Here is a 72,089-nt window from a genome sequence, read left to right as displayed (position 1 = left end):
GTGTGCTAGTGATGACCGATAAGGTTTATTCTTGATTTGTTCTTGAAACATTTCAAGACCATTAAGACTCCCACTGACTCCTTGACATATAAGATTCTGTTGTCAATGAACATTTCTCGACAAGCAAATATTCAAGAGTTAGTGTAGCTTTTATCAAGACAAAACACTTCATAAAATTGGTCATAGTTGGTCTTTGTCTTATCCAAGACATCACAACTTTCCACATTTGATGAATGTTATAAAACTTCTTGAGACTTGTCACTCAATGTCACAATCTTAACTCTAAGACTTGTTTTTGGAACGAAGTATGATTGACTTCTTGATTTAACCATTTCTTCAATTCTTGATTCCTCTTATCAGACATACAATTGTACTAAGACTCACTTAGAGGATCAATTGAGATATGGTTCTTAATCATTAAGACCTATCATAAAACATAATAAAAGGTACTCTCCCTTCTTCTTAGAATAGAGAAACATTTTATCTTTCTGCGTACTTGATTCTTCTTATTCGTTCTGCTATTGATTTAAACTCTTTCAATCAATTCAGAATTACACTTAATCTTATAAGTATAATCATATTTACTAAACCTTTAGTAAATCATGACGAATATCTTTGTTACTCTTGTGGTGGACTTGATCAAAACACAACTTTGTTTACTCGATCCCCTAGTCCTTCACTTGACACTTTGTCAACGAATTAGTCTAATTTCCAAATATGAAATTTCTCATTCATCATGCAACCAAGTTGCATGATTCCAAATTTCTGTCCAATTGAAACTTGGTTCATGAGAAACTCTCCCTATTTGGTAAATTCTCGACATTTCCACATAATTAAGAATCAAATCCATTATTGCTAATAATAGAAACATTCAAAAACATCAATTTTTCATATACGCCATCGCAAGGATAAATAAATAATATAAAATCAAAATTTTATTTTATTGCGGAAAAATTTGTCCTTGCAATGCAATTCATTGAAAAACTATGCTAATACATATTTCTTAGCACTCTTATTCTAACTCCAAGTAGTAGCTCAGTAATCTAATCTTCAAGTAATGTGATCGAAATCCATTTCTTCACGATTAGATTCCGCTCACTTCTTCCATTAAGTTTCCTCTCTTTTCTTCTATTCTACAAAACATCAAATGTAATCTTATCACATCATGTATTAAGAATCTAGAATAGGAACTTAAAAGAGTTAGTTAATGGATTTTACCTAAATTAGAGTCATACATTTTGACTCTCCCATCTCTTAGATCTCTTAGGTAAATAGGGCAGCTTCGTCTCCAATGCCTTTTCTCTTGGCAATAAAAGCAAATTGACTCTTTTGGAACAGCACATGGAACTACTTCAGACTTTGCCTTTCTCTTATGATCAAAATTTTCGATCATGGCATGCCTTTCATTTCCATTGCCTATATCCATTGAAGTTTGGGAGTTTGATTTACCAGACAAATTTGCTCGACCAGCTCGCCAAATCATTTCTGATTCAGCAGCTATAAGCAAATAGGTCAAATCAATGAGGGTCACGTCATGATCCATCATATAGTACTCTATAACGAACTCACTATACGATTCAGGAAGCGACTGAAGAACCTAGTCAACAGTCAACATACGTAAACTCTCGACACCCAACATCCTTAACCTTTCAATGTGTGACTTCATCTCTAAGATGTGTACACACACAGGTTTCCCATGTTTACTTGCCAAAAGGGCTTGAGTGAGCTTGAACTTTTCAAGCCTTCGAACTTGTGGGTTAGAGAGAATAATTGGAGGAGGTGGAGGAAGTGAAGCATGATCTCTTGTTCCTCGATCGAATCATGGAATATCATCTTCATGTGGAAATCTTGTTCCATGGGATTTCGGAATACCATAGTTGTCATACTTTGACATCTACAAAACGGGAGAAACTTAATTCAAGTTAGTTGATTGATTGAGTCCTTAATAAATCACCCAAATGAGATATTAAGGCTAGGACCCAACACAATACGCTACAACCTAGAAAAGGGATGCCGTAATCTAGTTGCAGAATATTTGAAGGTAGGTAAATGACGATTTACCAATTTCCACCATGAAAAACGAAAAATAAATTTAAGTTTTAAATCTATGAAAACTCTTAGATCCTTTGAGATTCATTGAACTTTTCAATGGCATGTTTAAATCTCGATATGCCCCTCTAGTTTGTGACTGGGATACCGAGGATCACAAAGCGGATGTGAATAACCATGCAAACTTACATGGTGCCCCCACATGTTACAGTCACCTATTCGATGTGCCGGTTAACCACACACACTCCACCGAACTATGACAAACATTGAGTCACCCTTTGCTACCTTTGCTTAGAACTATTTAGTGTGCCAGTTAACCACACATGCTCCACTAACGCCTTTGCAAGGGCACAAAGTGTAATTTCATTGAATTGCATCAATTCACTTTTGCCTAAAGTAACTAAGATTGGGAATTTTGTAAAAATTTTAGTTACTTTATACTTCATTATACTTTTAATGGAAAGGGTTTGCCCTATACTACCCGTTCGGCTAACGACTCTCCACCAATCAAGGAAGCGTTGGGTGAGAGTGGACACCCATTAAACGGCCATTTTATAGGCCATAACCTTATACCCCCTTATAGATCGGCTTTGTGAATGAGGCCTACTAACGGTAAGACTAGCATTTAAGTTATACATATATAATATTAGACTTTTAATGTTATACATAGTATAAGGGTGTATTTTACACTTTTAAAATACTAGGTGGTTTAAGTTATACTTTTAATTAACCAAAATCATTATGTATTTATTAACTCTCCTTTAATTATACACTTAATTAATTTAATAAAACCATAAGGGTTTAATTTGAACTTTTCAAAATTAGGGTTTTGGAATTTAGACTTTCAAAATTAACTTTTAATCAACAATTTAAATTCCAAAACTTGAGGGTAAGTTTTGAAACTTTTCAAAACAATTAGGTTTTAATCTCACTTAAAATTTTCGAATTTAAGACATTTAAATTAAAATTTTAAATATTAAAACTCTTGATTTAATAATTATCTTCAATTAAACTATTAATTTTAATTATTAAATCATAAGGGATTATCTAAATCATGAGGATAATTACCATTTATACATTTAAGATATCCTAATCCCTTAAACTTCTACATAGATTTCGAAAATAAGGGATGAGATATCCCAAATCTTTAATTACCATATTTAACTATTAAAGGATAATTACAAGATATGGGATAATCCAAATCCCTAAAATTTAGGATCTTATCTTGGGGAGGAGGCTAATTTCGAAAATCATGGGGTTTTGCAAAACCTAGATTTCGAAATCTTGGGGCTTAAGGATAGGATTTGAAAATCTTGTTCAAATTTTCGCAAATTAGGGTTTAGAAACCCTAATCTCGAAAATCCTAGCCTCCTAGGGTTTATTGGCCATAAACCCTAATATGTCAAGTTCATACATTTGAATAAAGCTAATTGAAAACAAAAACCAATGGCTCTGATACCACTGATGGGTTTTATACAAACAATCCTATGTGTGCATGCAACCCTAGAATTGGATCTATGTTTTCACTATTAGATACACAACATTATGAACACATAATAAAACCCTAATGAGTCATACTATTTTTGAAATTCACCAAGAAGATTAAAATACATACCTTTTGTTGTTATATAGCAATAACATCTCAAATCATCCTTGTAATGGCTTTAGAAAGCTTAGAGTCACAAGTGTCACTCCTCTAATGGCTCACAAACACCAAGAGCAAGAGGATGAAGAATGATAAGAGAGGAGGCACCCAAAAACGTGTGGAAACCATAAGTAAACTCTTAGTCACGTTTTTGGTGCTCTAGGGATCCTTAAATAGTGAGGCTATTAGGGTTATCTAACAAGGAAACCCTAATTTGACTGCTTAAGCCCTAAGCAACCCATGGACTCCCTCCTTAGAGACCTAGGACGATTTCTAATGGGTTTCCCCATAGAATTCATCCACCCCTCTAATATGGAGTCCATTAGCCCAATATTCAATTATCATACAATTGACAGTTCTAGTCCTTTAAGTTTAATTAATGTCTTTTAGCCATAAAATTAATTTTTAATTAATTATTGATTAATATTAATTAAACAATATGATTTCTCCTTTAATATATTACTCTCATAATATATTAATAAATCAAAATTAATTCTCTGTCTCCATAATTCATCCTATCAAGTTGCTTTGGTGAAGGCAACCCAAAAGGACCATGCACCATCGGGTCAAGTACATATCAAAATAGTTATGGAATTAGACACTAATCCAACACTTGGTGCATCCCCTGTTGCTGGGAATGAAGGGCTTGGTCCTCAAGTTGATCCGGTTTTGGTGGATGCAGTTTTCAAGGGTGTTTCTCTCGAGGAACTTACTCCTTAGAACTCTGAAGATGAGCCAACGAAAAAGGTGGTAGTTGGTGGCGGTCGGGTAACTACCAAGCGATGGATAGCTTAGGTGGACTCCCCACTTACCGAAGACGTTGGTACCAGTACTATGGGAAAATGTCTTCGAACTTGTTAGAGGGGATGGACACTGAGGCAACAAAACCACCTCATGAATCAAAAAAAGAGTCAAAGGACGACATTGACCTTGGTGGTGGTTGTTGCGACATGAGCTCAGGCTGTCGGGTCTTCTATGTTGGATCCAAATTGGACATCTGGAGGTGGTGCCGTCAGCGAGTTTCCGATGAGATACTTAAGTTGCAGTCACAACAAAGTCGTTAGAGTTGCCACAGGGACAGTGCCCCGAGAGTAAGATCCGACGATCAACTTAGATCGGTTAGTAGAGATAAGATGGTTCTCCCTATCCGAAGAGAACCACCTTGGTCTGTAGGGTGTGTGTTTGGCCATGGAGGCTCTAGGGTTTCAGACATGGGAAAGGATCTAAGGGAAGCTCTTCCTATATGGGGGATATTATGTTCTATTTATGGGGGAAAATTTGGTCTAAGGAGAATTAGGTTGGTCCTTGGGCCGGCCCAAATCAGGCCTAGCTAGCATGTAGTTGGGAAAGTCCTCCTAGGGTTGCCAGGAGTGGGCGCTAGACGCAGGCACTAAATAAGGCTGATACCAAGTGTTGACGTATAGGCCATGCTAGTGGACCATATGTTAATAAGCCCCTCCAGTCCGATGTGATTGGTGAGCGGCCAATGACATTGGGCTGAATACGGTCAAAGTAATAATGCATTAAAGAGGTAAAAGGAACGATCACACCTCGACCACGAGAGACGTGGTGTTGTGCGATGAGCTTATGCAACACTGGTTGGCTTGATACTCCTTTCTCCTTAAGAGTATGATCTGATTAATGCGATGTAACGTAGCTATTGTTGATAATGTAGTTCAGGGCAGGGCTGCTAATGATGTTTATGCAGAGTGAGACTACTACTATGACAAATGGTGTTTCTAAGATGCTAGGCTAAGGTAGCTAGGAAGCGCGACCTCATCATAAAGCCTTTGAGGATGCTATTCAGCACGAATGTTGTGCCAAGATTTGAGGTTCATAAATCAAATTCAACATACACGATCCATAGTTCCTACCTCCTAGTCACGCCCAAAAGTTTTCCATAGAAGCACAGTTGAGGAAAATATGCATGCTTCGGCGAGGGGGGATGTGACCCGTGGCTAGCACCGACAAGCAAGTTATATTTATATGCCCAGGAGGAAACTTTGTGTCACAACTAGGAATTCTATAACATGTAACAACAACAATGATAACATTTGTGAACCAAAAATGTGAAAGCACACATGATGCTTATTCAATAACGACAAATTTTCCATCAAACCCTCTATGCAAGCACTTCAAATAGTCAACAAAGAATTGGAAACCCTAGAAATCCCGGTTTAAGTCCATTATGGACTAGGATTTCCTTATTGGGCCTAATGGGCAAATAGCTTCGAATTTGACTATTTTGGGCTTAGAACTCTTAAATGGGCTCTAATTGGACCCACTTCCATTTATTTTAACATTTTGGGCCATATTGGGCCTAGAATGAAATAAAACACCCTAATGGACCTTATTGGGCCAAAACTAACCTAATTAGCCCTAATGGGACATAAAACTCATACTTGATGAATATTGGGCCATGAATTTCTTTAAGAAGGTCAATGGGTCGAAAACCATCAAATTGGGCCTATATTATGGACTCAAACTCAAAAAGGCCCAACACATTCCTCTCCTTAGCCTATTCTCGGCCAACATATATATAAAAAAAGAAAAAGGGAAATGGATAATGAACTCTAACCTTGCCACCTCAATTTTATTTAAAGGTTAACCAAGCTTATTATACCATATACAACAAGGTAAATCCCATGTTTCCATGCACCCTCCTCACACCTATCCTCTCTTTTTCTTCTTTGGCTGAGAGCAAGAGGAAATCACACACACACCTCACAAATTCTCTCTAAACACTCTCAAGGAACACTCTTGATACTACATCAAAATTTTCGAGATCTAGGGCATTTCAAGGAAGTTCTTCCACAAAAACCATCATTCTTTGGTAAGTTTTTACATGTCTAAGTCATATAACTCTTCTCTCTTGTAAGATCACTTCTTCTAAACAAGCTTTTGGTGATCATACTCCTAGAAAACTCCTTAAGCTCGAAATTTACAACAAGGTGTTGCTAGGGCCGAAAATAGCATCAAACTTCTTCCCTTTCTTCTTCAAATCGAAATCAACAAGAAAAGGTGAGTTCATACCCCTCTATTTTCGGTTTTCATACGTTTTATGGGGGAGAATACAAGTAAAATGTGTAGATCTATATGTATGTGTATGTTATGTGTGATTTCATGTGATTTTATGGTAAATGTGTAACAAAAAGAATAAAAATTCGAGATCTATGACTCTAAGAGGAAGGTAAACATCATCTAAGAAGTATTACACTAAAACAAGTCAAGAAAAATTACCCTCTAAGATTAAAATATACGTATTTCAACATAAAACCCATTTTTGGGCTAAAATTGTCAAACAAACAAAAGTTGGGTTGCAAAATTGCTACTCACAGTTTTCTCAAGGGTTAAAAGAGTCAAAACAGTAAAAATAAGTGTTTTTCTGAATATCATACTCTTTTAAAGGCTAGAAGTCTAAATTGTAGCTTAATGGGCCAAATTTGGGCTTTTCGGCCCACTAAGCCATAACTTGCGAAAATCTCAATTTTCAAGGGGGTGAAATGATAAAATTCTCAAAACAAGGGGTAAAAGGGTAAGTAAAACTATTTTAGGGGTTAAAATGATGTATTTTCCTAACAAGGATAAAAATGTAAACTTTTTGGATTTTCGGCCAAAATTGTAAAAGTTGCAAAAAGTTTGGGCTTTAACCGAAAAACACTTTTCTGGAAGGGTTGAAACTGATAAAAGTAAATTTTGAGCTGGAATCATCACTTAAACAAAGCCTATGGGTCAAAAATGACAAGAAATGGTTTTAGGACCTAAAATGTCTTTTTTATATTTAAGGGACTAAAATTGTCATTTTTATTAAAGAAGGGCTGAAAAGGTCAAACCAATATTTTGTGTCAGTTATTTTATTATTAAGATATCTGGGTCAAAATACCAAACCACAACTCATGAAAAATGAAAAGATGAATATACATAAATTTCCAAATATCGTTATAAATGATCGACCGGTCTCGTACCGATACAAATTTAAAAATGGTTCAATTAAACATTCTGACAACTATACTATATCTAAAACAAGTAAACATTCAAATCTTTGGGCTTGAAAGTTCCAATCATGCTTGTTGGGCCTTTGTGACCCATTAACATGATTTTTGGGCCCAGGGGATAATAATAAATGTTATTGGGTCTTCTATGACCCAATTTCATATTTAAGGGACCCTCAATGGCTTTTAAGTGCTATTGGGCCTTAGTCGTCCGTTAGCATTGCTAGTAAGGTCTAAGTAAATCAAATGCGAAATGGGCCAGCGTGTCATACGAATAACTAATAGCCATAAATAATACGCGGGAATAGTAGGATCTTGTAATACTCATCTCCTAATTTATTAGGCCTATCGTCAATCCAAGTAAACAAATATGGGTCGATAATCAATAGTAATCATAGTCAATTGGGATTTAGTGAGTAATAATGGGTGGCACCAACGTGTGTCGGTCGTAGTCTGTAGTTATAATCAAAGTCTCCTGGTGGGAGAGCGAGAGTTTGTGTATAGATCTATACGGGGGTGACTCCCCCACACCTCAGTTGTTCGCTATAGTTAGACTCGGCCAGTCTAGGGTGACAAAATCTTTAGATCAATTCTGGCAGTTCACCAGAGTGCCAAGACAGACGAACTAGTCATTATCATGCATGGCTATAACGACTCACATAAATAAATCCAATATTAATCAAGTAATCAAGGTAAATCAAAATCATTCACGGGATGAGATAACAATTCGAACAGTTATTTGATATTTTTTTATTTTCGGAAAACATTGGGTTTTCCGGGGAAGTTCAACATTTTTCACTGGTACTTTTAATACGAAGTTTTTAACTATACACGTTTTGAAATCATCATGCATATATTTACGGATCTTCACACTTTTATATAAACAATGGTCTTTTCAGAAAATATCGGATTTTATGGGTTGTTTTCTTACAAACTACACATCACATTTTCATATCAAACCTATTTATGAACTCACCAACATTCCATATGTTGACCGTTTTCAAAATAACTTGTATTCTCAGGTAACAGGTAAGTTGAGGAGTAGTACCAAGTATGTTAGGGTGTTGTGCTTTTGAAAACTATCAAACATTTTATGTTATGGATTTGCAATGTTAAAACAATGTACTTGATGGGAACAATGTCAATTGTAATATATTGATGCATGGTGATGTTTATGTTATGATTCATGTATATTCATTGTGATGATATTCAAATTTAGTCACGTGAGCCCTCAGACGTTTCCGCCGTTTGGTTCGGGGGTGTGACAGGTTGGTATCAGAGCACTGTTTATAGTGAACTAGCATATCTAACCACACATTGATATGCAACTATAAATGAAAGAGGGACAAAACAACTCTGAACAAAACAAAACAAATAAAACACAACGATAAAACACCCCTACTTGTACGATATAGGAAAAATAACATAATACCAAATCAAATAAGATGATGTTGGCATCTTGGTTAAGTCGGGACTGTTCATAGTGGTATTAAGGGGTGAATGTAGACTGATAAACTACATTTCGTCTGAGGTACATCTATCACATGCCCCAAGGAAATCGCGATGGTTGGTAAACCTAAAAACATACCCCTTTATTACAAAGTAGAGAACATCAACTCAAATCATATAGCAATTAAAACGTCATAGGAATAATGATAGTCTATTCATATACCTTCTCTCAGTCACCATGGAAGGAGAGCACCAGGGCATTCAATTTCATCATGTCTTAGTGGCCCACGGAATGATCGAGGACGAGCCCGAGGGAGATCAGGGAGGAGCACACGACGTTGGACCTGAAGTGGAACAAGACGAATATGTAATAGTTGATTTCGAATATGACGAGGTTGAACAGGAGTTAGACAAAGAGAAGGGTGTAGAAGAGGCACGTAGTGAATTCCACGTGTCGGAAGCCCCGTCAAATTCCCGCATGGTTTAAAGGGTTGATACACACTATCTATGCTCTCTCTAGGAGGCAATTATCAGCCTCAAGCTTCAACTTATTATGGCCAAGGCAAGGGCTGTACGATCCAAGCAAAGGGTAGATGTAATCACCCAAGAGGTGATACATGAGCTCGATGATTGAGTGTCGTTGTCATCTCTACCGATGGGACTTGCTTTACTATTTGCTATTATAGGTTCTACAGTATGTAGAACCAGCTGTACCCACTACCAGTATTGTGTTTCTATGGATATTATTGATGGGTTTTGAGCATTCTAACACTTCCTAAGTGTACATGCAACCCTAATAAACCTTGGATCTATGTTTGACTAAGATACATGCAAACAATTATTTTCCAAGGTTCTTATCCTATCTAGCATGGCATGGGGAACTTGAATCAAATAAAGCTAGTAGAATTACTTACGTTGTAGTTGTAGTTGATTTCTTGGAGTTTTAGAGCCTAGCACCAATAGTGTGGATGCCTCAAATGGAAATCACAAATCACCACAAACTTTGGAACCTTGAGAGAATAGTCACAACTATCTTGAAATCGGCCCTCTACTTTTCTCACCACCACTAGTGTGATTTCAAGAACCAAAGCCTCCTTTATATAGTGTGGTGGATTAGGGTTACATCCATGTAAACCCTAATGCCCATGTCTCTTCATTTCCATGAGATCCATGGGTTAAAGTTCCATGGAATATTCATGGACTTTCCATGCAAGCCTAGCCCATTCCAAATAAGCATTACCCCACACTATATAAATATAGGAGCCCATATTTAATTAGTAATACTTTTGATCTCTAAATTAATCCTAGATTAATTATAGATCAATACTAATTAAATAATATGATCTTATATTAATATATTAGAACTTATAATATATTAATAAACTATAACTTATACTATTCTCCAAGGATTATCCATAAATTGTTTGGGTGAAGTGCAACCCAAATGGACCATGCCGGGTCGGGTCAAGTACATATCAAATATAGTTATGGACTTAGACACTATATCCAACAGTCTCCCACTTGGATAAGTCTAATAACTATAGTTGCAAGTATGACTTCAGGAACCGATCAGCAATCGTAGCTTTTTAAACTCTGTTGAACTAGAACGCGCCATTTTAGATAAGTGGTCATATAATCCTCTGTTCTAGATATCAGCCGGACAAATACATGGAACATGGTCTTACTTTTTGTCCAACATTTGTTTCCCGATTTCCGATTTGTTTAACATAGAACTTAACTGAACACATCAATTTAGTTCTGACCGGGCCCGATACATAGGTCAAAACAGAATCATCGAGGGGCCCAGATATGACTTCTAATCCTAGAAGGAACAGATAAACTTCGAATCATATGTTTTCTCTAATACTTGTTGAATTACACACAAAGGTACGTTTTATAACATCGAGTTACCAATGCGTTTTCGTACAATCAATGCATAACCAACTCATAGGTAACAAATCATATCTCTAGGTTTGAAGATTTATATGATATTACCGTCTCACGATCACTCGAGATAAATTCCATGAAGTGATTCTAGTGAGTGTGGGTTGAGTCCAATGCTCAGAACTTATGAGCACTCATGATGGTTGTACCCATGTCCAACATCTTAGACCTCTGCAACCAGCCATGATAGTCTTGATTCATACCTACTTCCAACATATGACCGACTGTGGAGGTTCGAATAATATGATATACCAAACATAATTATTCTGGAAGTCAAAACATGCAAAAGTAATATAGTAAACGATTGACAAGTGATAGTAACACTTTACTCATAAATAACAGCTTTTATTTATCATCAAATGTCAATTATGTTTTACAAATTTCGAGATTATCTAACTACTAAAACTAATATCATCCTTCAACCCTATGCTTCGAGCATGCTGGAGATGCTTAGCCCGAGTCAGTCCCTTCGTGAGGGGATCTTCTGGCTTCTCATCCGATGATACCCTCTTTGCCACGAGGATTCCTTCTTCTATTCGATGTCTAATGAAGTGATATTTTGTGTCAATGAGTCTAGATCTCCCATGATCTCTTGGTTACTTGGCTAAGGCAACCGCACCATTGCTGTCACAGAAAATCTCCATTGGCTCCTTTATAGCTGGTACAACTCCAAGGTCTCCGATGAAGTTCTTTAGCCATATAGCCTCCTTTGCAGCCTCGCCTGCTGCTATATACTCTGATTCACAAGTGGAATCAGCCAATGTCTCCTGCTTGGAACTTTTGCAAGTAATTTCCCCTCCGTTTAAGGTAAAGACCCAACCCGACGGAGAGCAAAAATTATCCCTGTCAGTATGAAATCTAGCATCACAGTACCCTACAACTTTCAAGTTATCACTCCCACCAAGGGTAAGGACCCAGTCCTTAGTCCTTCGCAGGTACTTGAGGATATTCTTTACCGCAGTCCAGTCTGCCTTGCCAGGGTTCCCATGATACCTGCTAACCAAGCTCAAAGCAAATGCTACATCAGGTCGAGTACACGTCATAGCATACATGATCGATCTTATAGCTGAAGCATAAGGTAGTCGACTCATTTCTGCTATCTCAGCCTCTGTACTAGGGCTTGGTGTCTTACTCAATCTGGCGTTACTCTGGATGGGTAACTCACCTTTCTTGGAGTTATGCATGTTGAATCTTTTCAACACTTTTTCCACATAGGTGCTTTGACTATGTCCAATTAGTCTTTTACTCCTGTTTCTCAAAATCCTTATCCCTAGGATATACGTAGCTTCACCAAGGTCCTTTATAGCGATACACTTCCCAAGCCAGGACTTTACTTCCTGCAGAGTTGGGATGTCATTTCCTATGAGTAGTATGTCATCCACATACAGTACCAAAAAGATGACTATGCTCCCACTAGCCTTGATATAGACACACGATTCATCTTCACTGCTTGAAAAGCCAAATTCTTTGACTTTCTCATCAAAGCAAAGATTCCATCTGCGAGGTGCCTATTTCAATCCATAAATGGATTTCTCGAGTTTACACACTCTATTGGGGTACTCTGTATTGACAAAACCTTTTGGCTAAACCATGTAAACATATTCAGCCAACATTCCATTAAGGAAAGCGGTTTTGACATCCATTTGCCATATTTCATAGTCATGAAATGCAGCAATGGCTAACAGAACCCTAATAGACTTAATCTTGGCCACTGGTGAAAAGGTCTCATCATAATCAACTCCCGGAGTTTGAGAATAACCCTTTGCAACCAGTTGTACCTTATAAGTGTGTACATTACCATCCATGTTGGTCTTCTTCTTGAAGATCCATTTGCACCCAACTATCTTACGATCAGGTACATTGTCAACCAAGTTCCAAACTTGATTGTCATACATGGACTGTATCTCGCTATCCATAGCCTCTTTCCATTTAGCAGCCTCAGGGCTTGCCATGGCTTCCGTGTAGCTGTTAGGCTTATCTATATTTACCAGTGTGTTATCACTGATAAGTGTCTCACCTTCTGCAGTAATATGGAAACCATAATAATGCTCAGGTGCATTCCTAACTCTGGTGGAATGCCTCAGAGGTATAGACTCTTCAATTGGCTCAACAGGAGTTTCCTCCTCAGGTTGAAGGCTAGGGTTTGAGGTTCCTTCATCACTTGACTCTTGAAATTCCTCAAGGTCAATTTGCCTCCACTGTCTCCTTGACTCATGAATTCCCTCTCTCGAAAGAATCCTCTTCTTGCTACAAAGACCACATTATCATTGGGTCTGTAGAAGATGTAGCCAAAGGATTTCTGTGGATAGTCGATGAAAATACATCTTTCGCTTCGGAGTTCGAGCTTATCGTGAGTCTTGCGTCTCACGAAAGCCTCAGAACCCCAAATCTTGATGTGGTCTAGATTGGGAACTTTTCCAATCCACATCTCATGAGGTGTTTTGGCAACCTTCTTTGTAGGGACTAGATTAAGGATATTGGCGACAGTCTCTAAGGCATACCCCCAAAATGAGATTGGTAGCGACGCTCGACTCATCATGGAATGAACCATGTCCAACAAGGTCCAATTGCGCCTCTCAGCTACACCATTTAACTGTGGTGTCCTAGGAGGTGTCAATTGTGAGATAATCCCACATTCCTTAAGATAGTCAAGGAACTCAGTACTAAGATACTCACCACCACGATCACATCGAAGCATCTTAATGTTCCTGCCCAACTGATTCTCCACTTCTTGCTTAAACTCTTTGAATTTCTCAAAGGTTTCTGACTTATGCTTGATTAAGTAGACGTATCCATATTTACTAAAATCATCAGTAAAAGTCACATAAAACCGATTAGCATCTCTTGTGGCGGTTCTAAAGGGTCCACACACATCCGTGTGTATGAGGTCCAAAAAACCTTCTCCCCTAGCACAAGTGCCAGTAAAAGGTGACTTTGTCGTTTTACCAAGCAAACAAGATTCACAACTATCATCTGACTTTAGGTCAAATGACTCCAAGACTCCATCCTTTTGGAGTTGGCATATGCGTTTCTTGTTTACATGTCCAAGACGACAATGCCATAAAGATGCTTTATCTAATCTAGTGGAAGAGTCAATATACAATACATTATTTCCTAGATTATCTACAACATATACAGTTTCATACACGCCATCACAAGGTAATGATTTAAAATAATGAACATTATTAAAGAAAGCATCAATACTACCATTATTATTATCAAAATAAAAGGTAAAACATTGTTTATACAATGCATGAAAGGAAATAACATTTCTTGCCATTTCTGGCGAATAATAACACTTATTCAAATCTAATGTAAACCTACTATTTAGCACTAAGGAATAAACTCCTATCTTGGTGACAGGTGAAGCATTCCTATTTCCCATGATCAAGTTTATCTTTCCTTGCTCCACATTCTCTCTTCTTCTTAGTCCCTGCAAATCACAACATATGTGAATACCAGAACTTGTGTCAAGGACCCAAGACTTAGAATGAGGTGAGTGATTAGACAATATAGTGTATATACCTGCATGGTTGGGTTTTACTTTCCCATCCTTCACATCTTGCTGGTACTTTGGGCATTTTCGCTTCCAGTGCGACTTTTCATGACAATAGAAACATTCAGCCTCATTAGGGTTAGCAGAAGGAGTGACAAAACCTTTCTTGGTTTTGCTTGAAGAGGAGCCTTCAAGGGTCTTACCCTTGGTACCCTTGGTACCCTTAGAAGGGTTCTTTCTCTTCTTCCCTTTGCCATGCCCAATTGCCAAGACATTGGCCACAATTGGAGTAGGAGTAGAAGTAGTAACAACCGACTTACCCTTTAGACCACTTTCCGCGGTCTTCAAGAGTCCCTGAAGTTTATTGAGGGTGACTTCTTCCTTGTTCATGTGATATGTCATGCGGAATTGATCATAACACGATGGTAAGGAGTGCAAAATGATGTCTATTGCTAACTCCTCGGGGAAGTTCACATCCAACTTCAGTAAACAGTCCACATCCTTTGCATTTTCTGCATGTGGCCCGTGATGGGTTCACCATCCTTCATTCGGGTTGTTATCATGGAGGAGATTATTTCATATCGCTCTTGACAAGCACTTTGATGGTAACGGTCCATCAAATCCTGGTGCATCTCAAAAGGATAATAGTCCTCATAGGACTTTTGGAGCTCGGCTGTCATGGTGGCCATCATGATGCATGCTACTTTTGTAGCATCCCTTTCATGTACCTCATAATCAACAAGCTCTTCAGGAGTAGCAGTTGGCTCGAGTACCTTTAGCTCCTTGTCAAGAACATATTCTTTGTTCTCATACCGAGTGACCATCTTGATGTTCCTGATCCAATCAGTAAAGTTGGATCCATCAAAGATGACTCTCCCACAAAGATTCATGAGAGAGAAAGAGCTAGTAGGGTTAGAGCCAGAAGCGTTGTTATTGGAAGACATCTGAAAGGAAGAGGGAATAGATTAAATTAGATTTAGAGATAGTCCTTAATAAAACACCCAAATGTAGTATTAAGGCTAGGACCCAACACAATATTTTATAACTTAGAAGAGGGATGCCGTAATCTAAGCTATAAGATATTTAAAGGTAGGTGAATGACGATTCACCAATTTCCACCATGAAAAACGAAATTTTAATTAGGTTTTAATTGGTTTAGAAACTCCTAGATTCTTTGAGATTCATTGAACTTTCTTCAATGACATGTTTCAATCTCGAGTGTGCCCTTCAAGTTTTGTGACAGGGATGCCGAGGAGCACAAAACAAGGTGTGAAGTAACCATGCAAATTACTTGGTACCCTTAATGTATTACCCTTCAATCGATGTGCCGGTTAACCACACACGCTCCATCGATACTATGATAAACATTAAGTCACCCTTTACCTACCTTGTTAAGTTCAAGTTAGTGTGTCGGTTAACCACACACGCTTCACTAACGACTTAAACAAAGTGTAAAGTGTAATTTCATGGATTAGCACCTTATTCACATTTTCCTAAAATAACTAAGATTGGGAATTCAATAAAGTTTTGTTACTTTAGTATTATCATTATACTTTTAATAAGAATTTATAAGTCCTTGTCCTACCCGTTCGGCTAACGATCCTCCACCAGTCAAGCAAGCAGTGGGTGAGAGTGGACACCCATTAAGTTAACATTTTATAAGCAACAACCTTATACCCACCTTATAGACTGGGTTCGTGAATGAGGCGTACTAGCGGTAAGACGACTTTGATCTTATACATACATATATATATATATATATATATATATATATATATATATATATATATATATATATATATTATTAACTTATAATATTATAAGTATAAGGGTTAAATTTTAACTTTTAAAATTCTAAGGGTTGGAACTAAAGTTTTAATCATGACTGGACTTGTTCCAAACCTTGAGGACAAGTTTTGTAAACTTTCAAAACTTTTCATTTCTTATAACTTATGAAGTTAATTGAGTATTAAAATGAAGACTTTTCATTTTTCTAACTCTTGTGTTCTTTTAATGGTTTTAATTCAAGTATGACTCTTGGTTTTCCATAACTTGAGGACAAGTTATGGACTCCATTAAAACACATTATGATCAAGAATTAAACTACCAAGTAGGTTACAAACAATTCCTATGATCATCTAATCTTCATAAGTTCAAGAACATGAATATGAACATTTCAAGAATCATAAATTACTCATAAAACTTGTAATTTTTTATTATAGCCATTGTAAATCGATTAGCATAAACATATCACCATCTAAAACAAGTTTTATAACACCAAAACAGTTTAGGGTAATGTTTCTAGTCCATTTCCAGCAGCAAAAGTCGAAAATATGCATTCTGAGGCTCCTACTCGTCGAGTGCACGAACCTACTCGACGAGTAGGATGAAGATACACATGAACTCGACGAGTCCCCCCATGGACTCGGCGAGTTCATCAGGCAGACATCAAGATTTTGACTTTTTTTTTCTAATATTTTGCATCAAGTATCAAACAAACAAGCCTAGGCTCTGATACCACTGATGGGTTTTGAGCATTCTAACACTTCCTAAGCGTACATGCAACCCTAATAAACCTTGGTTCTATGTTTGACTAAGATACATGCAAATAATTATTTTCCAAGGTTCTTATCATATCTAGCATGGCATGGGGAACTTGAATCAAATAAAGCTAGTAGAATTACTTACGTTGTAGTTGTAGTTGATTGCTTGGAGTTTTAGATCCTAACACCAATAGTGTGGATGCCTCAAATGGAAATCACAAATCACCACAAACTTTGGAACCTTGAGAGAATAGTCACAACTATCTTGAAATCGGCCCTCTAATTTTCTCACCACCACTAGTGTGATTTCAAGAACCAAAGCCTCCTTTATATAGTGTGGTGGATTAGGGTTACATCCATGTAAACCCTAATACCCATGTCTCTTCATTTCCATGAGATCCATGGGTTAAAGCTCCATGGAGTATTCATGGAGTTTCCATGCAAGCCTAGCCCATTCCAAATAAGCATTAGCCCACACTATATAAATATAGGAGCCCATATTTAATTAGTAATACTTTTGATCTCTAAATTAATCCTAGATTAATTATAGATCAATACTAATTAAATAATATGATCTTATATTAATATATTAGAACTTATAATATATTAATATATCATAACTTATACTATTCTCCAAAGATTATCCATAAATTGTTCGGGTGAAGTGCAACCTAAATGGAACATGCCGGGTCGGTTCAAGTACATAACAAATATAGTTATGGACTTAGACACTATATCCAACAATTATGTCATAGTACTGACGAATCGTACATTCTCTTATGAAATGTTTGTCATTTAGGCAATTTTTTCCTGTATTAAAAATGGCTATTTCTAGCATAAATGCTATACATTTTAATGTGAGGTTTTGCTTATGTCCACAAACAAACATAAACACACCATAGGGATAAAGATCGAAACATTGTGAACCATACGACAAAACACGAAATTTGCAAAGCACCACCGAAAATGGCAGCCGTTACTTACGGTCCCGCTTATCATCATGTAGTAGAAGATGCCATTCCATAGAAATAACAGGCACACCCGTGAAGCACCACTTTTTCAAATGGAACTTACTACATTCCAAGTTGTTGTCACCTCTGCCGTAACTGCTACTATGGCATAACTCAACGCAAACAACACCAACAGAGGAGGAGATAGCGTCAACAACACCAGTCGAAGTAATGACCACGGAAACCAACGAGTGATTGCATATCAAGGCACTCAAAACCCCAAGCTTAAGAACAGTAAGCGAGTGTCAGGGAATAAGAGAAAAGGACAGACAACTAATACACCAACACTAGGGAGGATATATGCTGGAAGTCTTCCACAATGCAACAAATGCAGTTTCCATCATCATGAAGTATGCAGAGAGATGCATTGTACCAGTTGCAATCGAAAGGGTCACACGGCAAAATACTGCAGGACCTATCCTCCCCAGAACCGGCAACAAGGAAACAACAACAACCGCAACAACAACAACACCAACAACAGCGGCAATAATGCGGGACCAAGCCACACCTTCTATGGATGTGGAAAAACTGGGCATTTCCGTCGAAACTGCCCAACAACAACATCCCTGGGAATGGAGGAACAGGAAGAGTGCTGACCATGGGTCAGGGTGAAGCGGTTCAGGACCCCACTATTGTCACCAATACGTTTCTCCTAAACCACACTTATGCATGCATCCTATTTGACACCGGAGCAGAACGAAGCTTTGTGAGCAATAAATTTAAACACTTGTTAAAACAACAACCCTAGAAGCTTAATGAAACCTTTACGGTGGAAATGGCCAACGGGAAAACAGAATCCACTAGGGAAATCTATATTGGATGTACCCTAACATTGGACCAACATGCCTTTCAATTAAACTTAATGCCTGTTTCCATTAGGAGTTTTGATGCCTGTTAAACTTAATGCCTGTTTCCATCACGAGAAGGCCGTTCGCCTTCACCTTCCAAATCGCGAAACCCTAATTATATACGGAGACAAACCCAGAACGAACCTTCGTCTTATATCGTGAATTAAGGCACAGAAGTATCTACGAAAGAAAGACTTGACATTTCTTGCTCATATAGTGGATAAATCCAAGGAAGAGGTCAATATTCGAGACATTCCAGTAGCTTACGAGTTCTCGGATGTCTTCCCTAATGATCTTCCGGGGATACCCCCAGAAAGACAAGTTGAGTTTCGAATTGATCTTGTGCCAGGAGCAACACCCATCGCCAAATCGCCGTACAGATTGCTTCTTGCGGAGATACAAGAGTTGTCCAACCAACTCAATGAGCGTTTGGACAAAGGATTCATCCGAACCAGTTTCTCACCCTGGGGAGCTCCTGTTCTCTTTGTTAAGAAGAAAGACGGATCCTTTAGGATGTGCATTGACTACAGGGAACTAAATAAGCTCACTGTCAAAAATCGCTATCCACTCTCGCGAATCGACGATCTATTTGACCAACTTCAAGGCGCAGGCTATTTATCCAAGATAGATCTGCGATCTGGATACCATCAACTCAAGGTCTGGGATGAGGATATCCCCAAAACAGCTTTCCGAACTCGTTATGGACATTATGAATTCGTCGTAATTCCCTTCGGTCTAACGAATGCCCCTGCCGCATTCATGGACCTAATGAATCGAATATGCCGACCATTCCTCGACAACTTTGTTATTGTTTTCATTGACGACATTCTAGTTTACTCTCAAAACGAAGAGGAGCACGACCAACATCTCCGACAAATCCTGGAAACCCTGCGAACCGAGAAGCTATATGCAAAACTCTCTAAGTGTGACTTCTGGCTCCGCAGTGTGAACTTCTTGGGTCATGTTGTTAGTCAAGAAGGGATACACGTGGATCCTTTTAAGGTCAAATACATTGAAGGATGGGCGATCCTAACGACACCCACATAAATTCATCAATTTTTAGGTCTTGCAGGCTATTATAGGAGGTTCATCCAGAACTTCTCTAAGACCGCCAAGCCACTTACCATGCTTACACAAAAGGGTGTACCCTTTGAATGGATAGATAAGCAAGAGGTTGCATTCTGAACTCTGAAGCAAGCACTCTGCAGTGCACCGATACTATCACTACCAGAAGGAACAGAGGACTTCGTAGTTTACTGCGACGCGTCGAATCAGGGTTTGGGTCGCGTACTCATGCAACGTGGGAGGGTGATAGCTTATGCATCCCGGCAACTAAAGACACCTGAGGTGAACTATACAACCCATGATCTAGAATTGGGAGCTGTGGTCTTCGCCTTAAAAAATTGGAGGCACTACCTTTATGGTACAAAGTGCACCATTTTCACGGACCACAAGAGTCTCCAACACATCCTAAATGAAAAAGAGTTGAACAAGAGGCAACGAAGGTGGTTGAACTACTAAACGATTATGAGTGTGAAATCAAGTACCACCCAGGCAAGGCTAACATGGTAGTTGATGCCTTGAGTCAGAAAGAATACTCGAATCGTCGTGTAAAGACTCTCTCCATAACCATTCAATCCCACCCGACCTCCCAAGTTAGAGTGGGCCAGTTCGATGCCATGAGGACGGAAAACAAAGCAAGCGAAGCGTTACGAGGGATGGAAAAGAATTTCGAAGTGAAGGAGGATGAAGCATATTATTTTATGAACCGCATTTGGATCCCTAAACTTGGGGTATTCAGAGAAGTGGTCATGGATAAAGCCCACAAGACACGATACTCCATCCATCCAGGTTCAGATAAAATGTACTTGGATATCAAGCAACATTATTGGTGGCCCAACATGAAGGCAGAGATTGCCACCTATGTTAGCAAATGCCTTACTTGCGCTAAAGTGAAGGTGGAATATCAGAAGCACTCGGGATTATTATAGCAACCAGTAATTCCCGATTGGAAATGGGAAAGGATTACTATGTACTTTTTGACCAAATTACCCAAGTCAACAGATGGATTAGATACCATATGGGTAATAGTCGATAGATTGACGAAATCCGCTCATTTCTTGCCAATACAAGAATCCTACAAGATGGAGAGGTTGACGAGGATATACATCAAGGAAATTGTGAGACTCCACGGAGTGCCAGTATCTATCATGTCAGATAAAGATAGTAGATTCACTTCACTTTTTTGGCAATCACTTCAGAAAGCACTGGGAACACATCTCTACATGATCACTACTTATCATCCGCAAACAGATGGTCAAAGCGAACGAACCATTCAGACGCTTGAAGACATGCTTCGCGCGTGTGTGATAGACTTTGGAAACTCAAGGGATACCCACTTCCCTTAATCGAATTCTCGTACAACAACAGTTATCACTCGAGCATCAAAGTTGCTCCCTTTGAGGCGTTGTATCGACGTAAATGTAGATCACCGTTGTGTTGGGCTGAGGTAAGTGACACCCAGTTAGCAAGAGGACTGACACCAGGCAATGTGTTAATGGGACCGGAGATCATACGTGAAACAACAGAAAAAATAGTTCAAATCAGAGCTCGACTACAAGCATCACGAGACCGACAGAAGAGTTACGCTGATAAATGGTGAAAGCCCTTGGAGTTTCAAGTCGGGGATCGAGTGTTGCTAAAGGTCTCTCCCTGGAAAGGGGTTATTCATTTTGGAGAACAGGGAAAGCTGAACCCACGATACATTGGACCCTTCGAGATCCTTGCCCAAATCGGTCCAGTGGCATACAAACTACAACTAGCTGCCGAGCTCAGCAGTGTACACCCCGTGTTCCATGTTTCCAATTTGAAAAAGTGTTTATCCGACGAAACCCTTGTCATTCCACTTGAAGAAATATAAATCAACGAGAATCTACTCTTCGTCGAAGAACCAGTCGAAATCAAGGACAGGGAGGTGAAGCGTACTAAGCAATGTCGCATTCCGATTGTGAAGGTACGGTCGAACGCGAATTGTGGGCCTGAATTCACATGGGAACGCGAAGAACAGATGAAGCAGAAGTACCCTCACCTATTCTCGCATTCTTGAATCTAGCTTTAGAAAGAATTTCAGGATGAAACTCCCTCTAACGGGGGATGATGTCACAACTAGGAATTCTATAACATGTAACAACAACCATGATAACATTTATGAACCAAAAATGTGAAAGCACGCACGATGCTTATTCAATAACGACAAATTTACCATCAAACGCTCTATGCAAGCACTTCAAATAGTCAACAAAGAATTGGAAACCCTAGAAATCTCAGTTTAAGTCCATTATGGACTAGGATTTCCTTATTTGGTCTAATGGGCCAATAAGCTTCCAATTTGACTATTTTGGGCATAGAACTCTTAAATGGGCTCTAATTGGACCCACTTCCATTTATTTTAACATTTTGGGCCATATTTGGCCTAGAAGGAAATAAAACACCCTAATGGACCTTATTGGGCCATAACCAACCTAATTAGCCCTAATGGGCCATAAAACTCATAATTGATGAATATTAGGCCGTGAATTTCTTTAAGAGGGCTAATGGGCCGAAAACCACCAAATTAGGCCCATATTATGGACTCAAACTCAAAAAGGCCCAACATATTCCTCTCCTTAGCCCATTCTCGGCCAACATATATATATATATATATATATATATATATATATATATATATATATATATATATATATATAAAAGAAAAAGAAAAAGGGAAATGGATAATGAACTCTAACTTGGCCACCTCAATTTTATTTAAAGGTTAACCAAGCTTATTATACCACATACAACAAGGCAAATCCCATGTTTCCATGCACCCTCCTCACACCTCTCCTCTCTTTTTCTTCTTTGGTCGAGAGCAAGAGGAAAACACACACACACCTCACAAATTCTTTCTAAACACTCTCAAGGAACACTCTTGATACTACATCAAAATTTTCAAGATCTAGGGCATTTTAAGGAAGTTCTTCCATAAAAGTCATCATTCTTTGGTAAGTTTTTACATGTCTAAGGCATATAACTCTTCTCTCTTGTAAGATCACTTCTTCTAAACAAGCTTTTGGTGATCATACTCCTAGAAAACTCCTTAAGCTCGAAATTTACAACAAGGTGTTGCTAGGGCTGAAAGTAGCATCAAACTTCTTCCTTTTCTTCTTCAAATCGAAATCAACAAGCAAAGGTGAGTTCATACCCCTCTATTTTCGATTTTCATATGTTTTATGGGGAAGAATACAAGTAAAATGTGTAGATCTATGTGTATGTGTATGTTATGTGTGATTTCATGTGTTTTTGTGGTAAATGTGTAACAAAAAGAATAGAAATTCGAGATCTATGACTCTAAGAGGAAGATAAACATCATCTAAGAAGTATTACACTAAAACAAGTCAAGAAAAATTACCTTCTAAGATTAAAATATACATATTTCAACATAAAACCCATTTTTGGGCTAGAAATGGTGAATTGTCAAACAAACAAAAGTTGGGTTGAAAAATTGCTACTCATGGTTTTCTCAAGGGTTAAAAGAGTCAAAACAGTAAAAATAAGTGTTTTTATGAATATCATACTCTTTTAAAGGCTAGAAGTGTAAATTGTAGCTTAATGGGCCAAATTTGGGCTTTTCGGCCCATTAAGTCATAACTTGCAAAAATCTCAACTTTCAAGGGGGTGAAATGATAAAATTCTCAAAACAAAGGGTACAAAGGGTAAATAAAACTATTTCAGGGGTTAAAATGATGTATTTTCCAAACAAGGATAAAAATGTAAACTTTTGGATTTTGGGCCACAATTGAAGAAGTTGCAAAAAGTTTGGGCTTTAACCGAAAAACACTTTTCTGGAAGGCCTGAAACCGATAAAAGTAAATTTTGAGCTGAAGTCATCACTTAAACAAAGTCCATGGGTCAAAAATGACAAGAAAATGGTTTTAGGGCATAAAATGTCTTTTTTATATTTAAGGGACTAAAATTGTCATTTTTATTAAAGAAGGGCTGAAAAGGTCAAACAATTATTTCGAGTGAATTACTTTAATAAGAAGATATTTAGGTCAAAAATACCAAACCACAACTTATGAAAAATGAAAAGATGAATATACATAAATTTCCAAATATCATTATAAACGACCGACCGGTCTCGTACCGATACAAATTTAACAATGGTTCAATTAAACATTCCAAGAACTATACTATACCTAAAACAAGTAAACATTCAAATCTTTGGGCTTGAAATTTCCAATCATTCTTGTTGGGCCTTTGTGACCCATTAACATGATTTTTGGGCCCAAGGGATAACAATAAATGTTATTGGGCCTTCTATGACCCAATTTCATATTTAAGGGACCCTCAATAGCTTTTAAGTGCTATTGGGCCTTAGTGGCCCATTAGCATTGCTAGTAAGGTCTAAGTAAATCAAATGCGAAATGGGCCAGCGTGTCATTCATATAACCAATAGCCATAAATAATACGCGGGAATAGTAGGATCTTGTAATCCTCTTCTCCTCGTTTATTAGGCCTATCGTCAATCCAAGTAAACAAATACGAGTCGATAATCAATAGTAATCAAAGTCAATTGGGATTTAGTGAGTAATAATGGGTGGCACCAACGTGTGTCGGTCATAGTCTATAGTTATAATCAAAGTCTCCTACATGGAGAGCGAGAGTTTGTGTATAGATCTATACGGGGGTGACTCCCCCACACCTCAGATGCTCGCTATAGTTAGACTCGGCCAGTCTAGGGTGTCAAAATCTTAAGATCAATTCCGGCGTTCGCCAGAGTGCCAAGACAGACGAACTAGTCATTATCATGCATGGTTATAACGACTCACATAAATAAATCCAATATTAATCAAGTAATCAAGGTAAATCAAATTCATTCAGGGGATGGGATAACAATTCGAACAGTTATATGATATTTTTTTATTTTCGAAAAACATCAGGTTTTCCATGGAAGTTCAACATTTTTCACTGGTACTTTTAATACGAAGTTTTTCAACAATACACGTTTTGAAATCATCATGCATATATTTACGGATCTTCACACTTTTATATAAACAACGGTCTTTTTTAGAAAATATCGGATTTTATGGGTTGTTTTCTTACAAACTACACAACACATTTTCATATCAAACCTGCTTATGAACTCACCAACATTCCATATGTTGACCGTTTTCAAAATAACTTGTATTCTCAAGTAACAGGTAAGCTGAGGAGTAGTACCAAGTATGTTAGGGTGTTGTGCTTTTGAAAACTATCAAACATTTTATGTTATGGATTTGTATTGTTAAAACAATGTACTTGATGGGAACAATGTCAGCTATAATATATTGATGCATGGTGATGTTTATGGTATGATTCATATATATTCATTGTGATGATATTCAAATTTAGTCACATGAGCTCTCGGACGTTTCCGCCGTTTGGTTCGGGGGTGTGACAGGTTGTTATCAGAGCACTGTTTATAGTAAACTAGCATATCTAACCACACATTGATATGCAACTATAAATCAAAGAGGGACAAAACAACTCTGAACAAAACAAAACAAATAAAACACAACGATAAAACATCCCTACTTGTACGATATAGGAAAAATAATATAATACCAAATCAAATATGATGATGCTGGCATCTCGGTTAAGTCGGGATTGTTCATAGTGGTAGTAAGGGGTGAATGTAGCCTGATCAACTACATTTCCTCCAAGGTATAACTATTACATGCCCCGAGGAAATCGCGATGGTTGGTAAACCTAAAAACATACCCCATTATTACGAAGTAGAGAACATCAACTCAAATCATATATCAATTAAAACACCGTAGGAGTAATGAGAGTCTATTCATATACCTTCTCTCAGTCTCCATGGAAGGAGAGCACCAGGGCATTCAGTTTCATCGGGTCTTAGTGGCCCACAGAATGATCGAGGACGATCCCGAGGGAGATCAGGGAGGAGCACACGACGTTGGACCTGAAGCGGAACAAGACGAATATGTAATAGTTGATTTCGAATATGACGAGGTTGACCAGGATTTAGACGAAGCGAAAGGCGTAGAAGAGGCACACAGTGAACTACACCAGTCGGAAGCCCCGTCAAATTCCCACACGGTTCAAAGGGTTGATACAAACTATCTACGCTCTCTCGAAGAGGCAATTATCAGCCTCAAGCTTCAACTTATTACGGCCAAGGCAAGGGCTGTACGAGCCGAGCAAAGGGTAGATGTAATCACCCAAGAGGCAGATGAATTGGCTGAACTCCTGATACGTGAGCTCGACGATTGAGTGTCGTCGTCATCTCTACCGACGGGAATTGCTTTACTATTTTCTATTATAGGTTCTACAGTATGTAGAACCAGCTGTACCCCCTACTAGTATTGTGTTTCTATGGATATTATGTCGTAATACTGACGGATCGTACATTCTCTTATGAAATGTTTGTAATTTAGGCAAATTTTTCCTGTATTAAAAATGGCTATTTCTAGCAGAAATGCTATATGTTTTAATATGAGGTTTTTCTTATGTGTACAAACAAACATAAACACACCTTAGGGATATAGATCGAAACATTATGAACCGTATGACAAAAAAACGAAAATTGCAAAGCACCACCGAAAATGGCCGTCGTTACTTACGGTCCTGCTTATCATCTTGCAGTAGAAGATGCCATTCCATAGAAATAACGGGCACACCCATGAAGCACCACTTTTGCAAATGGACCTTACTACATTCCAAGTTGCTGTCACCGCTGTCGTAACTGCTGCTATGGCACAACTCAACGCAAACAACACCAACAGAGGAGGAGATAGCGTCAAACACCAGTCAAAGTAATAACCACGGAAACCAACGAGTGATTGCATATCAAGGCACTCAAAACCCCAAGCTTAAGAACAGTAAGCGAGCGTCAGGGAATAAGAGAAAAGGACAGTCAACTCAAGGATACTTGAAGAAACAACTTGTTATTACTGTCAATTCTGATATGACAACTACTACACCAACACTAGGGAGGACATATGCTGGAAGTCTTCCACAATGCAACAAATACAGTTTCCATCATCATGGAATATGCATAGAGATTCATTGTACCAGTTGCAATCGAAAGGGTCACACGGCAAAATATTGTAGGACCTATCCTCCCCAGAACCAGCAACAAGGAAACAACAACAACCGCAACAACAACACCAACAACAGCGGCAACAATGCGGACCACAAAGTGCACCATTTTCATGGGTCACACAGCAAAATATTGAGGTGTCTTTTCCTCCACAACTTCATGCAATTGAGTAAATTCAAAGGAGATTCCAACTCTATCATGGTATGCGATCAAAAAAGAGGCAGAATCCATCTGAGCATACTATGACCAATTTACCCTTGCGACGATGAGCATCCCAGGTCACGAGGAATTTCTAGCCACGGGGGCCTTCACCCAGGGGCTACTCCCAGGCCCCCTATCAAGGAAAATGCAAGGAACAGTTCCAAAATCTAAGGATAAACTCAAATTCGAAAGAACACAAACAAGCTAATATAAAGGCTGTAGTGAACGCCTACCTCAAACAAGAATTAGCCGACTCCCACTACCGTCATAGCCACAAGGAGCGCAACGATGGAAGTCATGATAAAAATTGCATACATTCGAGACAATCATCTTGTAGATTCTGCTCATTCGTCAAAGACAAGCCCAAAAGCCATAAGATGGAAGTACACACGATAGAAAAAACCACCTAGCGGACAAAAAAAGAGAAAAGAAAATATTGCGATTACCACAAGAGCAAAACCCACGACACTGGAGAGTGTGTGATCCTCAAAAGAGAAGTAGAAGACAAGAAACATAGTAGATACTTAATGGAAATCGCAAAGACTCTATGATCAAAGTTCAAAGCCGAGTGGAAAGACAGGAGAACCTAGAAGGAGGCGAATAAATAACCAATGAAAAAGGAGGAAATCTCCATAATTGTAAGGCCCGAGAACAGAGCTAGGCATCGATTGCCAGCCAATGGCATCGAAGGCTCACCCGATAATAATCTGAACATAAGTTTCTCACCCGAAGACCCGCGAGCGCTCGACTAGGACAAGAAGCTAGTTCTATTGATAGAGCTTTCACGATTGCGCATAGAAGACCCCACGGACCCAATCATAATCCACACTCTCTTCCAACATCAGATATGGTAAGCCCTAGTCGTCGGAGGTAGAAACATCGACGTCCTCTACGAGCACTATTTCGAATGATTCCCGCCATCCGGGAAGAGAAGCCTAACACCCTAACCCGATCCCCACTCGTTGGCTTCACAGGACACAAGCTATGGATGCTCGGGAGCATAAACCTCCTATTGACACTACTCAGATACGATGGAAAAGAAAGGGTAACAAGGATAATCAAGTTCTCAATAATTAAAAACAAGCTAGAAGATGATATGATCCTAGGGCGACCTGCCCTCTTCCGGCTACAGGCCATCTCATCAACAACACATGGTACGGTAAAGTTTAGAACAACCAGTGGCTCAACAATAGTAACAGCCCTAAACACATGGGAAAAACCACTTCGTGCGACACATCCCAAGAAAGCAACACACAACAACAATTACCACCCATACGGTCAAGTTCAAAAAAAATACCCACACCCAAGATAGGAGGAAAGGACGCCAACCCCAAACAAACAGCTCGGGGGGAGAAGGTCGTGATATTAACAATGTCACCACCCCGGAAAAATCGAGGATTGTTAGCACGAACACCCAACGAAGCTGGATATCACTGATCATATCCACATGTCTTCGCGCAACAGGGGAACAAAACATGGAAAAAGAGGAAACAAGGAAACACACGCGCGAAGTCATGGGCCTTGACCGGAAACACAACCAAGGAATCGCAACTGTTAGAGCAGCGTGGGTAGGCAACTGCCCTAAAAAAGAAGACGAGGACAAGAGACTCACTACAACTGTAAGAGTCCGCAACTGACAGAGGCTTCCCCTAGGATGACATTGTTGGGTTTTGAGCATTCTAACACTCCTAAGTGTACATGCAACCCTAAATTCCTTGGATCTATGTTTTCTCTATTATACATGCAAATATGAACTTTCCAAGGTATTCATCCTAACTAGCATAATAACATTGATTCAAAAGAATATATCAAGTTAGAATTACATACCTCTTTGATGTAGATTATCTTCATTAAGCTTGAGTGCCTAGTGCCCCAAGTGTAACACCTCAAATGGTTCACACAACACTAAATACACTTGGAATAGATTGAGAGAACATACACACTTCATGAAATCGGCTAGCCCTTTCTATTACCCATAGTGGCCGATTTTTCCCAAGAATATGATCTTTATATAGTGTCACAATTAGGGTAAACCCTAATTGTCATGGCTTTCCATTTCCTTGGATCCATGGGTTCAAATACACCATGGAGCATCCATGGAGCATCATATGGGTTTTAGCCCAACTTGATAATCCATGGAGCCTTAGCCCACCATACAAGTATGGATGATTTACACAATCAACCAATATATTTAATTAGTCTTCTTTTGATCACTTAATTAATCCTAGATTAATTCTTGATCAATACTAATTAAATGATCTTATTAATATATTAGAACTTATAATATATTAACAAACCTTAAGTCTTATTTCTCACATTATAGTCTATCCAAATGCATGATGTCATGCAACCCAAATGGACCATGTCGGGTCGGGTCAAGTCTTACCAATTATAGTTATGGACTTAGACATTAATTCAACAGTCGCCCACTTGGATAAGTCTAAAACTATTATTGCGAATGACTTCAAGAACCGACTGGCGATCGTAGCTCTCAAAAGCTTATGTCGAACTCTGACCTTGTAGATGAACTCCGACCTTTGTCAATGGCTTGTCCATTAGATAAGGGATCATATATTCCTCCATTCTAGATATCATATGGACTGAGACATGGATTATAATCGTTCTCTCTGTCCATTTGTTGTTTCCCTATTTCCGATTTATGACGACTGACTAATTGAACAAATCAAATCAGTCCAGGCCCGGCCAAACACTTACATTTGTCATCACCAAATCATCGAGGGGCCCACAGATATCGCTTTTATCCCAAAGGTAAAAGGAATAGATAAACTTTGACTCATATAGATTGTTCTACTACTTGTTGAATCATACACAAAGGCACGTTTTATAACATCGAGTTACCGAACGCATTTTCGTGCAATCTGTAAAGCCCGTGTTTCTAGGCTAGCCATTAATATTGACATAATGGTCTAGGTTAACCTTTGTAACTCATTTAGATGAAATGAAAAGGAATTATGTGAATTTTAAGTGAATTATGTGTTTTATGATTAATTATTAGGATTTAATTAATTAAGAATAAAAATAAGCATTAAAATTAAAGTGTGAGATAAGCCCGATATCTTTACATAAAGTTGTAGTGGTCGAAACAAGGATTTTAGAGATATAAAGAATACCAAAATCCGAGTTATAACGAAGAAGTTATGACCTGTCGAAGTTTCGCGACAAAACCGGCACGCTGCCGAATGTCGTAAAAAGTGAGTTTTTGATAAAATACTTTTTAGCCTTAGTGATCTAAACAAAATTCATAGTATTCGTTAAACCGAGAAGTTCGATAAAAAGAACGCCCAAATCTGACTTCGTATGAGGAAGTTATGATTTTTCAAAGTTTCAGCTTAGCAGTAGACAGCTAAAAACTCGAATTTTAGATCGAGCGATTTTTAGCCGACACAACCTAAACGAGAATTGAAGGTCTCGTCATTAGGAGCACAACGGTAAAAAGTCTGACGAAAACGGACGTCGGATGAAGAAGTTATGAATTTTTAACAGATTTCTTGTCCCGGTCTGGTAAAAATAATAATATAAAATTTAAATTCAAAAGTATCCAACGAAGTCTAAACGGAAGTTGTAGAGCGTAATTTTAGCTATGCGTGCATATAAAGAACGTCAAAAATGGAGCTCGTATGCGAAAGTTATGGATTTTAGAAGTTTTGGCGCGAAAATCGAGAAAATTCTCATAGTCACATTTTGCCACGTCACGTTCGCTGAAAGAGTGCCACGTGTCCTGCTGAGTCACCAAGCTGCTGAGTCACCGAAGCTGATGAGTCATGCGAAGCCAAGTGTCGGATTCTGATTTGACCGAAGGGAGGTCCAATCCGAGGCTCGCATATGGACCGAACCTCGCACCCTTAGCTCCGAGCCTCGCACATGTGTTACGACTCCGCGGTCCAATCAGCGAGTGCCACCGAGGCCCTCGCACGTGCTGACCACCTGCACACCGGAGTCGACTTCGGACACACACTTCGGACCAATCACAAGAAGTCAGCAGCCCCTTCGAACATGCTACCCTCATGCGAGCCACCCCCTGCGAAGCCTCTTACCCGTTGGATCAGAAGCCTCTCAGCCGTTGGATTAGGCCTTCGGACCCTATAAATAGAAGGGTACCTGCGAAGGCTCTCGGTTACTTTTGGAGTTTTGTCATATTTAGCCCCTTTCTTCATATTTTCTTCATCTTAGGATCCCCCAAAGCCCCGGTATCGATTATAAGCCCCAGATACGCCACGAAGTGCCCGAGAAGCCCGGAAAATTTATCTTTTCGGTTTCGAAGCCCGACTTTTACAAAGCCCGATTTCTCAATAAAACTCCCGGTTTTATTAGAAACGATCGTTTTAGGAAACAAATTGGTGCCCGATTATCATCAAATAAAATGAGTGTATAGTCACTTTCATTTTACACATAGATATGAAGTATTTACCTTATAATACGTGCTATGTGTAAATATATATTAATTGGTTATTTGAGGTGACTGTTGAGTTGACGTTTTATACAAGTTTTAAACTGTATAAGTATTTTTATCTACAAATATGTTGGGTAGAACATGGGTAGATAGTGATGTGTGATAAAATAAAATTGAGGAGAGGCCTCGATGAGTTTTGAGATCCAGTCATCTAGCGGAGTTTGGATGATGACCACGGACTTTCTAGACATTCCAGTGGGAAACATTAGCAGGTCCGCAACCTGTATGTGTTAATGAACTAAGAGTGTTCATTCGCTATACTCCATCCCCCTAATGGTTGCCTTTAGGACATGTATGGCTGGGGAAACCCCTTAGCAGTAGTGTCCATCCCGATGATATTCTTTAAGCTAGGTCCCTTGTGATAAGTGTTTAGGTACATAAAGTAAGGATAACGGGAACGGGTAATCAGGGTTATTGTTGATGGATGAACTTAGTAAATTTATTAATATTGTGGGTTGAAAACCCTATATGCTCACCAGGCTCCCAAGCCTGACCCACTCAACTTTTCATGTTACATGTAGTGGACCCCGAGCATAGTCGGAGGACAATGAGGGATTTTTGGATTATAGGCCAGTAGTTGTAAATAACTGTTGAAAGGCTTATAATGTCTTGTTTATGCTTTTAATCTGTATCGGAACATGACATCCCGAGGTTTTGATATGAAATGAAACTATGTATTTCTTAAAGAAAGTTTTGATAAACTTTTATCATATGTCGTTTGGGGACCAATTCTGCAACATCTTTTAAAAAGATTTCTCTGATTTTATTTTAAAAAGCATAAATTAAATTGGTCTTTTCTGGCCGAGAAATTAGGGGATTTCACACAATCAATGTATAACCAACTTATAGTAACAACTCATATCTCTAGGTTTGAAGAATATAAGATATGATCGTCTCAAGATCACTTGTGATAAAATCCATAAAGTGAATCCAATGAGTGCGGGTTGAATCCAATACTCAGAACTTATTAGCACTCATGAATGTTGTAGCCCTTTGTCCAACATCTTAGACCTCTACAAGCCAACCCATGATAGTCTTTATTCATATCTACTTCCAACATATGACCGACTGTGGATGGTTTGAATAACTTAGTCATCCAGAACAGTGACCTAGTTATTCTGGAAGTTAAAACATGCAAAGTGAAACACAATAATAATTGAATCTAATATGGTATCAAAACCTATGAACATAAATAAAACACCTTTTATTTATCACCATATGATTACACATTATTCATTGTATACTATTTCAGCTATCAACTTTATTCTTGAATTTAAAACAATATTTGTCCCATGCTCCAAGCATGTACACTATATTTTCTAAACACTAGTCATGCCATACGCCAAGTATTCTAAAGGAGATCAGCTCCTTGGAAACATCCTTCTTGCATTAAGTTTCCTAATCTTACACATATTGAATAATTTCTAACTTTGAAACATTTCCAGTTTCCATTTTGACTATCACTTCTGAACAAGAGTTGCCTCCTTACAGATTATGTCAATATGGTCCTTCCGGAATTATCACTATACTTCCAACTCTCCTTGAGCAACCAATATTTGGTAAACCTTAGATTGTCCTCAACAATTGTTTAATCCTTTTAGTCATATCCAATTCTAGACCTTTTCCCTTCTTAATGCCCCAGGCACTTGGAAAATTTTAGAAGGGATCAATATAAGACATGTAATCGATGCTATATCCGAAGCATATGGGACACGATTCATGATATCTCATAATTCAGATTATGAAAAGGGATGCCGTAATCATAATCGAATTTAAGAACGCAAATAATGGACCCATATACATAATTTCCTTATGTTGAGCCATTCCAAAATGAAATTCATATATATATATATATATATATATATATATATATATATATATATATCCTTGAGTAAATACGATTAAAACCCAATCTAAGCTTTTAGATTTGAGATGAAGTATAATTTCTTCTCCCTTAATTATAGCAAAACAACTCTTTCCCAATTGAATTTTTTTTTTGTTTTCTATAATTAACATTGCTAACTTGCAATACTTATCATAATTATCATGCTCCCACTAACATGATGATTATGAGCATAACACTTATGCTCCCACTAGCTTTGATATGTACTTCAGAAATCAGCTGGACTTCTAGAAATCAATACTTTATTGACTTTCTTACCAAAGTTCAGATTTCTGATACTAGATTGCTTTGATAAAACTTTATCATAATCATACACCTTATCTTAGATAGCTCACAGGTGTGTCAAAACAACTTTAAGAACTATGAAAAGGGATGTCGTAATCATAGTCGTGATTGTTTAGACCTTTGCCACTTCTCACAAGTCCATGTTAGTGTGTCGGTAAACCACACACGCTCCACTAACGACTTGGAGAATGCAAATATCACAATTGCTATCTAGCTAAAATCTACTTAGTGAAAGTGTTTCCTCACCATCATTTTCATGAATCGGAGAGAAACCTTATGACACTTAGATTTAATGGTGTATGTGCTCTTATCCATGTGGATTGTCAAAACCATAGTCACAAGACAAGGATAATGACAAATTCAAACTCATATGGACTAAACTCAATCTTAATTTCTTGCCATCTGGTAGCTCAAGGGCCTACCATTGCTTCCAAGTTGTTGTGTAACCAATTGAGAACTCTAAGAACTCATATGCAAAGCCAACTTTAATTGGAATGGACACACAATATGTCAACACGATAGGTTACGAACCTCAAGTCGCGTGCTAGTGAAGAACTTCATGTTTTATTCTTGATTAATTCTTGAGACTTTGAAGACCTTTAAACTCCCACTGTCCTATTGACACATAAGACTTTCTTGTCAGATATTCAAGAGATAGTATGGATTCAAATCAAGACAAACACTTCAAACATTAGGCCTTAGTTGGTCTTTGTTTTATCCAAAACATCACAACTTACCAATTTCAAATGTACAAAAGTAGAAAACTTTTACTCTTACATTTGACATGTGTTTTAAACCTTTTCTAAGACATGTCACTCAAGTTACAATCTTGGAGTATGACTCTAAGACTTGTATTCAAATGAAGTATGACTCATCCTCTTGATTTAACCATTTCAACAATTCAAGATTCCTCTTCTTAGTCATAAGAATGCACTAAGATTTACTTAGAGAACTAATTGTGTTATGGTTTCTTAATCATTAAGATGATCACAAAAACTGATACTAAAGTACTCTCCCATATTTTCAGATTTGAGAAACTTTGATCTTTCTGCCTAAGTTGATTCTTCTTATTCGCTCTGTCTTACATTTAAATATTTCCAATGTTTCAGAATTATACTTAAACTTGTAAGTATAACCATATTTTCTGAACTTAAGTAAATCATGACGAATAGTCTTATCGATCTTTTGTGGTGGACTTAATCAGTGCACCAAAATGTGTACTCGATCCCTTAGTCCATTACTTGACTCACACATCCATGTGAACAAGTAGTTAGTCTTAATTTTTCCAATGCTTCAAAGTTCTCATTCATCATGCTATACAACTTGCATGATTCCAAGTTCCGGTCCAATTTAAGCTTGGGTGATGAGGATCTTTCCTTATTTGGTAAATTTAGACCTTACCACAAATGAAAGAATCAATTTCATATTTCCACTCTTGTTATTAATGGAATCATATAAGCAACAATTTTTTCACAAACGCCATTGTAAGGGTACATAAAATAAATAAAATCAAAAAATTCCTTTTTATTTTTAAAACTTTTTGGAAAACTTATCCTTACAATCCATATGAAAACTTGTTGTTATCTATTCCTAAGCAATATCTCATAACTCCAAAGAAGTAGCTCAAGAATCCGATCTTAAAACTATGCGATAGAAATCCATCTACGCGATCAGATTCAGCATATTCTTTCTTTATGTTTCTTCACTTTTCTTTGATTCTTAAAACATCACCATGTGACCCAGTGACATCATGTATCAAGAATCTCAGAATAGAAACTTAGGAGAGTTGGATAGTGGAATTTACCTGAAGTAGAGTCAAACTTATTAACTTTAACACCCTTAGGTAAATTGGCAGCTTCGCAACCAATGCCCCTTCCTTTAACAATTTAACATATGGACGCTTTGGTAATGGAATATGGGACTATCACAGACTTAGCCTTTCTCTTTACCATTTGGTCAACCCGGTTGACTATGGTCGATGCCTTTCCATTGGGAAGAGAGAGCTTTACTGGATATCCAATGTCATTATTGTCAATGTCCAAAGTTTTAGGAAGTTGATCTTAGCAAATAGATAAGATCATTAAGGGTTTTTTCGTATTCTGTTTCATAGGAATCCTAAAGGAGCTCACTATGTGACTTAGAAAGTGATTGAACCACCAATTTTCTCAACACTTTGACACCCAACTCTCTCGGCTTGTCAATATGTGACTACATCTCCAAGATGTGACCACAGATAGACCTTTACTTGCCAATAGGGCTTGAGTGACCTTAAACTTTTCAAGAACTTGTGGGTTACGGAGAATAATTGGAGGAGGTGAAAGAAGTATGATTTCCATGGGACGTCATCTTCATTTAGGAAAGCTTGTTTCAAGAGATTTGGGAAGATCATAAATGTCTAAACCAGACATCTTTTTGGGAGATATTCAAGATAGTTGATTTAAAGCCCTTAATATAACATCCAATATGAAATATTAAGGCTAGGACCCAACACAATACTTTTATAACTTGGAAGAGGGATGTCGTAATCCAAGGTATAAAATATTTGAAGGTAGATGAGTGACGATTCACCAATTTCCACCATGAAAACGAAATAATTTAATTAGGTTTTACTTGGATTTGAAACTCCTAGATATTTTGAGATTCATTGAACTGTTCAATGGCATGTTTCAATCTCGAGTGTGCCCTTCAGGTTTTGTGTTTGGGATGCCGAGGATCACAAAACAAGGTGTGAAGTAACCATGAAAATATACTGGGTACCCTTAATATTTACCCCTTAATCTATGTGCCAGTTAACCACACACGCTCCACCGATACTATGATAAATATTAAGTTACCCTTTTCCTATCTTGTTAAGTCCAAGTTAGTGTGCCGGTTAACCACACACGCTCCACTAACGACTTAAGCAAAGTGCAAAGTGTAATTTCATGGGTTAGCACCTTATTCACTTTTTCCTAAGTAACTAAGATTGGGTATTAATAAGAGTTTAGTTACTTAGTATTTATCATTAATACTTTTAATGAAGGGAGAATTCTATTCCTTGTCCTACCGGTTAGGCTAACGACCCTCCATCAGTCAAGGAAGCGGTGGGTGAGAGTGGACACCCATTAAACTACCATTTTATAAGCAGTAACCATATACCCCCCTTATAGACCGGCTTCATGAATGAGGCCTACTAACGGTAAGACTGACTTGCTCTTATACATATATATAAATAATATTAACTTATAATATTATAAAGTATAAGGGTTGAATTTTAACTTTTAAAATTCTAAGGGCTAACTTGGAATTAAAGTATTCATAAGTGAAAACTTTTCAAATTCCAAAACTTGAGGGCAAGTTTTGAAACTACTCAAAACTAATTAATTCCATAACTTATGTGTTTAAAGTAGTTTTAAATAAAAGACCCTTCAAGTTCCACAACCTGAGGACAAGTTATGGAAGACTTTAAACTAATAAAAGAATGTAACTTTTTCTTTATTTTGTAAGTTATGGAATTTAATTAAGGTTACACTTTTTATTACTTAATGAAGTGACTCTTGAACCTCCATAACTTGAGGACAAGACTCTTCATTTTTTGTAACCATTGCCAACTTTTATGAGTTTTATGAAACTTAAATGTGAATTTTCATATAACTTGATGACAAGTTACAAAAACACATTTTAGAATCAACTCTTCGATTAAAATGGATTGAAAACACATAATCAATTAACTTTTCTATTAATCTAAGCAACTTATAAGAACAAGATAATTCAAATCAAAGTTTTTCATGTAATTAGTCTAAAATTTAAACTAATACAAAACATGAATCTATTGACAATTATCTTTGAAATTGGATTAGCATGAACATTACCACATCAAAATCAAGTTTATAAGTCCAAAAACGTCTTTGGGTAATGTTCCTAGTCCAATTCAAGCCAAAAAAAGTCGAAAATATGTTGTCTGGGGGTCCAACTCGTCGAGTGCATGAACAAAATCGACGAGTTGGATCGTTTTGACCACTTTTAAGGCATGGAATCGTCGAGTCCCCTGATGGAATCGCCGAGTCCCCAGATGGACTCGCCGAGTCCGTTGTCCAGACAGCACAAAACTTCGATTTTTAAGCAGTTTTTGCAAGTATAACAAGAAAACAAGCCTTGGCTCTAATACCACTGTTGGGTTTTGAGCATTCTAACAATCCTAAGTATGCATGCAACCCTAAATACCTTGGATCTATGTTTTCTCTATTATACATGCAAATATGAACTTTCCAAAGTATTCATCCTAACTAGCATAATAACATTGATTCAAATGAATATATCAAGTTAGAATTACATACCTCTTTGATGTAGATTATCTTCATGAAGCTTGAGTGCCTAGTGACCCAAGTGTAACACCTCAATTGGTTCACACAACACCAAATACACTTGGAATAGATTGAGAGAACATACACACTTCATGAAATCGGCTAGCCCTTTCTATTACCCATAGTGGCCGATTTTTCCAAGAATATGATCTTTATATAGTGCCACAATTAGGGTAAACCCTAATTGTCATCGCTTTCCATATCCTTGGATCCATGGGTTCAAATACACCATGGAGCATCCATGGAGAATCCTATGGGTTTTAGCCCAACTTGATAATCCATGGAGTCTTAGCCCACTATACAAGTATGGATGATTTACACAATCAACCCATATATTTAATTAGTCTTCTTTTGATCACTTGATTAATCCTAGATTAATTCTTGATCAATACTAATTAAATAATCTTATTAATATATTAGAAATTATAATATATTAACAAACCTTAAGTGTTATTTCTCTCATTATAGTCTATCCAAATGCATGATGCCATGCAACCCAAATGGACCATGTCGGGTCGGGTCAAGTCTTACCAATTATAGTTATGTACTTAGACATTAATCCAACAGTCTCCCACTTGGATAAGTCTAAAACTATTATTACGTATGACTTCAAGAACCGACTGGCAATCATAGCTCTCAAAAGCTTCTGTCGAACTCTGACCTTGTAGATGAACTCTGACCTTTGTCAATGACTTGTCAATTAGATAAGGGATCATATATTCCTCCATTCTAGATATCATATGGACTGAGACATGGATTATAATCATTCTCTCTGTCCATTTGTTGTTTCCCGATTTCCGATTTATGACGACTTACTAATTAAACAAATCAAATCAGTCCAGGCCCGACTGAGCACTTACATTTGTCATCACCAAATCATCGAGGGCCCACACATATCGCTTTTATCCCGAAGGTAAAAGGAATGGATAAACTTCGACTCATAAGAATGCACTAAGATTTACTTAGAGAACTAATTGTGCTATGGTTTCTTAATCATTAAGATGATCACAAAAACTGATACTAAAGTACTCTCCTATCTTTTTAGATTTGAGAAACTTTGATCTTTCTGCCTAAGTTGATTCTTCTTATTCGCTCTGTCTTACATTGAAACTTTTCCAATCTTTCAGAATTATACTTAAACTTGTAAGTATAACCATATTTTCTGAACTTAAGTAAATCATGATGAATAGTCTTATCGATCTTTTGTGGTGCACTTAATCAGTGCACCAAAATGTTTACTCGATCCCTTAGTCCGTTACTTGACTCACACATCCATGTGAACAAGTAGTTAGTCTTAATTTTTCCAATGCTTCAAAGTTCTCATTCATCATGCTATACAACTTGCATGATTCCAAGTTCTGGTCCAATTGAAGCTTGGGTGATGAGGATCTTTCCTTATTTGGTAAATTTAGACATTACCACAAATGAAAGAATCAATTTCATATTTCCACTCTTGCTATTAATGGAATCATATAAGCAACAATTTTTTCACAAACGCCATTGTAAGGATACATAAAATAAATAAAATCAAAAATTTCCTTTTTATTTTTAAAACTTTGTGGAAAACCTATCCTTACAATCCATATGAAAACTTGTTGTTATCTATTCCTAAGCAATATCTTATAACTCCTAAGAAGTAGCTCAAGAATCCGATCTTCAATCTATGCAATAGAAATCCATCAACGCGATCAAATTTAGCATATTCTTTCTTTAAGTTTCTTCACTTTTCTTTGATTCTCCTCCACTAACACCTCAATCCGTTGAGAAAAGCGTTTCAGCGACCTATCCAAGGTAGCTACCTTGTCCTCCAATGACACTTTCTCCCCTACTAAAAGATCATAATGCTCCTCGAACGATCACTTCTCCCCCTTTAACTCCAGCAACCTCGCTTACAGTTCATCCCACTCGGCTTTAATCAAAGCAAGCTCACTCGAATAATAATCGCTTTAACCAAAGCAAGCAGCAGTCACCACCATGTACGAACCAACCCATGAATTTGTATATAAAAGGTTGTTTAAAAGATGTTAGAGAGAAGCTCCAAAGCCTCAATGGTAGCAGGAGGAAAAGCATGGGAACCCCAAATCATATACCGCCACATGTTGGGAAAGGCGAGATTCCTGGGTTATCCCTATCCTATCACATATATAGCCGAAGCTACCGGATGAGCAGAACTAGATCCCCTGATAGTAACCTCCCCGGTCAGAAGCAGGACTGGTAAGTTTGGAACACCTTCGCGAACAACGTCTGGGGCAGTAGTTTCCAGTGGGTCCTCTTTAGGTTCACGGGGTAGTTTAGTTTCCCCTTCTCTCATCCCTTCCGACTGTTTCAAAGTGTCATCATCTGGGATTTCAACCACTACAATATCCTCCTCCAGAAGGAAGTCCACGTTCCGCCTCTTGAGACGGTGTCGACTCGAGGAGCTGGCCTCAACATACTCTGGAAGTAGAGAATCCAGCTAGGAAAGTCATCGTTTGGAGGCCACATGGGTGCTACGCCATGTCTTTCAGGTCGAGGTCTCTTCCTCTTCCGTATCAGAAGGCAAAGGATCCTCATGGGAAACACCACCGACAGGTGCGTCAATCAACACCTGGACAACAGCAGAATCAGAACCGAGCAGAGAAGCACCAAAAGGGCTGACAATAGCCAAGGCACGGTCGGTACTGACCAGTGGAGAGAGCGACTCAACCAAGGGTACTTCCCAGTATTGGTAGGTGCCCTAAAAGTGGCCCCTCAACACCATCTCAAAGGGAAGGATCCTCTCGTGATCTGCAAACAATAAATAAGCCAACATAGTTCGCAAAACACACAAGAAAACAGAAGAAAATAACAATCTAAAGGGGGGCGGGGGGAGGAGAGGTACTTACCATCCTTCTCAACATAGAACTGAGGCATCATCCCCCAAGCTCTCCAAGAAATGCTCATCCCAACTGCAACCATCATATGATCTTCCCAATCCTCGCCATTGATGCAAATGGTCTTCAATGCTTGCGACACAGTGGCACTAGCACCCCATAGTTCTGGTGCTCAATCGGAAAATGTAGTCAAATGAGAATAGCCAAAACCGACATGGTTTCGATTTACCTAGAAGCACCTCTTCGGGGCTTTTATGGTTAATGATAAAGGCTTGAACACCCTGCCTTTGGGAAAAAGTCCGAGCATCGGACTAAGTAGAAGAATTGAAGAAAGATTTTAATACCCAAAACTGTAGTAGAAATCCAAGGGTTCGATAGACGAGTTCAAAACCAACAATCTTGTTGACAATGTTTGGAGTCAAGTCATCCACACAGACGCCATACTAACGCATTACCTCATTAAAAATTCCATTTTTGGCAACCTCAGACCAGCCTTGACGATCGGAAAGGGGACTCCAACTTTCCCCTCTGGCAGACGAGAAGTTATAGCCCCTTTTGAGGGTATTCCACACCATGTTCAGGGAGAAAACCAAACTGCTTTCGAATACCGGCAAACTTGCTCGAAGAAGGAACGATTCTGGTATATGGGCCATCCATTGTTCTTCGAAAAATAGAGAGAAAGTGGAAAAGAAGTCACAAAAGTGAGAAGAAGAAAAAAAAATAAAAAGGGGAACTGACACAAATGGAGGAAGATTTAAATGCAGGTGTGAAGTTCAAGCGGTTATGATGATGAAAACCGTCTGTGCATACGCCTCCGTCGCGTCAGAAGTTGTCAAAGATCCATCCCCACCAAACGCGTGTCCAGATCTAAGCTAGAACAACTCCACTACTCTAAGAAAACGTTGAATCTATTAGCCTAGCGGACTTCATAGCGTATCCCATTAGGAGTACGTCAAACATAATGGAACCATTAATCTGATAGACAGTTTGGGAAAAGGGCGGCGTATACTTAACGTCGTGTCCTCGTCCTCGCCCTCATGATCCTGTATTCATTCCTTGGCACCGAAGCGCCATGGTCAGTGTCAAGACAAAATAGTACCAATTGCCCCCCAAGAGTGACATCTGCAGCGCTCAGGGTGCCGCTCCTGGAAAACATGCACCAATAGCAAACAACCACCCATGGAGCATGATCTACCAATCGGAGACCACCTATCCATGCAAAACTTGAAAAGGTAGAAGATACTGTAGGAGATTTGTCCCCTGGCCACAGGTATAAAAAGGTCCCTTCTCCTCCAAGAGAAGTGATAGAAAAAACATCACCCTTAAACTCTTACTTAACCTTTTTTCACCTTCTCTCGAAGAGAATGACTGTCTTGAACGTCATAGCCTCGTTTTGGGACTGCCTCCCGGACAACAACTGGTGATCTTGTTTTCTTTGCTATGATTCTTAGGCCCTTCATTCCCATCCCTCAAAGAGATGGAGTTAAGCGGGAGACGTATCACAACACTCTGTAGGGTGTTAATATTCGAAGGATTCTCTCTTTTTGCTAAGTATGAGTTTATTTGTACTCAGCCAAAGTTCTTTGTCTTTGTTCCAAGAGTTCGCACTTGCAAGCTTGGGGGTCGTCTTTCCTTGGAGTCCATAGCCTGTTGGCGGAGACCTTGGCTGGTCCCATCTTATGAACCTTGATTTGTCCATTTTGCTAGGGTACACTTTTTGGCTAGAGTTTTCTAGTTACCCTTTAAGACTTTGTTCCAAGTCTTGGGCCAAGGAGGGTTGCACTCCATGCCTAGTCATCTAAGTTAAGCCGAGATCGTCACCTCGAGGCATTAAGGACTTATGTATTTTTATATCAAGGGAAAGGTTGCGAGCCTTTAAAGCCTTTATTAATGTCATGGTCAAAGTTCGTAGTCCTTTGAGTTAGATTGACATGTTTAGGGAAAGGCTATGATGCTTTAAAGCCTAGTGGTTACATTCTCGTATCAATTTCCCTCAAGTGATGCTGATGATCTACCGTTTTGTGCTTCCAAGAAATAAACTCTATTCTCGTGCGTCTCAACTATTCGGTCGGTATGCCAGAGCTATCCAGGCCATGCTAATGGACCTGACATTAACAAGTCCTCCCACTAATAACATATAGAACGAGGCTACTATATGAATATGTAGCATGGATGTCATCTTCAAGGTGTTTCTTTCACAGTCTATGCCTAGATGTTTCCCCTAGTCTGATGTGGGTAGAACAGGTAGTCGTATCAGACTATGATGTATGTGGTGCTAAGCATGGTATAGGATAGTGACGCACGACTTACGGTGCATGGTGATGTGTGACATATATTGAGCGACTTACCAGAATGGGCTAGGCATAACAACCAGGTGATCGTAGAGATGTCATGTGAGAGAGTGTTATGTGCAAGAGATCAGGCTTAACATCTAGCGCTCGTGAATACTTCATGAAGGATGGCACCGCGTTGGAAATGTATCAGCAAAGGTTATGAGACTTCAAGTCTTGTTCGCTAGGCATGCTATGATAGTGGAGTTAAGTTGAGGATCCAAATGATTCAAGGAGAAGGTTATGTACCTTTTAATCCATGTAGGCGGAGAAGGCCACAATGGTGGAGTCAGGAAAGAAAACGAAGCGACTTAAGACTAAGGTAATCAACCTTGCAGGTGGAGCTTGCTGCTGTAATGGAGTCGGGCTAGAAAGCCAAGCGACTGAATGTAAAGGTTATTGTCTGGACCTTTAACAAGATTACGCTTAGTAGCCTACGATCTATGTGCCCGACCTAGGTGATTGGTTTGGCCTGAATGTAGAGTCCCTTGATGCTTTTCTGCATCATTAGCTATAGTGAAAATCAGTGCCTCCTTGTCTTGGTTGTTTGTCGAGAGCTGAGGCTAGTGGGAGCTGAACAACACGACTGATGAGATTTGAGTAGTGAGGCTGCATGGAGCTCGTCGACACGACGATGAGGAGTTGGGTTGTGCGGTTGCTGAGCTGGGTAGTGGGATGTCTTGGAGCTAGTCAACACGACTATTGTGACTAATCGCAACTGAAAGTTGTCTCTAGAAATACTATTTGACGAAAAACTAATGGGTTTTGAATAGTTAATCATTCCTATGGTGCACATGCAACCCTAATTGCTTTGGATCTAGGTTTTTCTGAAGTTATACATGCATATTAATTTCCAAAGCAAAACCCTAATCTAGCATACATATTTTCGGATTCAATGAATAAACAAAAGGTTAGAAGAATACCTTCTTGTTGATTGTTTGATCTTGACCTTCAAGAGCTTAGTGCCTCAGTTGTTGCACCTCTAACGGAGTCACAAACACCACTTAGCAAAATATGAACAAAAGAGTGAGGATGGAGGCTATCAATTTCGGCTAGGGTTCTTCTATCAAGCATAGGGGGCCGAAAACAGGTAACCAGGGGCTCTTTATATAGTTGAGCTACTACTAGGGTTTTGAGCTGGAAACCCTAATTCCCCTGCTTAAGCCCTAAGCAACACATGGACCCCCATATGGCAAGCCTTGGATGAAAACTCTATGGACTCCCCATATATTTTCGTGCATTCTATACCAATAGGATCCATTAGCCCAAACTACAATTATTATGGATTTACATAATCAGTCCCCGTTCTTTTAATCAGTCTATTTTGATCACTAAATTAATTCCAAATTAATTTCTGATCAATACTAATTAAATAATATAATTTCTCAGTTAATATATTATTCTTATAATATATTAATAAATCTTTTATCAACCTCTTTCTCATAATTCATACCGTCAAGTTGTTATGGTGAAGGCAACCCAAAAGGACCATGCTACTATCGGGTCAAGTACATACCAATTATAGTTATGGGCTTAGACACCTAATCCAACAGTCTCCCACTTGGATAAGCCTAATAACTATAACTGTAAGTACGACTTCAAAATCCGATTAGCAATCATAGCTCTCAAAAGCCACTGTCGAACTCTGACCTGGTCAATGATGCATCCTTTAGATTAGGGATCATATACTCCTCCGCTATGCAAGATATCATGTGGACAAAGACATGGAATAATGGCATAATCAATGTCCAACAATTTGTTTCCTGATTTCTGATTTGTTTGACAATGAACTTAATTGAACACGTGAATTCTGTCCTGACCGAGACCAGCACATAAGTCAACACAAAATCATCTTGGGGCCTAATATATCGTTTTTACCCTCCAAGGATAAAAGGATCATACAAAATTTGAGTTACATGCTTGTTCTATTTACTCATCAAATCGTACACAACAATACGTTTTATAACATCAAGTTACTGATACGTTTACGCATTATCAATGCACAACCGACTTGTAAAAAACAACTCATATATCTCGGTTTAAAGACTATACAATATTATCGTCTCATAATCGCTTGTGATAAATTCCATGAAGTGATTCACATGAGTGTAGGTTTAATCCAATACTCAAATCTTATTTCAGATGTACTCATGAGCGTTGTATCAAACCTCTGTTATGTCTAAGAACTTAGACAATCTACAATCAATTCATGATAGTCTAACCTCATAACTTACTCCCAATGTATGGTTGACTGTGGATAATTTAAACAATCTAATTATTCTAGAAGTAAAACATGCAAAATTGAAACAATAGTAAACAATCGACACAAGATAGTAAACATTACTCATAAATTAATCTCCATTACTTAATCATCAAATTTCAATTACATTTATCTATCACAAGTTTCTAAACATATATCTAATCATTAAAACTAATATCGTCCTTTAGACCAATGCTCCTCGCATACTGTAAGTGCTTAACCCTGCTTAGACCCTTTGTGAAGGGATCTGTTGGGTTCTCCTCTTATGATACCCTCTTGACTATGAGGAGTCCCTATTCTACCCGATGTCTGATGAAGTGGTATTTTCTGTCGATGTGTCTGGATCTACCATGATCCCTTGGTTCCATGGTCAAGGCAACCGCTCCTTCGTTATCATAGTAAATCTCCATAGGCTCCTTTATGGTTGGTACAACTCCAAGGTCTACAATGAAGTTCTTCAACCATATCGCCTCCTTCGACGCTTCGCTCGCTACTATGTACTCTGATTCACACGTTGAATCAGCCACAATATCCTACTTGGAACTTTTCCATGTAATTGCTCCTCCATTTAGGGTAAATATCCAGCCCAACTGAGATCAGAAGTTATATCTGTTGATCTGAAAGATGGCATCACTATACCCTGTCACTCTCAATTCATCACTCCCACAAAGTGTAAGGACCCAGTCCTTAATCCTTTGTAGGTACTTAAGAATGTAGTTAACTGTTGTCTAATGAGCTCTACCCGGGTTCCCTTGATATCGGCTAACCATGCTCAACGTAAAAGCCACATCAGGGCGAGTACATGTCATAGCGTACATGATCGAGCCAATGGTGGAAACATATGGCACTCGACTCATTTCCGCTATCTCTGCATCAATATTTGGACTCCGAGTCTTACACAGATTGGTATTTCTTTGGATTGGTAATTCCCCTTTCTTGGAATTCTCCAAGCTAAAGCGTTTCAGCACCTTGTCCAAGTAAGAACTTTGACTAAGTCCTATCATTCTCCTACTTCTGTTTCTCAAAATCCTTATCCCTAGAATATAAGTAGCCTCTCCTAGATCCTTCATAGCAAAACACTTCCCGAGCCAGGATTTAACCTCCTGCAAGGTCGGGATGTTGTTTCCTATGAGCAGTATGTAATCAACACACAAACTAGAAAGCTATCTATACTCCCATTAGCCTTAACATACACACATGACTCATTCTCGCTTCTTGAAAATCCAAACTGTTTGACTTTCTCATCGAAACAAATATTCCATCAGTGAGACGCTTGTTTTGATCCATAGATGGACTTCTCAAGCTTGCACACTCTATTAGGGTACTTTACGTCTACAAAACCCTCTGGCTGACACATGTAAACATCTTCAACCAACTTCCCTTTAAGGAAAGCAGTTTTGACATCCATCTGCCATATTTCATAATTATGAAATGCAACTATGGCCAACATAACCCTTATAGATTTGATCTTGGTCACTGGTGAGAAGGTCTCATCATAGTCAACCCCCGGGATTTGAGTAAAGCCCTTCACAACCAATCGTGCCTTGAATGTATGCACTTTCCCATCTATGTCGGTCTTCTTCTTGAAAATCCACTTGCAGCTGACCCTTTTACGACCTGGTAAATTGCCAACCAAGTTCCAAACTTGATTGTCATACATGGACTGAATTTTGCTTTCCATTTCCTCCTTCCATTTTGCAGACTCTTGGCCCACCATGGCTTCCTTGTAGTTGTTAGGTTCATCTAAATTTATCAGTGTACTATCACTGATAAATGTATCACCTTCTGCAGTTATATGGAAACCATACAACACAGGTGGAACACTAACTCTACTGGAACATGTTAGAGGGAAGGACTCATCAACTTGTTTAACAAGAATCTCTTCCTCAAGTTGAGCGCTAGTGTTAGAGGTTCCTTCTTCGCTTGACTCTTGAAGCTCTTTAAGATCAATGTGCCTCCTACTGTCCTCTTGGCATATGAGTTCTCTTTCGCGGAAAACGCATCTCCATGCTATGAAGACCACGTTGTCACTCGGTCTATAGAAAAGTTATCCAAAAGATTTTTGTGGGTAGTTGTCACACCCCAAAAACATGAATGGCGGAAACATTCTAGGGCGGAGGACGTCATGTACAGTATCACAACAATGAATAATAGTAAACAAGCAACAACATCATCCATTGCATTAATAATATAATTTCATACATGTGTGTTCTGTCAAGTTATATAGACACCAAAATATACATATCAAAATAAAGACGAGTCTTGAACGAACTCCATCTTCTCAAAAGCCTGGCACCTGTACCTGTCTATTGGTGACCTGAGAATACAAGTTATTTTGAAAGCGAGTATCAGCTTAAAGCTGGTGAGATCATAAGTATATTAATGTATGTGTTTTTATGAAAGCATTTTTAACATGTTTCGTAAGATGTTTTGTACAATGTTTTGTAAAATGTTTGAACTCTCCTAGAAAACCCTATGTTTCCTACTAACTGTAGCCTTCTACCAAGGCATCTGGTGTCTGTGCGTGTGTCTCTTGTTAGAGTGTGTGTTTTCCCAATTCTGACTATCATTTACCAAAAATATAGTTTTTACATTACTATGCATCATGTGAATATTCACGAGGTGAATGTTATGGGAAAATATCATAGTACCGTAGTATTTGTAATAAGTGACTACCACTGTACTAACTGCCTTACAACAAAAGGTGTCCAAAGTAACATGTGATTGACCTGTATCCTGCTATCGACTCTAGTAAAACGACATTGTAAGACGCCGTAAGAAATGACATTTGGCACCCGTAGACTTGCAAGTCCCACTATAACGAGCAGCAAGGTGTAGGATAGTCAATCCAGTATAGATATATACGCAAACTCATACGCTCCCCAATTAAGGAGATTCTGGATACAAAAACGGTCATGGTAGGTAGTGTCATGCCTCGTTTAATAGTTCACATAACTACATGAATGTATAAGTAATGAATGTGCTAGCTATATTGTGTGTTCTTTCTCTGTCTAGCCTATATGTACTGTAAAGTTTTGTGTGTGCTAGCTGTAACGTGTGTTCTCTTTCTATGTAGCATGTATAGTAATATACTGTATGTACTACTCATACTGACTCATGAATGAACTGACTCATTGTATGTTTCATTGTTCTAGTAATAGTAATCGTATCTTCCTGCGCTACCCCTATGGTAGCTTACTAGTAATGTAACTGGTACGTATGAACATGGAAGTATACCCTTGCTACTCAAGGGTATTGAATTGACTGGAAGAGCTTTTATGACTATATATGTACACATGATATATAACTAATATTTAAACGACCTTCGGACGGATACCCAATACCTTACCAGACCACATCCCAACGGGGAAAAGGAAATAAAGTGGGCAGGCCTTCCTAAGACTTTTAAACATTTCTCATATAACTATACATACATAGACATGCATTTGATAATAAGTATAAAAGAGCTTAAGTAAAAGTATTTGATAAGTAAAAGAGTTTGTAAAACAGTTTAATAAATAGTTTGAACAGTAAGAAAAACCATTGGATTTGTAGTTATTAATCACATGTGATTGATGTAATAACTATAAGTATTTAACTTGTATTCCCCCCCCCCCATAAAAGCATTTAAAAACATTTAAACCATTATTAAGGGGTATGAACTCACCTGTAGTGAGTGGTACGGATGAACTGAAGATGTAGGATTGCTAGGTGTCAAGTGAACTCTTGAACACACTCTATGATCCTAGTTAACATATAATATCACATAAATGTATCAAATTAGTCTTTCAACAACTAATAAACAGATTCAAGACACCCTAGGACATGCTAAACACCTTAAACAAGTGTTATAAGTCTCAAGGATTGCATCTAAGTGTTGCAGGGAAAGGCTAGTATGTGTAGGGTTCAAGGAAAACTCCCTAATGGAGTTCACGGCCCTAAGGTCATCAACAAATGAGTTTACAGTCGTAAACTCATGAAGCTCATACTTCCTTGACCATTTGATGTTTTGAGGCTTTACAAGACCCTAAGAAGCATTTCTACTTGATGGTAAAGTCTTTGGAAGAGATTAGGGCACCTTTCAACTCCTTTGAGGAGTTCACGGCCCTAGAACCAAATCCCTTAGAGATTACGTCCGTAATCTCTCATGGGCATGGTGTTTTTGGTGTTTTCAAGTCCCTAACTTAACTAGGAATGAATCTAGGCTAGTGTGCAAGGCTTATGAAGAGTTAAAGCACACTTTGGCACTCTTGATTGGGGTTCACGGTCCAAGAACTTCTTGGGCTGTGAACACTTTACTCTTGGTGTTCTTGGGGTGTTTTCTATTCCTAAATACATTAGGGTACGAGTCTAGGCTTGTTTTATTGCAAAAGGAAGGGACTAGGGCACTCTTTTGTCCCTTAAAGAAGGGTTTACGGTCCAAGATGTTGTTGGGCCTTAAACTCTTTGATCTTGTTGTTTTCATATGATTTCTAGGTTATTAGGCACATATCAAGCTCTATAATACACTTAGATAGAAGTACTCACGATTTGGGAAGAAAGACCGAAGATCCGTGAGAGAGAATTTGGCTTTTCTCTAGTTGGAAATGGAACAAATGAATAAATATGGCTAAGGACCATATATATACCCCTGGGGTTTTGGCAGAAAATATTTTATTCAGGCAGTGAACCCAAATATCTTGAAGTTTTGGAATAATAGAGTTGCACAAAACCCTAGTGCATCCTCTCTCCTGATATCTCTTCAAGTGTAAATCCTGAAATACTCAAAGTTATAATAAAAGTCTAAAAGTTTACTCCAACTGTTCTAACTTCTATTGACTTGATATTGTTTGTACAGAATTGAAATTTCGGGTAGTCACAGTAGTTGATGAAAATACTGTTGGGTTTTAAGTATTCTAGCACTCCTATGGTGTACATGAAACCCTATAAACCTTGGATCTATGTTGTCTCTATTATACATGCAAATAAGAACTTTCCAAGGCTTTAATCCTAACTAGCATATTATGAAGCTCTTATACTACAAAGTACTAGTTAGATGACATACCTTTTGATGTAGGTTGATGTCTTCAAGCTTTAAGAGCTTAGCCCCAATAGTGTAGAAGCCTCAAGTGGAATCACAAATCACCAAAACACCTTGGAAGACTTTAGAGAATATGGATACTTGGTTCTCTCTAGTGAAATCGGCTAGCCCTCTTAGTGTATCCATACTAGTGCCAATTTAACCAACCAATGGCATCTTTATATAGTATGGAGACTAGGGTTAAACCCATGAACTTGTTGGATAAGGTGTCTAAGTCCATAACTTATTTCTGGTATGTACTTGACCCGACCCCGCATGGTCCATTTCGGTTGCATGGCACCATGCAATTGGATAGACTAAATGAGAGAAATAACATTTGGAGATTATTAATATATTATAAGTTCTAATATATTAATAATATTATTTGATTAGTTTGATCAATAATTAATTTAGAATTAATTAAGTGGTCAAAAGAGAACTAATTAAATATATGGGTTGATTATGTAAATCATCCATATCTTGTATAGTGGGCTAAGAGGCTCCATGGATTATCAAGTTGGGTTCTACCCATAGGATGCTCCATGGATGCTCCATGGGAGTTACAAACCCATGGGTCATGGAAATGAAGAGTCATGACACATTAGGGTTTACATGGTGTAACCCTAGATGTGTCAACACTATATAAGAATCATATTCTCCACCAAAATGGGCTACACTAAGAAAACAAGAGGGCTTGGCCAATTTCAAGAAGTGTGTGTTCTCTCATAAGTTTTTCCTAGAGCATTTGGTGTTGTGTGAAGCATTTGAGGCATCACACTTGGGGTGCTAGGCTCACAAGGTTTCAAGGAACACAAGCAACAACAAGGTAAGTTATTCTATCTATTATTCAAGTTAAAATTGTTCCCCATGTATGCTAGATAGGAATATAGCCTTGGAATTCAACTTTGCATGATAATTAGACAAACATAGATCCAAGGTTATTAGGGTTGCATGTACACTTAGGAAGTGTTAGAATGCTCAAAACCCATCAGTGGTATCAGAGCCTAGGCTTGTTTGTTTGTTATTTGTGCTTAAAAGTTGAAAAAAAGTCGAAATCTTGCTGTCTGACTGATGGACTCGCCGAGTCCATGGGGGGGACTCGCCGAGTCCACTTGTATCTTCAACCTACTCGGCGATTAGATTTATGCACTCGGCGAGTAGGGTCGACAGAGTGCAGAATTTCGACTTTAGTTGCTGGAAATGGATTAAAAACATTACCCTAAATTGTTTTGGTACTTGAAAACTTGTTTTAGAAGGTGTAATGTCTTTTCTAACTCATTTACAACAACTAGTTATCAAAATTACAAAGTTTAATGTGATTTTGATTCTTGAAGGTGTTCATATTCATATTCTTGTTCTTATGATGTTTAGATGATCATAGGAATTATTAGTAACCTATGTGGTAGTTTAATTCTTGATCATAATGTGTTTTAATGGAGTCCATAACTTGTCCTCAAGTTATGGAAAACCAAAAGTCTCTTGGTTTAAAAACCATTAAAAGAACACAAGAGTTAGGAAAAATGAAAAGTCCACTTTTTATTACTCTATTAAACTCATAAGTTACAAGAAATGAAAAGCTTGAAAGTTTACAAAACTTGCCCTCAAGTTTTGGAACAAGTAAAGTTAAGTTAAAACTTTAGTTCCAACCCCTAGAATTTTAAAAGTTAAAATTCAACCCTTATACTTATATTATTATGATTTAATAATTATTATATATATGTATAAGAACAAAGTCGTCTTACCGCTAGTACGCCTCATTCACGAAGCCGGTCTATAAGGTGGGTATAAGGTTGTTGCCTATAAAATGGTGACTTAATGGGTGTCCACTCTCACCCACCGCTTGCTTGACCGGTGGAGGGTCGTTAGCCGAACGGGTAAGACAAGGACTTACAAATTCTCATTCAAAGTATGATGAATATTATAAAGTAACTAAATGTTTTATTAAATTCCCAATCTTAGTTACTTTAGGAAAAATGTGAATAAGGTGCTATTCCATGAAATTACACTTTACACTTTGATTAAGTCGTTGGTGGAGCGTGTGTGGTTAACCGGCACACTAACTTGGAGTTAACAAGGTAGGTAAAGGGTGACTTAGGGTTTATTATAGTATCGATGGAGCGTGTGTGGTTTACCGGCACATCGATTGAGTGATAAACTTTAAGGGTACCAAGTGATTTGCATGGTTACTTCACACCTCGTTTTATGATCCTCGGTATCCCAGTCACAAAACTTGGAGGGCACACTCGAGATTGAAACATGCCTTTGAAAAGTTCATTGAATCTCAAAGAATCTAGGAATTTCTAAGAACCATTCAAAAACCTAATACTTAAATATTGCGGTTCTCGTGGTGGAAATTGGTGAATCGTCATTCACCTACCTTTCAAATATGATATAGCTTAGATTACGGCATACCTCTTCTAAGTTATATTATATTGTGATTGGATCCTAGCCTTAATATTACATTTGGGTGTTTTATTAAGGACTCTCTTATATCTAAACTAATCTTGTTCTCTTTTTTCTTCAGATGTCTTTCAACAATGCTTCTGGCTCTAATCCTAATGGCTCCTTTACCCTTATGAACTTGTGTGGGAAAGTCACCTTTGATGGATCCAACTTCAATGAGTGGATCCGAAACATCAGAATGATTACCTGCTACGAGGACAAAGAATATGTCCTTGACAAGGAGCTTAAGGAGATTGATGAGACCATTGCAACTCCTCAGGAGATCGCTGACTTTCGGGCACATGAAAGAGATGCTACGAAAGTGGCTTGCATCATGATGGCCACAATGACAACGGAACTCCAAAAGTCTTATGAGGATTTCTACCCTTATGAAATGCACCAAGATTTAATGGAAAGATACCATCAAAGTGCAAGACAAGAGAGGTATGAAAACATCTGCTCCATGATAACAACCATGATGAAGGACGGGGAATCTGTCACGAGCCACATGCAGAAAATGCAAAGGTATGTGGATCGTTTGCTGAAGCTTAATGTGAACTTCCTGGAGGATCTTGCAATAGATATCATTTTGCACTCCTTACCATCGTGCTATGATCAATTCCGCATGACATATCACATGAACAAGGAAGAAGTCACCCTCAGCAAACTTCAGGGACTTCTCAAGACCGCAGAAACAGGTCTTAAGGGGAAGTCGGTTGCTATCACTCCTACTCCAAACTCAACTCCGGTTTTGGCAATCGGGAAAAGTCGAGGGAGGAAGAGAAAGAGATCTTCGAAGGGTACCAAGGCTCGGACCCTTGATGGCTCTTCTTCAAGTGGAACCAAGAAAGGTTTCATTACTCCTTCTTCTGACCCAAAAGAGGCTGAATGCTTCTATTGCCATGAAAAGGCTCATTGGAAGTGGAACTGCCCAAAGTACCAGCAGGATGTGAAGGATGGGAAAGTCAAACCCAACCATGCAGGTATTTACACTATCATTTCTAATAACTCATCCCATTCTAAATCTTGGGTCCTTGATACCGGTTGTGGTATTCATATTTGTTGTGACTTGCAGGGACTAAGAAGAAGTGAGGATGTGGAGCAAGGAAGGATAAACTTGATCATGGGGAATAGGAAAGCTTCAACTGTCACCAAGATTGGAGTTTATACTTTATCGCTAAGTAGTGGGTTTAGTTTAGATTTGAATAAATGTTGTTACTCACCAGGAATGGCAAGAAATATTATTTCCTTTCATGCTTTGTACAAACAAGGGTTTACCTTTTCGTTTAATAATGAAGTTGGTTCTATTGATGCTTTCTTTAATAATGTTCTTTATTTTAAAGCATTACCTTGTGATGGTGTGTATGAAGCTGTGTCTGTTGTAGATAACTTAGGAAATAATGTTTTGTGTATTGATTCTACTACTAATAATAACTTGGATAAAGCATCATTATGACATTGTCGCCTTGGACATATAAGCAACAAATGCATAGGCCAACTCCAAAAGGATGGAGTCTTGGAGTCGTTTGACCTAAAGTCAGATGATAGTTGCGATTCATGCTTACTTGGAAAAATGACAAAGTCACCCTTCACAGGCTCGTGTGAAAGGGGTGAAGGTTTGTTGGACCTTATACACACGGATGTGTGTGGACCATTCAAACATGCCACAAGGGATGCTAATCGTTATTATTTGACTTTTACTGATGATTACAGTATGTCTACTTGATCAAGCATAAGTCAGAGACTTTCGAAAGGTTTAAGGAATTTAAACAGGAAGTCAAGAATCAATTGGGCAGGAACATTAAGATGCTTCGATCCGATCGTGGTGGTGAGTATCTTAGTTCAGAGTTCGTTGACTATCTAAGGGAATGTGGGATAGTCTCACAATTGACACCTCCCAAGACACCACAGTTGAATGGTGTGGCTGAGAGGCGTAATCGAACCTTGTTAAATATGGTTCGTTCCATGATGAGTCGAGCTACGCTACCAATCTCATTCTGGGGGTATGCCTTAGAGACTGCCGCCCATATTCTTAATCTAGTCCCTACAAAGAAAGTTGCCAAAACTCCTCACGAGATATGGACTGGTAAAGTACCTAAACTAGACCACATCAAGATTTGGGGTTGCGAGGCTTTCGTGAGACGCGAGACTCATGATAAGCTCGAACCTCGAAGCGAGAAGTGTATTTTCATCGGTTACCCACAGCGATCCTTTGGTTACCTCTTCTACAGACCCAGTGACAATGTGGTCTTTGTAGCAAGAAGAGGAGTCTTTCGAGAAAGAGAGTTTATAAGCCAAGGAGACAGTGGGAGGCAAATTGATCTTGAAGAAATTCAAGAATCAAGTGGTGAAGGAACTTCAAACTCTAGCCCTCAACTTGAGGAGGAAACTCCTGTTGAGCCAATTGACAAACCTGTACCTCTGAGGCGTTCCACGAGAGTTAGGAGTGCACCTGAGCATTACTATGGTTTCCATATTACTGCAGAAGGTGAGACACTTATTAGTGATGGGACACTAGTAAGTCAAGATGACCCTAACAGCTACGAAGAAGCCATGGCAGGCCCCGAGTCTGCTAAATGGAAAGAGGCTATGGATAGCAAGATACAATCCATGTATGACAATCAAGTTTGGAACTTGGTTGAAAATGTACCAGGTCGTAAGACAGTAGGGTGCAAATGGGTCTTCAAGAAGAAGACCGACATGGATGGTAAAGTACACACTTATAAGGCTAGACTGGTTGCAAAGGGCTTCTCTCAAATTCCTGGAGTGGATTATGATGAGACCTTTTCTCCGGTAGCCAAGATTAAGTCTATTCGGGTTCTGTTAGCCATAGCTGCATTTCATGACTATGAAATATGGCAGATGGATGTCAAAACCGATTTACTTAATGGAAAGTTGGCTGAATATGTTTACATGAGTCAGCCAGAAGGTTTTGTCAGCAGCAAGTACCCTAATAGAGTGTGTAAGCTTGAGAAATCCATCTATGGATTAAAGCAAGCACCTCGCAGATGGAATCTTTGCTTTGATGAGAAGGTCAAGGAATTTGGCTTTACTAGGAGTGAAGATGAATCTTGTGTGTATGTCAAGGCTAGTGGGAGTATAGTTAGCTTTTTGGTATTGTATGTGGATGACATACTACTCATAGGAAACGACATTCCAACCCTGCAGGAAGTAAAGTCCTGGCTTGGGAAGTGTTTCGCTATGAAGGACCTTGGTGAAGCTGCCTATATTTTAGGGATAAGGATCTTGAGAGATCGGAGTAAAAGACTAATTGGACTTAGTCAGAGTACCAACTTGGATAAGGTGCTGAAGAGATTCGGCATGCAGGATTCCAAGAAAGGAGAGTTACCCATCCAGAGTAACACCAGATTGAGTAAGACACAAAGCCCTAGCACTGAGGCTGAGATAGCAAAAATGAGTCGAACACCTTATGCTTCGGTTGTAGGATCGATCATGTATGCTATGACGTGTACTCGACCCGATGTAGCCTTTGCTCTGAGCATGGTTAGCAGGTATCAGGCTAACCCTGGCAAGGCACACTGGACTGCGGTAAAGAATATCCTCAAGTACCTACGGAGGACTAAGGACTGGGTCCTCACCTTCAGTGGGAGTGATGACTTGAGAGTAGTAGGGTATAGTGATGCTAGCTTCCAGACTGATAGGGATAATTTTCGCTCTCAGTCAGGCTGGGTCTTTACCCTAAACGGAGGAGCAATTTCTTGGAAGAGTTCCAAGCAAGAGACAGTGGCAGATTCTACTTGTGAATCATAGTATATTGCAGCTAGCGAGGCAGCAAAGGAGGCGATATGGCTGAAGAACTTCATTGGATACCTTGGAGTTGTACCAACTATTAAAGAGCCAATGGAAATTTTCTGTGATAGTGAAAGTGTTGTTGCCTTAGCCAAGGAACCAAGGGATCACGGGAGATCCAGACACATCGACAGAAAATACCATTTCATCAGACATCGGATCGAAGAAGGACTCCTCGTGGCAAAGAGGGTATCATCAGATGAGAATCCGGCAGATCCCCTCACAAAGGGACTGACTCGGGTTAAGCATCTTCAGCATGCTCGGAGCATAGGGCTGAAGGATGATATTAGATTTAGTAGTTAGATAACCTCGAAATTTGTAAAGTGTAATTGACATTTGATGATGAATAAAAAGTGTTTTATTTATGAGTAAGGTGTTGCTATCTCTTGTCGATCGTTTACTATATTTCTTTTGCATGTTTTGACTTCCAGAATAATTTTGTTTGGTATAACATATTATTCAAACCTCCACAGTCAGTCATATGTCGGAAGAAGGTATGAATCAAGACTGTCATGTTTGGTTGTAGAGGTCTTGGACAAGGCTACAACAATCATGAGTGCTCATAAGTTCTAAGCATTAGACTCAACCCACGCTCATTGGAATCACTTCATGGAATTCTATCTCGAGTGATCGTGAGACGGTAATATCGTATAAGTCTTCAAACCTAGAGATATGATTTGTTACTTACAAGTTGGTTATGCATTGATTGTACGAAAACTCATTGGTAACTCGATGTTATAAATCGTGCTCTTGTGTGTAATTCAATGAGTGGTAGAACAAACATATGAGTCGAAGTTTATCTGTTCCTTCTTGGATTAGAAGCTGATATCTGGGCCCCTCGATGATTTTGTTTTGACCTATGTACCGGGCCCGGTCAGAACTAAGTTGATGTGTTCAATTAAGTTCTTTGTCAAACAAATCGGAAATCGGGAAACAAACTGCTGGACAATAAGAAAGACATTGTTCCATGTATTTGTCCGGCTGATATCTAGAACGGAGGATTATATGATCACTTATCTTAAATGGCGTACCATCATCTTCTCAGTTCCGAGAAACCTTGAAAAGAGCTATGATTGCCGATCAGTTCCTGAAGTCATACTTGCAGTAATAGTTATTAGACTTATCCAAGTGGGAGACTGTTGGATAAGGTGTCTAAGTCCATAACTTATTTCTGGTATGTACTTGACCCGACCCGGCATGGTCCATTTAGGTTGCATGGCACCATGCAATTGGATAGACTAAATGAGAGAAATAACATTTGGAGATTATTAATATATTATAAGTTCTAATATATTAATAATATTATTTGATTAGTTTGATCAATAATTAATTTAGAATTAATTAAGTGGTCAAAAGAGAACTAATTAAATATATGGGTTGATTATGTAAATCATCCATATCTTGTATAGTGGGCTAAGAGGCTCCATGGATTATCAAGTTGGGTTCTACCCATAGGATGCTCCATGGATGCTCCATGGGAGTTACAAACCCATGGGTCATGGAAATGAAGAGTCATGACACATTAGGGTTTACATGGTGTAACCCTAGATGTGTCAACACTATATAAGAATCATATTCTCCACCAAAATGGGCTACACTAAGAAAACAAGAGGGCTTGGCCAATTTCAAGAAGTGTGTGTTCTCTCATAAGTTTTTCCAAGAGCATTTGGTGTTGTGTGAAGCATTTGAGGCATCACACTTGGGGTGCTAGGCTCACAAGGTTTCAAGGAACACAAGCAACAACAAGGTAAGTTATTCTATCTATTATTCAAGTTAAAATTGTTCCCCATGTATGCTAGATAGGAATATAGCCTTGGAATTCAACTTTGCATGATAATTAGACAAACATAGATCCAAGGTTATTAGGGTTGCATGTACACTTAGGAAGTGTTAGAATGCTCAAAACCCATCAGAACTTTCATTTCATATGATCCATGGGTTAAACACTCCATGGACTATCCATGAAAGCTTAGCCCAACCTAGATGAACATGACCCATTCCATATATATAAGAGTCCATATTTAATTAGTTCATTTTGACCACTTAATTAATTATAAATTAAATCTTGATCAATACTAATTAAATAATATGATTATATATTAATACATTAGAACTTATAATATATTAATACAAATCATAAATATACTATTCTCAAAAGACTATGCATATAAATTGTGCCGGTGAAGTGCAACCCAAATGGACCATGCCATGTTGGGGCAAGTACATACCAAATATAGTTATGGACATAGACATTAATCCAACAGTCTCCCACTTGGATAAGTCTAAAACTATTATTGAGTATGACTTCAAAACCTAACATGAAATCGTAGCTCTTAAAGCCGCTGTCGAACTCTGATCTTGTCAACGAACTTGTCCATTAGATAAGGGATCATATATTCCTCCATTCTAGATATCATATGGACTGAGACATGGATTATAATCATTCTCTTTGTCCATTTGTTGTTTCCTGATTTTTGATTCATGACGACTGACTGATTGAACAAATCAAATCAGTCCTGGCTTGGCCAAGGACTCACATGTGTCATCATTAAATCATCGAGGGGCCCACAAATATCGCTTTTATCCCGAAGTTTAAAGGAATGGATAAACTTCGACTCATATGGCTTGTTCTACTACTTGTTGAATCATACACAAAGGCACGTTTTATAACATCGAGTTAGCAATGCGTTTTCGTGCAATTAATGTACTATCAACTCATAGTAACAACTCATATCTCTAGGTTTGAAGAATATAAGATATTATCGTCTCATGATCACTCGTGATAAAATCCATGAAGTGATTCAAATGAGCGCGGGTTGAATCCAATACTCAGTTCTTATGAACACTCATGAGTGTTGTAGCACAACTTTGTCCACCAACTTGGACCTCTACAAGCCAACCCATGACAGTCTTGATTCATATCTACTTCCAACATATGACTGACTGTGGATGGTTTAAATAACTTAGTCATTCCGAAAGAATAACCTAGTTTATTTTGGAAGTCAAAACATGCAAAGTGAAACACAAGAATAAATGAATCAAATATGGTATCAAACCCTATGAATATAAATAAACACTTTCTATTTATCACCATACTGATTACTCATTATTCATTGTTTCGGTTTTATCAACTTTATACTTGAATTAAAACACTAGGTGTCCCATGCTCCAAGCATGTACAATATGTTTTCTAAACACTAGTCATGCCACACACACCACGTATGCATACTATGTTTCTCTATTATCTTTACTTTGCGAAATAGATCAGTTGAACATAACTCCAATGATTCTCATTTCACAATCCCAATTTCTTACTACAAATGCAAGAATTCCAAATTCATGTCATTTACTGAAATCTGTTAGATTCTAAACTTATATGCATTGATCCCCTTGTAATGATTATGAACAAATTCACTTGGCAACAATCATTACAGAGTATTCCAAAGGAGATCAACTCCTTGGAAACATCCTTCTTGCATTAAGTTTCTTAATCTTACATAGATTTATTGAACAACTTCCACCTATGGGATCATTTCCATATTCCCCTTTTGACTATCACTTCTGAACAAGAGTTGCCTCTTTTCAGAACACTATACTTCCAACTGTCCTTGAGCAACCAATCTTTGGTAAACCATAGATTGTCCTTGACAATTGCTTAATCATTTTAGTCATATCAATTTCTAGACCTTTTTCCCTTCTTAATGCCCCAGGCATTTGGAAAAACTTAGAAATAATGAATATAGCACATGTAATCGATCCTATATCCGAAGCATATGGGACATGATTCATGATGTCTCACATAAAGACTAAACCAGTCTTCTGCTATAATATTTCTATTTCTATTTGCCAAGTTCCCATAATTCAGATTATGAAAATGGATGTCGTAATCATAATCGAATTTTAGAACGCAAATAATGAACCCATATATAGAATTTCCTTATGTTGAGCCATTCTAACAAGAAATTCATATATATATATTCTTGACTTAATACGATTAAAACCTCAATCTATGCTTTTAGATTTGAGATTAAGTATAATTTCCTCTCCCTTAATTATAGCAAAACAACTTTTTCAACCCATGCAACCTCACGAATTGAAACTTTTGTTTTCTATAATTAACATTGCTAACTTGCAACCTTTATCATAATTATCATGCTCCCACTAACACGATGATTAATAGAATAACATTTATGCTCCCACTAGCTTTGACATGTACCCAGAAATCAACTGAACTTCTAGAAATCAATACTTTATTGACTTTCTTACCAAAGTTCAGATTTCTGATACTAGATTGCCTTGATAAGAATTTATCAAAATCATACACCTCTCTTAGACTTTTTGCCATTTCCACAATTACTATCTACTCCAAATCTACTTAGTGAAAGAGTTTCCTTACGATCATTTTCATGAATCGAAGAGAAACCTTGTGACACTTAGATTTTATGGTGCAAGTGTTCCTATCAATGTGAATTTGTCAAAACCATAATCATAAGAATAGGTTAGAGACAAATCCTAACACATATGGATTGAACTTGTGCAATATTTATTTCTTGCCACCTGGCAGCTCAAGGGCCTGCCATTGCTTCCAAGTAGCTATCCAAACAATTGAGAATAGGTAGAACTCAAATGTATAGCCAACTTAACTGGAATGGGCACAAAAATGTCAACACGATAGGTTATAAACCTCTAGTTGTGTGCTAGTGATGAAATACAGGTTTTTTGTTTTTTGATTACTTCTTGAAACCCTTTCAGGATCCTTTAGACTCCCACTGTCTCCTTGACCTATAAGACTTTCTTCCCAAATATTCAAGAGATAGGGTGTGGATTCTAATCAAGACAGACACTTAACACAATTAGCCTTAGTTGGTCTTTGTTTTATCCAAAACATCACAACTTACCAATTTTAAATGTACAAGAGTAGAAACCTTTTACTTTTACATTTGACAAGTGTTTTAAACCTTCTTTAAGACATGTCACTCAAGTTACAATATTAGAGTATGACTCTATAAATTGTTTTGGAATGAAGTATGAATCGTCTTATTGATTTAACCACTTCAACAATTCATAACTCCTCTTCTTAACTATCAGAATGTACTTAGAGGATGATTGTAATAAGGTCTCAAAATCATTAAGATGATCTTAAAACTTGATACTAATGTACTCTCCCATCTTTTTAGATTTGAGAAACTTTTATCCTTCTGCCTAATTTGATTCTTCTTATTCGTTCTGTCATACATTGAAAATTTTCCAATGCTTCAGAATTATACTTAAGCTTATAAGTATAATCATATTTACTAAACCTTAGTAAATCATGAAGAATAGTCTTATCCATCTTTTGTGGTGTACTTTGACAAGTGCACAAGAAGGTGTAGTTGATCCCTTTGTCCTTCTCTTGACTCACACGTCCATGTGAACAAGCATTTAGTCTAAATTTTCCAATCCTCGAAAGTTCTCATTCATCATACTATACAACTTGCATGATTCCAAGTTTCTATCCAACTGAAACTTGGGTGATGAGAATCTGTCCTTATTTGGTAAAGTTAGACACTACCACAAATGAAAGAATCAAATTCATATTTCCAATATTGCTATCAATGGAATCATATAAGCAACATCTTTTTTCCCAAATGCCATTGTAAGGATATTTTAAAATAAATAAAATTAAAAACTTTTCTTTTATTTTAAAACTTTGCGGAAAAACTAATCCTTTCAATTCAAATGTATATGAAAACTTGTTGTCATCTATTCCTAAGCAATCTATCATAACTCTTAAGTACCTGCTCAAAATTCTGATCACCAAACCATGCGATTGAAATCCATCTTCCTGATCAGAATCAACATATACTTCCTTTAAGTTTCATTACTTTTCTTTGATTCTTAAAACATCAACATGTGACCCAGCCACATCATGTAATAAGAATCTCCAAGTAGGAACTTAATAGAGTTAGACAATGGACTTTAGCTAAAATAAAGTCAAAGTTATTGACTTTACCATCCTTAGGTAAGTTTGGCAGCTTCAGAACCAAAGCCCCTTCCTTAGGCAAGTTGACTATGGGCAATCCCTTTCCATTGGGAAGAGAATGCTTTTATGGATTTCCTGTGTCACTATTGTCCCTGTCCATAATGTTTTGGGAAGTTGATCTCCTAATCAAATTTGCTTTACAAGCACACTAAATCATTTCTGATTTAGCAGCGCCAAGCAAATAGATAAGATCATTAAGAGTCTTGTCATAGTCTATTTCATAGGAGTTCCAAAGGAACTCACTATAGAATGTGATTGAACCATTAACTTTCTCAATACTTTGACACCCAACTCTCCCGGCTTGTCAGTATGTGACTTCATCTCCAAGATGTGATCACACCTAGACGTTGCCTTGCCAATAGGGCTTGAGTGACCTTGAACTAGTGGGTTTGGGAGAATAATTGGAGGAGGTGGAGGAAGAGAAGTTCCAAGATATTTGGGAAGATGATAGATGTCTGAACTAGACATCTTTTGGGAGATATTCAACATAGTTGATTTAAAGTCCTTAATATAACACCCAATATGAAATATTAAAGCTAGGACCCAACAAACTATTTTATAACTTGGAAGAGGGATGCCGTAATCCAAGTTGTAGAATATTTGAAGGTAGGTGAATGATGATTCACCAATTTCCACCATGAAAAACGAAATAATTTATTAGGTTTTAATTGGATTTGAAACTCCTAGATCTTTGAGATTCATTGAACTTTCAATGGCATGTTTCAATCTCGAGTGTGCCCTTCAGGTTTTTTGACTGGGATGCCGAGGATCACAAAACAAGGTGTGAAGTAACCATGCAAATTACTTGGTACCCTTAAGTGCTTACACCTCAATCGATGTGTCGGTTAACCTCACACGCTTCATCGATACTATGATAAACATTAAGTTACCCTTTGCCTACCTTGTTAAATACGAGTTAGTGTGCCGGTTAACCACACACGCTCCACTAACCGAATTAAGCAAAGTGCAAAGTGTAATTTCATGGATTAGCACCTTATTCACATTTTCCTAAGTAAGTAAGATTGGGTATTTATAAAAGGTTTAGTTACTTAGTATTTATCATTAATACTTTTAATGAAAGGAGAATTATAGTCCTTGTCTTACCTGCTCGGCTAACGACCCTCCACCGGTCAAGGAAGCGGTGGGTGAGAGTGGACACCCATTAAACTGCCATTTTATAGGCAGTAACCTTATACCCCCTTATAGACTGGCTTCGTGAATGAGGCCTACTAACAGTAAGATTGACTTTACTCTTGTACATATATATAAATATTATTAACTTATAATATTATAGAGTATAAGGGTTGAATTTTAACTTTTAAAATTCTAAGGGCTAACTTGGAATTAAAGTATTCATAAATGAAAACTTTAAAAATTCCAAAACTTTAGGGCAAGTTTTGTAACTTTCAAAACTTTTCTATTCCATAACTTATGTGTTTAAAGTAGTTTTAATTAAAAAAAAAACTCTTCAAGTTCCATAACTTGAGGACAAGTTATGGAAGACTTTAAACTAATTAAGAAAGTGACTCTTCATAATTCATAACTTATGAAAGTAATTAAGGTTACATATTTTATTACTTAATGAAGTGACTCTTGAACCTCCACAACCTGAGGACAAGTTATGGAGTCATAAAACCATTTAATAAGAACAAGACTCTTCATTTTGTAACCTATGACAATTTTTATGAGTTTTAAGACACTTAATGTGACTTTTCATGTAACTTGAGGACAAGTTACACAAACACATTTTAGAATCAACTTTTAGATTAAAATGGATTGAAAAATACTATTCAATTAACTTTTCTATTAATCTTAAACAACTCATATGAACAAAGATAATACACATCAAACGTTTTCATGTAATTAGCATAACTTTTATACTAATACAAAACATGAATCTATTGGCAATTATCTTTGAAATTGGATTAACATGAACATTACCACATCAAAAACAACTTTATAAGTCCAAAAACATCTTAGGGTAATGTTCCTAGTCTAATTCTAGCCAAAACAGTCGAATTTATGCTGTCTGGGGATCCAACTCGTCGAGGGCATGAACCAACTCGGTGAGTTGGATCATTGTGATCACTTTTTAGGCATCGACTCACCGAGTCTCCTGATGGACTCGCCGAGTCTGATGCCCGGACAGCAAAAACCTTTGATTTTTAAGCAGTTTTGCAAGGATAACAAGAACAAAAAAACCAGGCTCTGATACCACTGTTGGGTTTTGAGCATTCTAACACTCCTATGATGTACATGCAACCCTATAAACCTTGTATCTATGTTTTCTCTATTATACATGAAAATAAGAACTTTCCAAGGCTTTAATCCTAACTAGCATATTATGAAGCTCTTATACTACAAAGTACTAGTTAGATGACATACCTTTTGATGTAGCTTGATGTCTTCAAGCTTTAAGAACTTAGCCCCAATAGTGTGGAAGCCTCAACTGGAATCACAAATCACCAAAACACCTTGGAAGACTTTAGAGAATATGGATACTTGGTTCTCTCTAGTGAAATCGGCTAGCCCTCTTAGTGTATCCACACTAGTGCCAATTTCACCAACCAATAACATCTTTATATAGTATGGAGAATAGGGTTAAACCCATGACCTTTCATTTCATATGATTTAAGGGTTAAACACTCCATGGACTATCCATGAAAGCTTAGCCCAACCTAAATGAACTTGGCCCATTCCATATATATAAGAGTCCATATTTAATTAGTTCATGTTGACCACTTAATTAACTATAAATTAATTCTTGATCAATACTAATTAAATAATATGATTATATATTAATATATTAGAACTTATAATATATTAATATAAATCATAAGTACACTATTCTCAAAAGACTATCCATATAAATTGTGTTGGTGAAGTGCAACCCAAATGGGCCATGTCGGGTCGGGTCAAGTACATACTAAATATAGTTATGGACTTAGACATTAATCCAACAAATACACCACTCACTACGAGGTTCAAGCTTTTCGTGAGTCTCTCTTCTTATGAAAGCCTTACAACCCCAAACCTTGATATGTGCCAACGAGGGAACTTTCCCTGTCCATATTTCGTGAGGTGTTTTGGCAACCTTCTTAGTTGGGATTGTTAAAGCAAAAAGTGACCCTCTTAAACTTAGTCATCCGTAATCATATCTATCTACCGTAATCTGCTCCTTCACTACCGTAACTCTTGTCCCTACCACAATCACTCTCCTACTATGGAAATCTAGAAGTGAACCGGAGTGAACCTCAATGAAGACTTAGCTTTTGTAATGATGTGTGATAGCATCTATTTATCCAATAAAGATTATATGGTCTTTCTAGTCAGTAGTTTATTAATAGTTTCTCTTGATTGTAAGTCTTCGAGGCTTTATCGATATATTGCTTATGTTTTGTATCAAATACCACTTCTTCTATCACAACTTCTTATCTCACTTCTGAATTCACTTCTAATTCTACTTCTACTTTCTTATCACCTCTCATATCTCTATCTTACTTACTTATCATCATCGGAGATCCTTTTCACTTTAAACTGAGCTCACTTACTAACTCATGTTTGAATGCAAACCGTGTTTTGTATGAGTTTGGTGTTTACTTGATATAACTTGTCATTTACGATTCCTTTATATTTCAACACTTTATATTTCTATAACTAACAATCTAACAAATCTAACTTATTGTTGTTGAGCTTGCATGATCCTTTGAGATTAACCTATTCCACAATTATCAAATTGTACTACCGTTTGTTCAAGTGTTTCCCAAAGTTTTTCTCTCAACAATTCGTATCAGAGCCAAAGTGGTTGCTTTTTAAACAAAACTTTGATTTTGAAAAGCCATTTATACCATTGAAGCCCATTTTTTTAAAAAAACAAAAATCATTAAAAAAACAGAGGAAATGACACAAACTTTATCACTCAACATTTCTAACAGTGTTGGAGGTTCTAACCGAGCCCCAATACTCGTTGCAAGCGAATATCACCACTGGTCTCAAAGAATGGTGAGGTATCTGAAAAGTCTTGGTAGAGATGTATGCAGATCTATATAAGAAGGACCTCATGTTCCTATTCTCACTCCTGTTCAAGCTGATGGTGCTCAGGCCAGACTCGGTGGAGGTCAAGTTGTAATGAATCGTCCAACTAAATATGATATTGATAAAATGGAAAGTGATGTTGTTGCTTTTAATGAAATCTCATGTGAAGTGGCCCCATATAACTTTAACATCATCATCTACTGCAAATCAGCCAAAGAAATCTGGGATGTTCTTAAAAACTTATATGAAGGTTCCGAGCAAGCTCAACACAAGAAACCCACCACTGCCCTCAACGAGTTCAATAACTTCAAAGCTCATCCAGGTAAAAGTCTTGAAGACTCATTCAAAAGATTTAATCTTACTATCACCAAGTTGTCAAACGCTGGCAATGTACGAAGAAATCATGAAATAAACCTTCAGTTTCTTAATGGTTTGGGTAAGCACTGGACTACATCAAAGATGATAGTTCAAGGAGATAGGAAAATTCACACATTGTCTCTCTTCAAGTTGTATGGTGAACTTCAGGCATAAGAATCAACAGTGCTAAAAGATTGTGCAGACTTTGGAGGTCCACTTGCTCTCATAACTCAAACTCCTTAAAGAAAAACCACCCAATCATATGAATCATACCCACTCTCATATGACAACCCACCGCAGTCCTATGAAGCCGATACATAATATGTTGATGAAGAAGAATTTCAAAATGCCATTGCCCTAGTCAATCAGCAATTTAGTAGGCTACCACCAACCTCTTTTCGTAAAAATCAGCAGTTTACCAAACCACCCTATAACCATAACTTTAATCCACAAAAAAATCATTCTCGATATCCCATAAATGCTCACCAGTATCCGCAACAACAAAACACTCATCAACTCAAAGAGGCACCACAGTCCATAAAGTCAACTGACTCCGGTATCTCAATAGAAGACAAACATGATGTTATTATCGGTCACAAATGCAACAAAGAAAATCACTTTGCAAAAGATTGCAAAGCCAATGTCGTGAAAGACAAAGCATTCTATCTGAGAATGGCTCAGGAGATGGAAGAAAAAGAAAAGGCAAGGGCATATGTGGCCGAAGTTAAGAGGGATCATCAAGTGTGGTCTTCTGGAGATGAATATGAAGATCATAACATCAAGGGCAAAGGAAAAATTTGAATGGTGGTAACTGCTGATGAGGATGGATGAACAAAGTTGAAGAATAACTATTGCTTCATGGCAAAAGATGGAACTCTAAGCATCATCGAACATGTAAAACTCATGATTAAATTTAATAATTATAGCATGCATGATTGTAAATCCTTCTTGGACAAAATTAATGACATTTGTGCTTTCTTCCTTTCAGACTATAACAAAGCATTAGATGAGAAGAACATAACGTCGCAAGAATTGTTTCATGTGAGAGGATGACTAGAAGATAAGAGACTTAAAGCTGCCATGTTAGAGAAAGATGCTAGGATGTTGTGTGAAACTCAGCTAGGGATAGCCTTGAATCAAAGGGAATTAGTTCAAAAGGAAAATGTACGTTTGAATCTCTTAATCGAAAAGTTGTTTAATGAAAGTTAAGCTATTGAAAATCTTGTGAATAATGGGACTATAGATAACACATACAATTGGGGTTGGTCCAATGCGTTTTCAACCATAAAGGACTCATTACCATGATTTAATCAAGACCGTCCATATGTCCCTTCGGTTCGAGAGTTTTAGTTCCCTGTCTATGACAAAACATTTCCCAAAAACACTAGATGTCACTTCGGTAGGCTTCATGAACCGAGCAACAATTGTGTTATTGAGAAAATTCTCCCCGGATCCTCAGATCCTATACCAGTCACTAACACAAATCATCCTAATTCTCATTCATCCTCTGATTTTTACGAAGAATATTTTTTAGAAGGACCAGACTTACCTTTCGTAAAATGTCCGAAAAATAATTCCTTTTTGACTTATTTTGCGGTAGTTCAGCCACCCTTACCGCATACCACATTCAAAAGTTTTGTGACCATTCATCATAAATTACCAATTTAAAACTTTGAGTTTGGACAAGGTTCACAAAACCCTGAACTCTCCATTTTAGATGATTCCAGCCCTCGTTTTTCAAAAGAGTCAAAAACTCTCAAGAAACCGTAGTTGAACATTTCTGAATGCGGTACTCCAAGAACTCATACAAAGTTGGCTTTCAAGGAGCATCTCAAATCTCGAAACAAAAAGCGGGATGATAAACACAAAAACTATTTCAAACATCCCAAAGTTCCATAACAAAAGAATTTATAAAAACCCATCAATGACAAAAATCTTTCAAAAATCACTACAATTAAAATTTTCAACAAAAAGGAGTGTACAGTAACAAAAACTTTTCAAAACTCTCCTGCAAAATTCCAAAAGAAAGTCAAATCTTTTCAAAGGTATATTTTTCAAAATTATTCCTTTAAAGATCCAAAATGGAAAGGTCTTTTGCCCACTCGTATGTCTAAAAAGTCATCTCAATCGCTTCCTGTCACACCCCGAAAACCAAAGGCGAAAACATTTCCGGGGCGAACTCCACGTTGAGTATCAAATCCAATGCACATAGTAAGCAAAGTAGACAACCATTACATTACATAAATAAAAGTTTACATTTGTTTTAAAAGTAAATTGAACAAGTGTGATACATAGTATATATGAACAAAATGAGACGAGTCTTCTACGCACTCCGTCTTCGCCAAAAGAGATCGTCGGGTACCTGTCTAAAGCGGACCTGAGAATACAAGCGGTTTGAAAATCAACATAAAGCTGGTGAGTTTATAAGCGGTTAGTTTTTCTGAAAATTTACGAGTTCCTTTGGTTTCCTGAAGAAGTGGTTATCCAAGAAAATCCCATATTTTCTTAAAAGTTGGTTACCAAATCCAAAATGTAATGTAAAAGATGTACACTGAAAACATGATTGTTCTTGTGAATTGTAAAGTTTGGTATCTAAATTGTTACACGTTTCTGATTACGTATTACTGTTACCCAGGAAAATCCTATATTTTCCTACATGTGTGTGTGTGAACTATTACCAATTCTGATTATGTTTAGTGTTATCCCCATGAAAATCCCATATTTTCCTGAATGTGTGTGTGCGAATTGTTACCGATTCCGATTATGTTCAGTGTTATCCCCAGGAAAATCCCATATTTTCCTGAATGTGTGTGTATGAATTCTCCTGAAAGTTTGATTATCCTTAAATGTACATTAGTTTTATTACGTACATAAAAATAGTAATTAAGTGTGAAGTGTTCATAATCTTGATTGCGAGTCCTTAACCATACTTCAGACTAGATATGACTCGTGCCAGGGCCAGTATCCTTTTTATGACTTTCGTCACCCTTGAACCATTCGGTTCGGCTGTAGCTAGCAGCCAGGTGAGGGAGTGTCAGTCCCATATAGATCTATACACTCAAGTCATGTTCTCCCTCCTGGAGATTCTGGTTACAGGGTTAGTCCTCCACTCTCTCGTGCCAAGGAAGTGTTACAGAGGGCGTGTCTCCAATCTTTAAGATTTCTCATTACTTCTCGTGCCCAGGGAAGTAGTATCTGTGACTAACTAAGTTCTAATGGTGTTTGTCCTTTACACTCTAGCCTAGGTGTTTTATTAAGGACATTACAAAGTGTTTTTATATTTTCTAATGGTGTCTCTCCTTTACACTCGAGCCTAGGTGTTTTATTAAGGACATTACAAAGTGTTTTTATATTTTCTAATGGTGTTTGTCCTTTACACTCGAGCCTAGGTGTTTTATTAAGGACATTACAAAGGTTTTATGATCTTTATCAATATAAGTATGAACAATCAATTGTGAAGCATACAACATAACAATATATAATAAGAATTGAAAAATCATTTTGAACAAACAACTCTGCAAGTTAAAACAGTTTGTTAATAGGTTTTCAATTCTCAAAAATGTATGAATTATGAAACCATGTTAATGAAATCATGAGTTTAAGTACAAGATATTCTTGTACACTTGCTTGTATTCTCCCCCTGAAAACATTGGAAAACCATTGAAAAAGGGTAGGGGTATGAACTCACTGGTTGAGAAACGCATCAGTTTGGATCCTAAACGTCAGTTCTGGGTTCGCGAACGCACAAGATTCCTATGGATTATGAAATGATACACATTTGTATCTAATTAGGACTTGATTAATTTATTTTTTAGGGACATACACTTCTAGTTGCGGAAACACGACATTTATATGAGTTTAAGGCCTAGGACTGTTCTAGGGTCATAAACTCATGATAATGGTCCTAATCCATGGTTTAAACTCGAATTTGAAGGCTCCAGGGATTGTATAACAAGTTAGGGAAGATACCTTGGTGATTAGAAGCCTTAAATTTGAGGTTTTTGACACTTAAACTTGGTTGAGGAGAGAGGTTAGAGAGAGAGTTCTGAGATGAAGCAAAAGCTTCAAATGGAAGTTTAGAACACTTTAAATAGTGTTCGGGATTTGGACACGGAGGAATTTTACCCGATACAGGCGTTAGACGGGGCTTTTGGTCGCACCCGATCAATTTGCCGTAACTCGATATGGTTGATTCTAGAAATGTTCCGATCACTAATATGAGGTGTTAGAATGAGTTCTAAAGGTAAGGAGACCCATTAACTCATATTATAAAATATGCGTTAATGACTTAATTAAATGACGGAATCGAAAACGAAATTGGTAACGGCGATTGGATTATCGAAATGAGGTACGAACAGGTTACAAGCACTGATACAAATTTCGGGTTGTTACATTATCCGCCCGTTAGAGGGAATTTCGTCCCGAAATTCAAAGATATGAACACAGATCGCAAAGTGAAAAGAGATATGAGGATGAATCTACTGCTTCGGGTCTTCATGCTCCTAAGTGGAATTCGGTCCCTGCTTTACATTCCAGCGAACCCTCACTGTCGGGATGCGGCTTTGTTTCGAACGGTCAACCTATCAATCCATGATCTCAA

The sequence above is a fragment of the Lactuca serriola genome, chromosome 4, assembly GCF_051521515.1.
Source record: "Lactuca serriola cultivar US96UC23 chromosome 4, Lser_US96UC23_V15, whole genome shotgun sequence".
Classification (NCBI taxonomy): domain Eukaryota; kingdom Viridiplantae; phylum Streptophyta; class Magnoliopsida; order Asterales; family Asteraceae; genus Lactuca; species Lactuca serriola.
This window is presented reverse-complemented; position numbering follows the sequence as displayed.